Source organism: Felis catus, chromosome C2 (assembly GCF_018350175.1).
Source record: "Felis catus isolate Fca126 chromosome C2, F.catus_Fca126_mat1.0, whole genome shotgun sequence".
Taxonomy (NCBI): Eukaryota; Metazoa; Chordata; class Mammalia; order Carnivora; family Felidae; genus Felis; species Felis catus.
In genome coordinates, this window is record NC_058376.1 from 6,131,111 (window position 1) to 6,202,849 (window position 71,739).

At 47.7% G+C, this 71,739-nt stretch overlaps 1 protein-coding gene across 3 annotated transcripts; it reads right to left on the reverse strand.

Moving 5' to 3' along the window:
- Nucleotides 1-319: 319 nt before the first annotated feature.
- B3GALT5 (beta-1,3-galactosyltransferase 5) lies at nt 320-34,930 on the reverse strand. 3 transcript variants are annotated; one of them, XM_023238719.2, is made up of 6 exons: nt 34,782-34,930; nt 23,024-23,085; nt 8,510-8,614; nt 7,954-8,122; nt 2,369-2,529; nt 320-1,329 (listed from the first exon to the last, which is right to left on the reverse strand). In XM_023238719.2, the coding sequence occupies exon 6, from the start codon at nt 1,327-1,329 to the stop codon at nt 394-396; it is 936 nt and encodes a 311-aa protein (XP_023094487.1). In that variant the 5' UTR covers nt 2,369-2,529; nt 7,954-8,122; nt 8,510-8,614; nt 23,024-23,085; nt 34,782-34,930; the 3' UTR covers nt 320-393. The 3 variants fall into 3 exon arrangements, with proteins under 3 accessions (XP_023094487.1, XP_023094488.1, XP_023094489.1); XM_023238720.2 differs by having other exon boundaries at nt 2,210-2,529; XM_023238721.2 differs by lacking the exons at nt 7,954-8,122; nt 8,510-8,614.
- Nucleotides 34,931-71,739: the final 36,809 nt, after the last annotated feature.

Genomic DNA, 71,739 nt, shown 5'->3' on the forward strand with positions numbered 1-71,739 from the left:
ACGGTGCTGGATTTTTCATCGCTGCCCCAACGTTCACTGGCCGGGAGCCTGGGGACGAGGCCCTGTGCCTCCGCACGCTACTGTTTCCTGTGTGTCAGAGGGGGACGCAGTGTGGACGCAGTGTGGAGACGGCCCCTGCAAATGGGAAGACGTGGGCGTGCATCACATGCTTAGTGCAACAGCGTAGGTACTCAGGAGATGGCATCTGTTATTGCTTGGGCACCAAGCGGTTTCTCTCAGGCTCATGTGCTGGTTCAGACGTGGAGGAGATCACCCTCCCCTGCCTCTCCCCCCTCCTCGCTCCCCCCCTACCCCCACGTCGATCCTCAGCAGTGCCACCCAAGATCTTCCAAAGCTATCTGACGTGTGTCCACGGGTGCCCCCGGGCTCTCCTCATTCAGCTGGGCACTCTTCCCCCAGAGAATTTTCCAGAGCCTGCCAATAGCTCAGCATGTGGTGAGGCTTGACGAAATGGCAGGCCACGATCTTCTTAAAACGACACGTGGAAAAGCGTAACCCGTTCGGGAAGAAGGTCTGCTCGGAGTGAAGTTCCTCCAGCCTGATTTGCAGTTTGGCGAGGCAGAGCCCCACGAAGACATCTTCCAGCTTAATGAACGGGACGCTCTCCGAGACGTTGTACACCTGACCCGCGACATCGCTGGAGAACACGTAGCCAGTGCCCGAGCAGAAGGGCGGGTACTTGTCCCACGGGTATTCGTACTTACTGACAAACCACTTGTTGTGCTTGTCCCTAATGGGAAACTCGTTCAGTTTTAAGAAGCCGGTGAAAAACCGGGTGGTTCTGTTTTTCTTCAGAAGCAGCTCGGTCAGGTAGTAGACATTGACGAACATGTCGGAGTCCGTTTTCATCACAAAAGCCGCCTGAGGACAGAAGCGGTGAATCCACTCTATGCCCATCATGGTCTTCAGGGTCAAGTTGAAGTAGGCGTCCATGAAGTCCTTCTGGATAATGTCGCGATGCTGCTGGCTCTCCTGTGCCACCAGTCTCGACAGGTCCTTGTTGGCCGTGGCTCCCAGGAGGAAGAACGTTTTTATTTGCTTGCCACTCACGTTCTTTTCTTTCCCCCACGTGTTCCGGATGACCGTGCGAGCAAACAACTGTTCGTGGGAGGAGGTCACCAGCAGGACAAGGAAAGGGGGGTCCTGCCTGCAGTTGATATCTGGGAGCTGAAGGAAGCTCCCTCTTTCTTTCTTGAACACAAACGGCTCGCCTTTAAAAGGAGTCAGACTGTACATGCTAAAATACAAACAGAGGGCTCCCAGGACCACCAGCGAGACATATACCAGTCGCATCTTCACAAAAGCCATCTGAAAGGAGCAAAGTGGAGTCGTTAGACCTCAAAAGGAGGACAGCGTGCTTAGCTCTGCCCCGGGAGGCTTAGCGGGGGGAAGACAGAGACGCTGGGGTCTCGTTGCACAGGTGGAGAGCCGTGCGTCGGCAGCGAGCATGGATGCCCGACAGGGTCGTCCACTCCAGAGCGTGAGGCCGGAGCACAGCGTTCCGGGCCAGCCCGCCCTTCGCCCATGGGGCTCTCAGACTCCCCCTCTAACACACGGGATCAGATCTCCCACTGGGTCCTTCTAGCTCTGCCCGCCCGGACTCCATAACGACATCCATCCAGAGAACCTGCGAGACTGGAAACCACGTGTTCTAGGTCTCAACGTACGAACCATCTGCATTCTTCTCTGACGGAGTCAAGCATCATCCTACCACGCCCAGAAAGAAGCAAGACCAATGTTGTGATCTGCACAACTTCGCTAACCCACCCTTACCCGGGAGGCTACCTTCCAAGACCCCCAGCAGGTGCCTGACACCGAGCACAGTGCCGAACCCTCGTTCCTATAACTTGCTAATTTTTAAATCAGGCACAATAAGAGATTAACGGCAATAATGAACAATCCAACAGAGCAGTTTTAATCATACACTGTAATAAAAGTTATGTGAATGTGGTCTCTCTCTCAATATCTAACTGTGCTGTCCTCACCCTCCTTGGGATGATGGGAGGTGACAAAATGCCTGTGTGATGTGATGAGGTGAGCGAGGCAGGCGGGTGACGTTGTGCTAGGCTGCTGCTGACCTTCTGATGAGAGGTCAGAATGGGGACCATCGGCTTGAGGACAGCGGTTGACCGCGGGTGACTGACACCTCGCAACACAAAACCTCAGAGAAGGCGGGGGGGATACGTACCTTGGTTCTGTCCCTGCTAGAGGTGCTGGTTTTACTTTTTTAGGTGACTTCTTTCAATGTCCTGATTCTTTCGTCTTGTGCCCACTCATCTCTCTCATTGTCAGCAAATCCAGGACCACCCGTGTTAATGTTGTAACATTAAGAAAGGAAATCACTCACTTTCTCCTGGCTCCGACGGACCCTCTGGCTTGAAAGCTAAGCCACGGGGTAGATTCCGGGAGGCAACTTGCCAAAGAGCTGTCAGTGAGTGCCAAGGGACACTGTCAGGTTCCGGACTCACTTCGTTTGTCCAAAATGCGGATTCTCATCCTCGAGAGTCACTATGAGGAAAAGACAAAAAGAATAGCGCCATTCAAATCAGTCATGCCTCGCCAGCAGCCCCTCCCCATTATATCGGCCGTGCCAGACAGAATCACATTACCACCTACCCAGGTGACCTTGAGAAGCATTTGCCCCCCCCCCCCACTCCAGCCTCACTTTTCTTATCTGCAAAGTGGGTGCGATCAAGACAAACTCTGCCGCCTGGTTCACCTGTCGACAACAATAACAGCATGCAAATACCCAAGAAGCCTGCTGGGCCTGATGCACTAGGACAGCACCAGGAGCTCAGTAAGGGGACGCGGTGGACTCACAAGTCAGTTTGGGTCCAATTCCTCATGCTGAAAACTGACCTCCTACGTAAGAGTCTGTGGCTGAGGCTTACAGAATTTAACACAGGGAAGAAATCCATCTATTCTCAACTCAGTGCTCCTGTCTGCAAAATGTCCTTCTGCAGGGAGCAAGACAAAAAAAGCACCTGAGTGGAATGATGAAAGGATCAGGGCGCCTGGGTGGCTCAGTCGGTTGAGCATCTGACTTCAGCTCAGGTCATGATCTCGCGGTTCGTGAGTTGAGCCCCATGTCGGGCTCTGTGCTGACAGCTCAGAGCCTGGAGCCTGCTTCAAATTCCGTGTCTCCCTCTCTCTCTTCCCCTTCCCCTGCTTCTACTCTGTCTCTCTCTCAAAAATAAATAAACATTAAAATTTTTTTAAAAAAAGAAAGAAAAGGAAAGAACCCTGAATCCAACCTTCCACCGGAGGGCACCCAGCATCAATAAGGAACAGAGCCTGGAACACCACGTCTCAAGCAAAGGAAATACATATCCCCCAGGTTCTGCCCCTCACAGTCTGGCTGAGAGGAGGGAACCCTTAGCATAAAGCAGCTCCACGGACAGAGCCAAGAACAAACAACTGCTCTGCTGTGGAAGCCCCACCTTCAAAACCCACCGGGACCAGTCCGCGTGGCCCAGCTATCCAGTCAGTAACGGAACAGCACTTTATTTAGCAGATCCTGGGTCCCCGGCTCTGCTCTTTCAACCTATGAGCACTACAGACACGGACACAGAGCCTGGGAACTGGAGTAGATCAGTATTGTGCATGAATTATAGATCAAGGCAAGCCAGAAGGCGGCAGGTCCCTCCCTCCCTTCTCCGCCTCCTGCCCTCCACGGGCTCCTCTGTAGGTATCACTACAGCTCCAGGCTGGGGCAGCTGTGTTCCTCCTGGGCCGGTGTGCCCAGAGGGCCAGGGGTGTGCCCTCCTAATACTGTACAGGGCTGTGCACAGGTTAGACCCTGGGCACGTTCAAATTACAAGGGAATAAGCAAGTAACAGCACATCAAGGGCCCTAGAGTCAGCGTCTTAACAGACAGTCATGTGGAGGGTCCCTTCCCAGGCCAGGTGGGTAGAACTCCTGACCTAAGGCTACAGGGCCTGAAGACAAACGGAATGGAAATCCATCTCCAAGGGCAGGAAACCATCTGCAAAATCAAGTTTAATGGACTGGGCTGGGGCGGGAGTGGGGGCGCGGGGGGGGGGGGGGGCAGGCAGGAGAGAACCTCCTCGATCTAAAAGGAAAGGGGTGATGAATGGAACTTCAAGAGATACCATAAAAAAAAAGATACCATCAAGAGAGTTCAAAAGCAAGCCACAGAATGGGAGAACATATCTGCCATACATTGATGTGATAAAGGACTATTATCTAGACTCTGTCAAGAACTGCTATGAAACAACAAAACCACAAAAACAAACAAAAAAAAAACCCCACAATTAAAAAAAAAAATGAATTGTGAACAGGTATTTCACAAAAGAAGATATCCAAATGGCCAAAACCCAAGGAAGTACATCATTAGTCATTAGGGAAATGCAAATGAAACCACAAGTACCACAGCCACCCATGAGAATGACTAAAAGGAAATGGGCGTGTAAATTAATACAAACACTTCGGAAAGCCGTAATCGTCTGGCAGCATCTACGGCAGGGAAAGCTGGACGCCATGACCCAGCAAACAACTCCCGAGCTCAGACACAACAGAAATGGGGCATGGCCAAGAACGCACAGAACACGTTGCTGCCCGTTAGTGCCAAAACCTGTGATATCCATCTGGGTCCAAACAGGAGAGAGAAGCCACACAGTAATCCAAAGGGAAAGTTTAACATAAAGAATTGTTCCTATAACAAGGGATGTGAGTGACGAGAGATTGGCAAGAAGCAGAGATCTCTGGGGCGCCTGGGTGGCTCAGCCGGTTGGAGCATCCGACTTTGGCTCAGGTCATGATCTCCGGTTTGTGAGTTTGAGTCCCACGTCGGTCTCTGTGCTGACAGCTCAGAGCCTGGAGCCTGCTTCGGATTCTGTCTCCCTCTCTCCCTGCCCCTCCCCAACTCTCTCTCTCTCTCTCTCAAAAAATAAACATTAAAAATTTTTTAATTAAAAAAATTTAAAGAAAGAAGTAAAGAGATCTCTAAAAACACAGGAACAGCAGATATAAGGAGCAGAACTGCCCGTAGCAGAGGAGAAACCCCGAGGACAGTCCCCCAACCTGGCCCTGAGATGCAGACCTCCATGACAAGGGCACAGCCTGGCCCACTGACAGCACAGAAGTCACTGTGGGCCCAGAGTCATTTTCACGAAGTAGTCAAAAAAGAATGAACATGGAGACAAGACATAATACATTGATAAAGGCATAAACGTAAATTAAAAATTTCTTTGGGGGGCGCCTGGGTGGCGCAGTCGGTTAAGCGTCCGACTTCAGCCAGGTCACGATCTCGCGGTCCGTGAGTTCGAGCCCCGCGTCAGGCTCTGGGCTGATCGCTCAGAGCCTGAAGCCTGTTTCCGATTCTGTGTCTCCCTCTCTCTCTGCCCCTCCCCCATTCATGCTCTGTCTCTCTCTGTCCCAAAAATAAATAAACGTTGAAAAAAAAAAATTTAAAAAAAAAAATTTCTTTGGACAGCAGAATGGGCCAATCAAATGTGACACAGCCATTAAAAAATACAAACTTCTGCTATCCCCACTATGTATTAATCTGATAGACATTATGCTGAGTGAAAAGAGCCAGACATGAAAGTTATGTTCTGAATGATTCCACTGATAAGAAGCTCAAAACCAGGCAAAATATATCGGTGATGATAGAAGCCAGAATAGTCGTTACCTCTGATGGAGGGATTATTAACCAGGAGAGGGCACGAGGACCCTTCTGGAAAGCTGGTTTTATTCTTGATCTGGGTAGTGGTTTCCGTGGGTGTAGACATATGTAAAATTTCACTGAGCCATACGGGTTAAGACGTGTGTACTTTGCTGTCTGTAAGTTGTACCACCATTATTTTTTAATAATTTTAATTAAAAATAAATCTCTGAAAAGGGGAGATCTTCTATAACATAGCCCAAATTCATTTGGCCACAAATCTGATTCCCCCACCACCACCACCACCACCACCACAGGATGTTTCACGGACCAGTGTATCACAGGACAAACCTGTTTTGTGCCCAGGTCTTAATTTATAAAGAGGAATGAATGACAACCGGGACAAGTCAATGTCATTGAAAGAAAATGTTAATGTTACAGTCTTCTTAGAAACAAAAGACATGGCTTGTCATTCTGGGCCACAGGAGGGTCACAGGTTTTGGTCAGGAAGCAGGAGCAACAGACAGGTTTGAGCCTTTTGTGGTAAAGGCAATACACGCAGCAGGGTGAACAGCTTAGGACTGGCTAGTTTGAATAATTCTGGGAGCCAGCTCTGGGGATGGCCCCTAGATACCCAGCACCTGGCCGTGGGATGATTAAGGCAGAGGAATCTTATCTCCTGGGGCACAAGGGCCAGGGGGCAGAGGACGTGTGACTCTGGACAGGTTAGTTTGCATATTCAAGATCTGGTCCTGGCTGGGTCCTACCTTATCCCTAAGAATTGACTCAACCTTGGGGGGGGGGGGCAGTCCCTCCCCATCCAGAAAGCATTTTTGTTATTGTTGTTTTTAAGATGTCAAAACGTAGTAGCTTACAGAAAATTAAAAATAGAATTAATAGGACCCCAGGAAATGAAGCCTGGGGCTTGCTTTTTCTGGGAGCTCTCAAGTGTTGACGGCTGCTTTAACCTACCAGTTGCCCACACAAGGAAGACAGGCTCCTTGATCAAAGTGTGCGGTTTCTACAACATTCTACAATATTTCATTCATTGCCAGGCCAGGACCATCTCCACTTCCCATTATAAGTCAGCTTAAGATGCCAGAGAGCAGATTTTAAAAATCCCTTTTTGTTCATTTCAGGCAGCCTGCTGGGATGGAAACATCGAGGAGTTTGGAAACAGAAGATCTTGTTCACGTCTGGCTCCATCAACAGGGCGCCATAATTTGGCCCAGGACACTTCAAGGCTGCTGATCTGCATCTTCGTCTCCAACTGGGATCGTGACGTCTGCCTCACAGGGTGGCTGGAAAGCTCTGACTGCCTGGCAGTAATTATTTCCGTCCTGCGTCTTATCCCAGTGTGCCCTCTGAGACTACCGACTCATAACTCGACTCCTCTTCAAGCTCCACCTGGCCAGCAGTATTCGGCCCAGCGTGCTTCCGGTCACAGACAAGCAGGGCGCCCTGTTCACCGGGTGACCCAAAGCCAAAGGAGAGCGGACAGAGCGGTCTAGAAGGCCCTCAGAGAGCCTCGCTCCTGGCTGGCTGCTTCCAAACATATAGGATTACAAAGGAAATCAACGACGTTGGAATAAGTGCAACAAAATAGTTTTTAAAGCGCACCAGGGCAATGTGTGCGCTTCTTTATTGCAGCATCTGACGAAGGTTTCTGGCTCCAGGTCTGATAACTGCCTCAATTTTGAAGGCAGCAGGAGCCGTGCCCATATTTGGAAACGTTTACAACTACTATCACGGGATGTGAAATCACGGGTGATTTCTTTGAGAGACAGAGTCACGGGCTCTGCTGCGTGGGTCAGTGTCTGCTACGGGCTGATTTGTGTCCCCCTTGAAATTGGGGTGTTGCGAGTCCTGCCCCCCCCCCGCCAGTACCTCAGAACGTGACCTCATTTGGAGACAGGGTCTTTACCAAATCGCCATAAGGTCATCAGGGTGGGCCATCATCTAGTTATAACTCGTGTCCCTATGAAAAGGGGGTATTTGGGGGCGCCTGGGTGGGTCAATCGGTTAAGCATCCGACTTCAGCTCAGGTCATGATCTCGCGGTTCATGGGTTTGAGCCCCGCGTCGGGCTCTGTGCTGACAGCTCAGAGCCCGGAGCCTGTTTCAGGTTCTGTGTCTTCCTCTCTCTATGCCCCTCCCCTGCTGCGCTCTCTCTCAAAAATAAATAAACATTAAAAAATTAAAAGATAAAAGAAGTTGTCATCCACTGACTGCCCCCGCCCCCCACCACCGCCCTGCTCCTTGGCTACACATCCCACTTGTCTGTGCCATATTCGGAGTTGAACCCACCTCTATCCTGGGGTCTCCCCCCACGGCGATAGTTCCTGCCGCTTTATCCGCTGACCAGCTCTGGTTTTTCTTGGAGAGCGTAGAGGAGAGAAGAGAGGTCTGCCGGGATGGGGGTGGGAGGGGATGCTCCGGGGAGGCTGAGGGGCAGAGGCAGGGAATCCGGAAGGGCCTGGTGGGTTCCAGAAACAGGGCAAGTTGTACTAAAGGAAAATCTGGGTGTCAGGCTAGAGACCAGGCAGGGCAGGCTCAGGACCTTGCATTTTCTGAGGACCCCAGGGAGCCCACAGTCCTTCCCGAGGCTTCCCACCCTGATGAGTCTGGGGTCCGATGGGGCCTCTCTCTCCTACTCATAAGACAACAAAGAAGCCTCCCACTAACTTTGCACATGGCCGCTCCAATCAAACCAAGGAGGCATCTGAGGAGATACAGTGCGGGATTCATGCCAACGATCAGTTGTCTCCGAGTCGATGAATTTAGAGCTTTCAGAAGGCATTTTCAGGGATGACATTTTAGGCAACAAAATACCGCAGACTGGGCGGTACTTTGAGCAACAGACCTTTATCTCTCGCAGCTCTGGAGGCAGGAAGTCAGAGATCAGCCCGCCAGCATGGTTGGGTTCTGGGGACAGTCCTCCTCGTGGCTTGCAACAGCCGATTTCTCACTGTGTCCACACGTGGCAGAGGGGGAAGAGAGAAGGAGAGAGGGAGAGACAGAGAGGGAGGGGAAGGAAGGTGCACAGGGGCTCCCTTGGGTTCTTGGGTCTCTTCTTTACAAGGACACTAATCCCACCACCACACAAGCCCCACACGCATGACCTCATTGGAACTTCATTAGCTCCCAAAGCCCCCCCCACCCCCGCAAATGCCACCACATACATGAATTTGAGGGGCAGGGAGCACAGTTCCATCCAGAGCAAGGATCATCCTCCAGCATTTACTGAGCACCTACTACGTGAAAGGCTGTGTCACCGCGAGCAGTCCCAGGGTCTCCTGAGACTCCCTGCATCTTCCTCAATTACATGAACTTACTACCCAGAGGAAAACGTCGCCTTTCCACGCTGTCCGCTGTGCTTCCCACTGGGAAGGGCCATTTCCAGACGCTCTAGACTCATTCCCTCCTGAACATGGACAAGATGATCGTACCTGGCCTGGTGACACGAACCCAGACACTGAGAGAGATGTGAACGTGCTCGGGGGGTCTAGAGGCACCCCTGCTGCCCCCTTGCTCTGCACTCTACTCCCTGCTGAAGCTCTATTAAAAAAAAAATGTTTTGCTAGCAACTCTCAAGCCTTCAGAAACCAAAATCACAGCTCAAGGTTTTTAAAACCTGATTCCTTTACACCTCTGAAGCGTTCTTTCCCAAACAGTCCAAATAACACTGAGCAGTTGTACGGGACAGTTGTATCCACAGCGTCACAGGGAGTGACGGCAACAAATAGTGTCTGTCCACAGATTCAGGAAGGGCCAATCTACAGTGGGCTTCTTAAAGCATAAGCTCTGGGGGCGCCTGGGGGGCTCGGTTGGTTATGCGTCTAACTCCAGCCCAGGTCATGGCCTCTCCGTTCCCGAGTTCGGGCCCCGCATCGGGTTCTGTGCTGACAGCTCAGAGCCTGAAGCCTGTTTTGGATTCTGCGTCTCCTTCTCTCTCTGCCCCTCCCCAGTTCACGCTCTGTCTCTCTCTTTCTCTCTCAAAAATAAACATTTATAAATAAATAAATAAATAAATAAATAAATAAATAAATAAATAAATAATAAGTTTTGGTGGAGCCTGGGTGGCTCAGTTGGTTAAGAATCCAACACTTCCTATCAACTCAGGTCATGACCTCATGGTTCGTGGGTTCAAGTCCTGCATCAGGCTCCTTGCTGCCAGGGTAGAGCCTACTTGGAATTCTCTCTCTGTCTCTCCCTCTCTCCCTGCCCCCCGCCCTGCTTGCTCTCTCTCTTTATCTTAAATAAATAAGCATTTAAAAAAATTAAAAAATAAGCTATGGATTATTTCAGTAAGCTAAGAATTGGGGGCCCTTCTTCTGACCAAACGCCAAACAAAACCAACTGGTAAAATGCAGAAAGGGAGGGGCGCCTGGGTGGCGCAGTCGGTTAAGCGTCCGACTTCAGCCAGGTCACGATCTCGCGGTCCGTGAGTTCGAGCCCCGCGTCAGGCTCTGGGCTGATGGCTCGGAGCCTGGAGCCTGTTTCCGATTCTGTGTCTCCCTCTCTCTCTGCCCCTCCCCCGTTCATGCTCTTTGTCTCTCTCTGTCCCAAAAATAAACATTGAAAAAAAAAAATGCAGAAAGGATACAGCGCCACATCATGAATGGGTCTGCTGATTATTCTACACAGTCAACTATGTGACAAAAACCTGGAAAAATTGGAAAAGCTCTTCGGTTGCCTGGGTCTGGTGAAATACAGGCAGGAAAGTACTCTTTAATCCCACGTAAAACAGCCTGAAAACAAGTACAAGAGATTTCTCGGGGGCGGAGGGGCATCTTATCCCTGATTAGTCCACAGTCCTGTGGCCCAAAGGGTAGAGCCACAGAATCTAGGCTGCCTGGATGGCCTCAACGTGAATTCTAGAGTGATAGGAATTGAGCATACAAACCACAGAACAGGGAAGAGAAGGAAGAATAGTAATTAAAACCAGTGAATGTGATCATTCTGCAATTTGGCCTGCCCAGATTTTAATTTTTTTAAAAAAAAAAGTTCATTTATTTATTTCGAGAGAGAAAGAGAGAGAGAACAAGTGGGGAGGGGCAGAGAGAGAGGGAGAGAGAAAATCCCAAGCAGGCTCCATGCTGTCAGCACACAGCCCGACTCAGGGCTCAATCCCACGACCGTGAGATCACAACCTGAGTCGAGATCAAGAGTCAGACGCTCCACCGACTGAGCCACCCAGGCGCCCCGGGCCCAGATTTCACTTTACATGAGGTGCCCTGAACAAGAGGCAGAGGACAAAACAGGCAGCGTTCAGGTTGGCCCGTGCTGCCTGCGAGGTGTCTTCGTGGCTTGAAATTTCATTTCTGGACGAGCAGGTTCAGCCAACCTTTACGATGACGACTCAGGGCTCCTCATCAGTTAGCCCCTGCCCTGCACCATCTGTTCCGTTAACATCGGCACCTCTGCCCTCAGGCCACTCCTGTTCCCTTTCAGTCCCACAAACAGACCTGTTCTTTCCCTTCTGTGCAGACGTCCCTCCCTGCGTGCGTTCTGGGCCTCCACCTGCACCCCCACACGCTTCCGCTCAGCCAACTTAGCTCACCCCTCACCCGCCACCCCCAACTCCTCAGCAAAGCGCTGCCTTCATTTACTGCTCATGGCACCCACCGTCCGGTATTTTGTCAATTTCATTAATGGATCGTACTGTATTATTTCCTTTTTCATGTTTATTTATTTTGAGAGAGAGAGAGAGGGCGGGGGAGGGGAAGAGAGAGAGAATCCCAAGCAGGCTCCACACTGTCAGCATGAAGCCTGCTGCCGGGCTTGAACCCACAAACTGTGAGATCATGACCTCAGCCAAAACCAAGAGTCAGACGTTTGACCAACTGAGCCCCCCGGGCGCCCCCTACTTTCTTATTTTTTTGTGCAAACCTTGGACTGGCTTTCCCGCTGCTTGGTAACTCCTGCTGCTTCGTCCAGCAGAGCAAGGACCACTTTCCTTCGGTATTTTTCACTGTGGTAGCAGCTGCCAACGCACCATATTTGCCACATAGAAGCCCAAAGGAAAGCTCTGTATGAGCCAATGAGAAGATGCCCACGTCTCCAAAAGCCAAAGCTTGTTTCTTTGCAACGTGGATACACTTCCTTACTTGAAAACCCTTGCTTTGTATGGCATCTCCCTGGGATGAATTTTTTTCGCAAAATTTTCCGCTGCCTTAGGTATTTTTGCATTGTGGACATTTCATAAGACCTCAGTTATTCCCAGAAGAAACAGAACCTGGCGTACTTCAATGGAAGAAACAGCCAAACCGAGAGTTTCACCCCCTACTGCTCACCCTGAGGGGGCTGGCGGGTTACCAGAGGCAGCGTGTGGAGTGTTATGAGGGTGTTCAGACAGAACATCAAATGCTTTCGTACGGAAGGGAACAAAAAGCCATGCAGAGAAGGAAGACAGGAATTAACTCCACACATTAATTCCAGCGTTTGCCTATTGGTCCCAGGAGGTAGGCATATGGTTCAGAGAATGGAAGAGAAATTTCCTTGAGAAAATAGTGCATGTACACGGTAATCAACCACGGCTGTGCACACACAAAGGTCAAAAGCATTCATGATTTGTCCACATGGCGGAAGGGACCCTTTGAGAGGAGCTAATCCTCTGCCGAACAGCCTCCTGGCCCGAACCCCGAACACCTCACTCTCCAGGGCCCATCAAGAGCACCCTCGACGTGCTACTTTCCCCTGATGATGGAAAAACTCTCTCTTCACAGATTTGGTCACTCATGGCTACCTCTCAACCCTGACAGAAGAAGACCACAAAAGTCTACAAACGAGCAAAAAAAAGCTGAAATCCAAGTGCCAGCAGGCAGGCCCATCCTGAGGCTTCCACTGTTGATTGCAATGATGACCATGTATCTCCTGCTAGAATTAAAGCCCTTCGGACAGTGGGCTCTCGATGTCACCACGGGAGGTGTGGCAGGTGATTTCGACCTCAAGGTGACGAGCTACGTTCTTAGGCCTGTGGGTTTTTTTCCTACAGGATGATCACTTAACTTCCCTCAGCTCCTCTTACTTGCTGATTGTTCAGGAAGGAGCGCACTGAGAACACGTGACTGACTAGGAAACGAAATTTGTGTTTCTAACAGAAATAAGGCAACACGTCATGACGTCTGCTCGCTGGGCTCAAGATCACTTGGCTTGGCCTGAAGCCGATGCCTCTGCCCAGGTTCTGGACAAAACTTCGAGGCCGTGACGCCTGGACAAGAAACTCACTGATCGGGGAGGTTGAAGGGCCCCTTTTCATGATTCAGACACTGACCTACACAGTTGCCAAGACACTTCCCTCAGCCTTGCAGGCCTGTTCAACCTGCAGGTTCATTTACAAACATGAGCCATAAAGAATAAACCAATGGACACTTGAGAATTAGCAAATGTTAGAAAGACTGGGCAAACATCTTCGGAGTCTTCTTAAGAAAGCAAATTTCTACCTGACACCCTAGAAACAAATTTTACAACTGCCATTTGTATGCGAATATTGTTCTGGTCACAAATACTCTTACCTAGATCACAGTGCAAGCCTTGTAGAGACACTTCGGTCGCAGGGAAAGTGAACGTCGTTATGCCTCATAACGAGTTCAGTAGTTTAAACTGAACTTTTCCCTCACTACTGAACTTGAGAAAACCTTACCATAGTGGTGACAAGTAATGTTGAGTCACACCTACTTTTTAGGAGTCCCTTATTGCCGGGGACCAAGCGCAAGACGGCCAGTCAAGGCAAAGCCTCATGGCCCTCAGGTAGTGCACGGAGCCATCTGTCTATCTCCACTTCCCCCTCTAGGTGCATCATGGCACCCATTGCCCTACTCCCTAAAGTACTCAGCCTTCTAATAAAAGAGTCCAATAGTCACTTTCCATCGGGAATCTTCGGATCAGGAATGATGGGATATGTACCTGCTTTGCTTCATTCCCCAGAGCCCCAGGAACCTCAAGGCCTAACACAGTGGTAGGAGGTGCGCAAATATTTACTGAACAAATGATCTGAAGTGAACATCCGGGCAGAGTCTACGACCATCGCTAAGCTCCAATGCTCTGCTCTCACTCCTTCCTCTCAAGGGGCATTCACACTCACACCTCAATCCCTGTCCACACTCCGGGACCCAGGCTTCAGGTCCGGGGGGAACTGTGAATTTCTTCCTCATCGGTTCCAATGACAATAGATAATAACGAACAACGCAAATGTGTTGACTTTTCGCTTAGGATGACAATCACTGCCTGTGTGGATTTCTGCTGTAGGTCTGACTGCAAAACAAATATTCGCTCCAAAAAAGTGTTTAAGAGACCTTATCCCAACCACCTGACACCTTCTGGGAGCTCACCACTGCCTCGTCCACCAATTAGTTAATTAATCTTCGACCACAGCAACCTGCGTCCACGCCCACTGCTCATCCGAAAACACCCTGCCAAAGGTGAGCCACAGCCTGTTTGGGGTCAGGAAAGAGTTCACAGGGAGATGCGCAGAGCCTAGCCCTGGTCCCCGGTCTATCGAGAACACTGCCCATTACCAGCTTGCTCCTTGCACAGAGTTCGGGTGGTAGATGCGGACAGAGTTGAGAAATGCTGGAAAAGGCAGAGTGACTAGGGGAGCAGAGTAGGGTCGACGGGAAGATGAGAGACACCAGGGCAGGAGAAAGGGTGGCGGGGGTTAGCATACAGAGGGAGTAGCAAGAATTGAAAACTTTGCTGGGCATTATGGATGGACTCATCTTCGGTGTTCTTCCAAAGATCTCAGGAAAGGTTCAAATTGGCGTTCTGGATACCAAACTGGTGACACACACATACATATCAGAAGAGACTTTGAAAACGTCATGTCAAGACTGAGCCACAGGCCACCCTGCTTTTGTCGGCTTTATCTTCCATGACCTACTTGTGATGTCAGGGGATTCTGTCCAAGCTCTTCTCCTTGTCACCGCCACACTCCTCGGCTTCGGTGGGGTGCCCACCTGGTCCGATCTCCCTGATCCTTCTCTCTGACTCTCCTCGATTGGCTCTTCTTCCTCATCCTGCCCCTAAAATCCAGGTGTGCCCCCGATGCCCTCTTCTATTTGACACAATTATCCGCTCCCATGGCTAGACACAAAACAATCCCCGAATGCATACGCTTCCACGCTTTTTGCCTGACTCCAAATCCAAGTGCCACTGGACATCCCACCGATAATCTCAAGCTCCACTCTTTCTCTCAGACCGAAGGGCCTTGGAATCCACTCAGTGCCACAAGCACCAGACCCGTGGTCATTCCTACCATTTATTTATTTATTTATTTATTTATTTTTTAATTTTTTTTTCAGCGTTTATTTATTTTTGGGACAGAGAGAGACAGAGCATGAACGGGGGAGGGGCAGAGAGAGAGGGAGACACAGAATCAGAAACAGGCTCCAGGCTCTGAGCCATCAGCCCAGAGCCCGACGCGGGGCTCGAACTCACGGACCGCGAGATCGTGACCTGGCTGAAGTCGGACGCTTAACCGACTGCGCCACCCAGGCGCCCCACATTCCTACCTTTTAATCTCACAAACTCTAGACTTAACCACCTACGCTCTAGCCTCCATGCTGTCAGTCAGAAGAACATTCCCGAAACTACAAGTCCAATAGCATTGCTCTAACACTTAAGACTTTGCAGTGGCCACCCACCACAGGGCACCCTATCCTCCTGCCACAAGATGGCTTCAAAGTCCGTGAATGCGCCATTTTGTCTCATGCAGTCTACCTAGTGAGCTTCTTTGAATCCTTTCGCATCCAGCTCAAGCTTTGCCCCCACAGTGGTCTCTTCCCCAGTGAGGAGGCTTGACCAGTTCCCTTCTTGGCACCACAATTCTTCGTACCTACCTTTACCATGACTCCGCCAATCACAGCTATTTGTTTATACGCCTCTCCTACTTTACTGTAAGTGGTTTGGTACAGGAAATGTTTTACTCATATTTATTTAAATCTCAATGCCTCATATCACACTTTGCACATAATAGAGGCTCCTTAAACATTTAATGGGTGTGTAAATAAATATTTACTGTTATGGGTTAGGATTGTGTCTCTTCACCCCCAAATTCATATGCTGAGGTCATTCGAAACCCCCAGGACCTCAGAAGGTGACCTTGTTTGGAAATAGGATCATTGGAAATGTAATAAGATCCGGTCATGCAGAGTAGTGTGGACCCCTAATCCAATATGACTGGTGCCCCTATAAAGAGGAAATGTGACACGGGGCACCTGGGTGGCTCAGTTGGTTAAGCGTCTAACTCTTGATTTTGGCTTAAGTCATGATCTCATGGTTTGTGGCTTTAAGCCCCATGTCGGTCTCCGCACTGACAGCAAGGTTGGGATTCTCTCTCTCCCTCTCTCTCTGCCCCTCCCCATCTCATACTCTCCCTCTCAAAATAAATGAATAAACTTAAAAAAAAAAAAAAAGAGGAGGGGCGTCTGGGTGGCTCAGTCAGTTGAGCATCCGGCTTCGGTTCAGGTCATGATCTTGCAGTTCGTGGGTTTGAACCCCACCTCGGGCTCTGTGCTGACAGCTCGGAGCCTGGAGCCTGCTTCCGATTCTGTGTCTCCCTCTCTCTCTGCTCCCCCCCTCCTCAAAAATAAATAAACATTTAAAAAAAAAACTTTTTTAATTTAGAAAAGAGGAAATGCAGACCCAGACACACATACACAGAACACCACGTAAGGTGAGGGCAGAGACCGGGGTGATGCAGCCCCGGGCGAGGGAACGTCAAGGATGGCCATCAAACCACCAGAAGCTGGGGGAGAGGCCTGGAGCACATTCTTCCTCGTGGCCCTCGGAACCAACCCTCCTCGCCTTGATCTGGGACTTCGGGCCTCCAAAGGGTGGCAGCCAACTTCTCTCGGGGAAGCCCCTCGGTCTGTGGGGCCTTGTTCCGGCGGCCCTAGACGCTTCCGCGTTTACTGAGGAATAAATGATAACATGACTCAGAGCAGCCACCACCTGCGAGCACAGTGGTGTGAGACAGAATTCCGCCCACGGCCCACGCGCTCTGTCAGCGAGGGCTTCCTCCTCTCTCTGGGAAGACTTTGAAAGGGAAAGTGGTTTTTTCCACATAACTCTTCCCCACTAGATTTTTCTTTCTGTTAGGAGAAAACTCGACAGGGAGGGACAGTTCCCCAAGACAAAGGGTTACACTGAAGACTCAAGAACAGCGAGAGGGCGATTCCCATTCAGCTGTGTCCTGCCTTTCCTGTATTTCTGCCTCGTCTTCCCTCCCTGGACGGCCTTCCCTCCTCGGGCCACCTCTAGGCACTCACGGCTTTTCTGTGCACCGACGGAAACCACATTCCCTGAGATGGAAAAAGAAAGTGCTAACAGGTGACCATCATCTCTCATCAAATGCCAGTCACCCCCTCGTGTGTCACTTGAAAACCCAGCACGGACGCCAGGGATCAGTGGGAGAAGCCAGAAATGTGTGAGGAGGACATTTCACTGGCTAAGTCACCCATGCCCAAGTGGTCCTGACTGAGTCACTGCCATACGCGTGTCAGGGAGCGTGGCCAAGATTGTCACTGCCATACGCGTGTCAGGGAGTGTGGCCAAGATTGGGAGTGTGGCCCAAGATTAACAGAACCAAGACCCAGATGCCCAGGAAATCCCCGCTCCGACACCTGGCTTTCTTGTGGGATCTGGGATCTGCTTCCAGGCTCACTCACATTCCCTCCCCTCCAAATCTAGCTGAACGTACACAGCTTTCGCTAAAGATAACTCTGGCAGGAAAACCACAGATTTTAATGTAAAATGAATCACAGTGAAAATATGACATTTTTTTTAAAGTTCATTAAAATCGTTAAACATTGGTGGGCTTGTTAGAGAGCCGTCCTGTTCCACTTTTAACAACACCTCCTCATTTTGTCACTCTATCTGGCTCTGAGTGCTGGTTGTTATACAACAGGCGGGACCACTTTCCTATGAAAACCCAAACTGGCAATGTGCCCCCAAGAATTTTATTGAGAATATATATTCCATTTTAATAACAAAAAGAAACACAACGTATCAGTTGGAGAAACAAGAACTCAAATTTAGACTAAAATAAGTGAGGTATAAGCACCATTTTCAAATCCTGCTCGTGTTCATTTTAAACCAGTATTTCCACTGTTACAACCACATATACTCCTGATAGCAATGGAACTGTATACAGACTTAAGAGGAAAACAATAAGCCATCATCCTGACCATAAAGCAATAAAGGAATTAAGTTTGATCAAGATCATCCCAAATCCCAAGAAATAAAGAAAATTGACTAAGAAGTCAAAGGAGAAATCAAATGTGTAAGAACAGATTACTTATAAAACAAAACAAATGAGACCACCACAGAGCATTCCTAAGGATGTGTTCAAAGTTGCTTTCAGAGGCAAATGCATAGCCTTGAGTATTTTCATTATACAAGAAAAGAGGGGAGCCTGGGTGGCTCAGTCAGTTGAGCATACAACTCTTGATTTCAGTTCAGGTCATGATCTCTCAGTTTGTGGGATGGAGCCCCACATAAGGCTCTGTGCTGACAGCATGTAGCCTGCTTGGGATTCTCTCTCACCTCTCTCTCTCTCTCTGCCCCTGCCTTGCTCACACCCTCTCGTGTGCTCTCTTTCTCTCTCAATAAATAAATAAACAAGCAAAAAATAAACAAACTTTTTTTAAAAAGAAAAGAAAGAAATTTTTAAAAACTAAGCTCTCTCAACTAATTTAGAAAACAAACAAAAAATTACAGAAAAGAGCAGGAATAATAAAACCAAAAAGCAGGATTGGACGAATTCAAACATTAAAACAAAATATTACTGGGGCACCAAGGTGGCTCAGTCGGTCAAGCATCCAACTTTGGCTCAGGTGATGATCTCACAGCTCCAGAGTTCAAGCCCCACGTCGGGCTCTGTGCTGAAAGCTCAGAGCCTGGAGCCTGCTTCTGATTCTGTCTCCGTCTCTCTCTGCCACTCCCCAACTCTCTCTCTCTCTCAAATATAAATAAACATTAAAGAAAAAAAATTTTTTTAATAATGCAATTCATAGAAATTGGTGAAAAGGCCAAATTCTCCCAGATTTGAAGAGTCGCCAACATGGCTGTGGATGAGCCGGCGAGGGGGCGGCTGGCGAGGGGGCGGCTGGCGAGGGGGCGGCTGGCGTGCAGTGATCTGACAAGAGTCAAGTGTCCTCCAGAACATACATCCCTATAGCACAATTCTGAGATCTGTGTTACAAGAAGCCTCCCGCTAAAATGTAGAGAACCAACCTCATTAGATCTGCCCGCACAGGGTGGGACGCTGATATGGCAAGAGTGACACAATGTCTGGGATTAGACTAATGAAGAACAAAGAACAGAATCTACGAAACACGAGTCAGAAGACGGAAATTGGGAGTGGAGAGGGATCAAGTGGATACGCAGGAGGAAGACCACGTTAATGTGCCAACAGTGGCTGACACAGACACGTCCTGCACACGGGCAACCACGCCAAGTGCTTCTCATGTGATTGCTTGCAAATCCTTCCCACGCACGTTCACGGTGGGCGCCAAAGTTCTTTTTGAGGAGAACCCCGAGCGTGAAGTCACCAGCCCGGGTCCTGGCATGAGTTAAAGGACAAAGTCAGCATCGACAGCCAGGCTAAGGTGCCCCGGGGCCCACAGTCCTGCACCCACTGCTTACTCCCCCACTCGGTGTCACAGAGAAGTATCCCAGGGACCAAGGAAGCCCAAAGAAGGGAGGGCCATCATCAGTGCCAATCCCATAGAGGGCTGCGGGGAGCTAGAAGCTCTTGGACCTCCACAACGCTGCTTCCATGGAGTAACCGTGGCTAAAATCAAACAGCGGATGACACAATCCTTTAGGAAGAAAAGGAAGGCGATGGGGAAGTGGACTTAAACAAAACAGCCCAGTCAAGGAAACAACAGCTAAAAAGACAAGGGTCCAAAACACGGGCCGTAGAAAGGGGTGGGAAGGAATGGAGCCTCGCGGTTCAGCCAGAGACTAGCACAAGTAGGACAGTGATAAATGATGGCTGATGGCAGAAAAGAAATTAATGCTGCCAACATCCTTCCCGGAAGTAACGTTGATACCGGTAAGAGAGTCTTACCTGTTAACAAGTAGGGGACTCATCGACAACGACAATAACACTGATTTCAAAAATGGGCAACAGATGTGAATAGACAGTTTTCCACAGGAGAAATTCAGACAGACAACAGACTGATGAAAAGATGCTCAACATCACTCATCATCAGGGAAATGCAAATCAAAACCACCATGAGATGCCACTTCATACCCACGAGGGGGGCTCTTATAAAAATAAATTTTAAAAAATTAACAAGTGCTGACAGCTCAGAGCCTGGAGGCTGCTTCGGATTCTGTGTCTCCCTCTTGCTCTCTGCCCCTCCCCTCCCTCAAAAAATTAACAAGTGTTGGCAAGCGTGTGGAGAAATTGGAGCCCACCTTTGCGCAAGGCTGGCGGGAATGTAAAATGGTGCCGCATTCTACGAAATAGAACATGGCAATTCCTCAAAGAAGGAAACAGAATTACAATATGACCCAGTAACCCCGCTTCTGAGGATCTACCCAAAAAGCCACCCACACGTCCATTGACAGATGACTGGATAAACCAAACATGGTTTATACACACCGTGGAACAGTGTTCAGGCTTAAGAAGGAAGGACATTCTAGGGGCACCTGGGTAGCTCAGTCGGTTCAGCATCCGACCTCAGCCCAGGTCATGATCTCCTGGCTCACGAGTTCGAGCTCCGCGTCAGGCTCTGTGCTGACAGCTCGGGGCCCGGAGCCTGCTTCAGATCCTGTGTCTCCCTCTCTCTCTGCCCCTCCCCGGCTTGTGCTCTCTCTCTCTCTCTCTCTCTCTCTCAAAAATAAATAAAAACATTAAAAAATGTTTTTAAAAAGGAAAAACATTCTGACACCTGCTACAACAGGGATGGATCTCGCAGACATAATGCCGAGTGAAATCAACTAGTCATAAAAGACCAGATACTGTCTGACTCCATTTATGAGGTTCCCTAGACCAGTCAGATGAAAAGCCCGCCAGTAGTACAGGGGTTGCCAGGGGCTGGGGGCTGTGGGGAGAAGTGACTGATAATGGGCACAGGGTTTCCTTTGGGGTGATGCAAGTGTTCTGCAACTAGACAGCAGGGATGGGAGCACAACATCGTGAATGTACTGAATTTCATGGAATTGTGGCTAATGTGGCCAACATAATTTATGTATCTTTTACCACCATGATAAAAAAATTGGAAGTTCACTAAATTGTAAGCTTTGTGGATAAAACTTGTATCGATACTGCACACTAGTAAAAGTGTTAATAAAACAAGAAAAGGGAAGAAAAAAATCAAGGGTTGAAGGGAAGCCGAGATCAGAGCTAGAAGGGATGTAGAGGCTTTTCTATCGCTATAGGACAGGTTTTCCCAAACTGTGCCCACCACACACCCAGAGGACCTGCCGTGTGTCTGGGGGGGGATGCATCGGGATGGCAGACAGGTAGACTGCAAGTTGGGGAACCACTGGATTAAACACAATTAGACGAGCTTCTTCACTGCAGGACTTTGGGGAAACTTTACAAAGTTAACGTTCAGAGTAAATCTCAAAAAAGAAAATTCCTAGGCAGGGCTGCCCTAACTTTTTGGCCCTAGACCAGTTTGTGAAGAACACATCCCACGGACTAATGAAGAAAGAAAACAGACACAGAAAAAGATTGACGAGTGGGGTTGGAGCTGGGTCAACAGCACAGGTGAGGTGGGTCGGCAGGTGAGAGCCATGGGATCTACGAATCTGAGTCACCAAGAACCAACCACATGAAAAATGCCTTTCTAACCTCATCATTCGGCTTCTCTAACCATTTAAACCTCCCACACAGTGCCTGGCATGATCAACTTTCATTAGCCTGGAAAAGCTACTCCACGTTTCATCTAATGGAATAACTTATGCAAACCACTTTCCGTGTGGTGGGCCACAGGATGCTGCCCATGACTCAAGACAGAGCTTCAACAAGACAAGTGTTAATAGACTGTGCTACAAGTCAGAAAAACAGGAAACTGGAACAGGTGCCTGTCAGTCAATATTAGACACAGCGCTACCACCTAAGTCCCAAATGGGAAGCATAAGTCTGTCAGAGAGCCCGGGTGGCTCAGTCAGTTAAGTGTCCGACTCTTGATTTCGGCTCAGATCACGATCTCACGGTCTGTGAGATCGAGCCCCCACTCGGGCTCTTTGCTGACAGTGTGGAGCCTGCGTGGGATTCTCTCTCTCTCTGCCCCTCCCCAACTCACACACTCACACACATCTCTCTCTCAAAAATAAACAAACATTTTTTTAAAAAAAGAAAGCATAAATCTATCAAAGGATAACAGAAACAGTTCCTTTATGTTGCATGTAGTTTAGTTATCTTTCATACAAATTATTTTCTCTCATGGGACAGTCAGCTGGTAAACTAATTCTTAGAAAAGAAGCAAAACCAAGATTCACAGGAGAGTTAGAATGAGAAGAAAAAACTACAGTCCTAGAATGATGAATCTTGCACATTTTGGGGATGGTCACGTGATTAGTTAATAACTAGCAGAGGGGGTATCTGGACACTTTGTCCTTGAGAAAGCCAAATTAGGGTATCAAAACAATCCAATTTGGCTACTTCTGGGTCCTCCAGGAAACTCTTGAGTGTGAGCTAAGAAGCATTGGTGACAGGTTGTATCTATGGCATGTTGACCACCATCTTTCCATCTACACCCCTACCTTAGTAAGGCCAGCCCTCAACCACTGATTTTGCCTCATTCAAATTTCTCAGTTTCTTAATCCCTGTCCAATTATATAGACACCTGTTTCCCTCCAAAGATGTCAAACACCTGGGCATTGTGCCAGGCTTCGTATGAAACGGGGGCACTGAATACCCACTCTGACCTGCTCATGGGTTGAGTAACAGCACCAACTCTTACTGCTTAAATGTGTAATAGGGTATTGAGACATTTGTTTCTCTACTTTGTCCACAATGACATAAAACCGTAAGTTCAAATTGGCCAAAAGTAGACAGGCAACACTCAACTGATAGTATGACTATGGGCGTGGTCCCTGAAAGCGGTGGCCAGGGAAAAACACTTAAAACGCCTGAATTTTACCTGTGGGAAAAATTCACTGGGGAAGTGTACCTAGGGGAAAGGTGAGGAACTGACACTCACAAAAGTCTTATTTTTATTGGTCTCCCTTCCCGAGCTTGAGAAAAATCAACAGGGATGGTAAGTAGGAAGCCTCAGGGAAATGGCCCTCTAGAGTAACATGGGAGCAAAAACCTACCCCTGCCTTCCACTTTCCACAGTGAGGAAAAGCCCAACTGAAAGGAGAATTATTACCACCCCCCAAAATAACTGCCTCCAACACAGCCAGGACTTACCAGAAAGACAAAGGAGATGTAACAGACAGGTTACGAGGGTCAGCTTAATCTGGTAAGCATTCCTGAAAAAAAGAATACAGGGAATAGATGAGAAGATCTATCAGCTGAGAATTTTCCAGAATGGAACATGGGAGTTCTCAAATCAAAATTGCAGCCTAAGTGCCCAGCACAATGATTAAAAGTAAATCCACACCTCAAATTATCCTAGCGAAACTAACAAACATCGAGGGCAAGGAGAAAGTCTCAAAGGCTACCAGAGAGACAGGAATATTATCCACAAAAGCCGGAAAATGAGATGGACAGAAATTTCCCATAACTGATAATGTAAGTCAGACAATAATGCAGTGTTACCTTCAAAACACCAGAGGGAAAAAACTGCCAATCTAGAGTTTTGTAACCAGTTAAGATAACATACAGGAGTAAAGTCACATTTCCAAACACACAAATAGGAACTTTATCACCATGGAGCCTCACTAAAAGAATTATTAATGGATGCACTTCAAAAAGATCGTCAAGCTCAGGCCTCTGTCAAGGAATACAGGACACAACAATGAGCATAGAAATTGACCAAATATGTGGTTAAATTTAATTAATTTATGCCCATAAGAATAACTCATTTTTTATGTTTAATTTTTTTAATGTTTATTTATTTATTTTGAGAGAGAGCACGTGCAAGGTGGAGAGAGGCAAAGAGAGAGGGAGACACAGAATCCAAAGCAGGTTCCAGGCTCTGAGCTATCAGCACCAATCCCCATGAAGGGCTCGAACCCACAAACCACAAGTTCATGATCTGAGCTGAAGTCAGATGCCTAACTGACTGAGCCACAGGAGCCCCTAAATTTTCATGTTTAAAAAAAAACTTAAAACGAGTGGTGCCTGGGTGGCTCAATCAGCTAAGCATCCAACTTCAGTTCAGGTCATGATCTCATGGTTCGTAGGTTCGAGGCCCACATAGGGCTCTACCTGAAAGCTCAGAGCCTGGAGCCTACTTCGGATTCTGTGTCTCCCTCTCTCTGCTCCTCCCCCACTCTCTCTCTCTCTCAAAAATAAACATTAAAAAAAATTTTTTTTAATTTTTTTTTTTAACGTTTATTTATTTTTGAGACAGGGAGAGACAGAGCATGAACTGGGGAGGGGCAGAGAGAGGGAGACACAGAATCTGAAACAGGCTCCAGGCTCTGAGCTGTCAGCACAGAGCCCGACGCGGGGCTCGAACTCACGGACCGCGAGATCATGACCTGAGCCGAAGTTGGCCGCTTAACCGACTGAGCCACCCAGGAGCCCCCAAAAAAATTTTTTTAATAATGGAAATACTGTTTGTAGATTGAAAATCAGCAAGGGGAGAAAATGGGAACACAGAAAACTTTACTAATTCAACAGGAAACAAAAAATAAAGAGAACTAAAGAAAAAAACCTAGTGAAGAGAAAACACAGGAGACAATAAAATTAAGTCCAAGTACTTCAGAAACCACACTTATTATAAATAAATTAAACTCACTTATTTAAGAACAATTTATCAGATTGGCCAAAAAAATATCCATCTATATGCAGATTCAAAAGATACACCCAAAATAAAGATACAAAGACAGGTGGGGAAGACACCAGCAAGAATTGGGGTCAAGGAGATCCCTAGAGCAGCTCTGTGACACAGAAGAGAATTCAAGCCAGAAGCATCAATACAACACAGCACTTCACCATATAATTTGTAATATAGATCCTTGATAAACCTGTACACTTTCTACAACTTGGCCTCAAAATATACAACACAAAAACTGACAGTACCATAGGATAAATTATATTTTTACACATCGTCTCAGAAAACAACACAAGCAAACCAAATAATAATAATGATCTGATGGGGGCACCTGGGTGGCTCAGTCGGTTAAGCATCCGACTTCGGCTCAGGTCATGATCTCGCGGTCTGTGAGTTCGAGCCCCGCATCAGGCTCTGTGCTGACAGCTCAAAGCCTGAAGCCTGTTTCAGATTCTGTGTCTCCCTCTCTCTCTGACCCTCCCTCGTTCATGCTGTCTCTCCCTGTCTCAAAAATAAATAAACGTTAAAAAAAATTTTTTTTTTAAATAATGATCTGATGAAGAAAACTAACAAATTCCATTCTATCCATAGGGAAATAGAGAATAAACAAATCTAACAGATTCTGTTGAATGTTTTACGTATTTGATATTTTGGTTATCTGTGTCTTCCTAGCACATGGGAGGGTTTCACTTCCCAAACTATTTTTTAATGTTTTTTATTGTTTATTTATTTTGAAAGAGACAGAGCATGAGTGGGAGCGGGACAGAGAGACAGAATCCCAAGCAGGCTCAGTGGTGTCAGCACAGAGCCTGGCATGGGGCTCAATCTCACAAGCAGTGAGATCATGACCTGAACTTAAACCAAGAGTTGGACGCTGAACCCCCTGAGCCACCCAGGTGCGCCCCTCACTTCCTAAACTCTTGAAGTTAGACACAGCCATCTGGGTTTTCCCGGCCAGTGAAATCAGAGCTGAAGTGGTAAGAGACTTCACTGCACGTGCTCGATTTTCTAGCTCTCTCTTCTCTGCTTTTGCAAGTACATCTTGATAGAAACATGTCATAAGATCCAAATGGCAGAAAATGACAAATCGCTGTACGAAGGGCAGCTGCCTCGAAAAGTAGTTTGGATCAGCAACAGACTTTACCTCAGTGAAAATAAATGTCCAGCATTAAGACCTGAGATTTGGGGGCTGTTTGTTACTATGGCATAACCTGGTCTATTGGGTCTGATACAATATTGTCTGCAAATAAGAATAGCTTAGTTTCTTTTCTGGTCTTTGCATTGGCTAGAACCTCAAGTACAATGTTTAAGAAAAGCAGTGATAATGACATCCCTGTCTCGCTCTTGACTTTAGTGGGGATTCTTTTAAGTTTCACCATGAATATGATGTTTATGTCAGGCGTCTGATAAATACCTTTGGCAAATTAAGAAATTTCCCTTCTTGGGGTGCCTGGGTGGCTCAGTCGGTTGGGTGTCCGTACGACTTTGGCTTGGGTCATGATCTCTCAGTTGGTGGGTTTGAGCCCCGCATAGGGATCTGTGCTGACAGCTGGAGCCTGGAGCCCGCTTCAGATTCTGTGTCTCCCTCTCTCTCTGCCCCTCCCCCACTCGCATTCTGCCTCTGTCTCTCTCAAAAATCAACATTAAAAGAAATTTTAACATTCCCTTCTTTATTATGAATTAGTGCAGAGTTTTACTGATTCATTTATTTTTGGTTACATCTTTTGAGGTAATCATGCATTTCTTCCCTCCTTTAATTTATTGATATAGTATATTAATAAAAACCTGATATATTATTTAGGAACATTTCACTTGTGTTTAGAAGAGATACTGGGTTTTTTTTAGAAGAGAACCTATTAATTCTTTTTTTTTACTCTCTTTCTGAAGTGGAGAACTTTTCTGTTTTCTAAAACAGCTTGCACAATAGAAAGAGTGGTTTTTTGCTGTGCCTTTAAAATTTAGTGTTCACCCCTAAATCTTTGGGGGGTTGTTGTCTTTTTAGGATGGGAGCAGGCAGATTCTGATTACAAATTCAGTATCTTTAGTTGTTATTTTTTACTCAGGTTCTATTTCTTCTTCAGTGAACTTTGTTATTTGTGATTTTTTACAAAATGATTTTATCTAAACTTTGAAATGTATTGGCATAAAGTTGTCCATAATATTCTGATTTAAAAAGGTTGTTTCTCTGTGCTTGTGGATATTCTTTATTTTTAATCTGTTTTGTTTGTGTTCCTTTTCTCTTTTTGGTTCAATCTTGCTAGGCTTTATGTTGTTGGTTTTTCTTTTCTTTCTTTTTTTTTTTAATGTTTACTCATTTTTGAGACAGAGAGAGACAGAGCATGAACAGGGGAGGGTCAGAGAGAGAGGGGGACACAGAATCTGAAGCAGGCTCCAGGCTCTGAGCCGTCAGCACAGAGACCGATGTGGGGCTCGAACCCACAGACAGTGAGATCATGACCTGAGCCTAAGTCAGACACTCAACCGACTGAGCCACCCAGGCGCCCCTGTTGTTGGTTTTTCTAACAAACATTTTTTGAGTCTGTAGCTACCGCTGTTTGTTTTATTCTCTATTTCATTCACTGCTACTCATATCCTCATTTTCCCCCTTCTCTTGCCTTTGGAATGTTAACTGCCTTTTTCCAGCCTCTTGAATTAAATGCTTAATATATTTTAAATCCTAACTCATCTGTATGTTTGAAATACTTCATACTCTGGGGAAAAAATTTACCAAGGGCAAGCTACATTCTGAATTCGGAGGCAGTTTGAACCCCAAGGGTACCCTGAAAACAACTTGTGATACAATTACAGGACACATAAATACAGACTAAACCCACCAATCATAATTAGCCATACCTCCTCCTTCAGATCCTCAGGCAACAGAAAGGCAGAGAAAACGTGATATCCAGAACACAGATTAAATAAAGGCCCAAGGCAAACACGGTTCTCCCATTAGGAGAGATGCAATCCAAGATCATTCACTCAAATTATATCTGAAGGTCTAGCTGAATCTGCCCTTCTCAAATACACTTGACATCAAGAGAGATAGCAGCTAAGCATAAAACTATAGAGAAGGGACAGCAAAGGGAAGGGAATGTGCAAAAGACAAATGAAGAAACCAGTCTGGATGAAAATACATCCCGGAAGTGGGTTACGAGTTTCCCCATAGGTCCCCGTGATACTCCGTGAACACAAGGCAAGTATCCCCGGGTGGATGGATACTTCTCCAACCCTGGCTCCACGTCTAGCCTTGAGGTTGATTTGCAATATTTCATGAGAAAGTGGGATGATTACTACTGTAAACAATGATTTTAAAAGCTGTCGGTGTAACACCACGCACTTTAAGCTTTAAAAAGATTGACCACACTCCAAGCTCAAAAAAAAAAAAAAAAAAAAAAGCATTTACAACAAATGATTTGCAGCTACAAGACGTTAAGAACAGGAAACCAGCAAAGCAAGATGACAATGAGAAAGCATGGGATTACAAGGAGACACTGCAGAGCTCAGGAAACATATGGAGACAAACCACCACTACGGACCAAAAAATATGAGACAGATAGCAAGAAACAGAACAGACAGTTGTAAGCTTACACAGTAAGGTCCAAGAACGGCTTCAGATAGTCAAGAGGGTCAGAGGTTCCATAAAAGGGTCAGGCACCAAAAGTGAGACAACAAATTAAATACTGTGCTCCTGACATTAGTAATTCTATTACAGCAATTCTGCTGTTGTACAAAATTGCTTGGGCACTTCCTTTTTTTTTTTTTTTTTTTTTTTTTTTGGCAATTACCTTTAAAACCAGGGTGTGTTTATTGTTTTAATTCAGCAAAAGAAAACTAGTTTTGTTGCCCTATCTTCATGCCTCATTCTGGACCTGAAACAATCTTTTAAAAAAAATTTTTTTTTTAACATTTATTTATTTTTGAGAGAGAGAGTGAGCGAGCATGAGTAGGGGAGGGGAGAGAGAGGGAGACACAGAATCTGAAGCAGGCTACAGGCTCTGAGCTATCAGCAAAGAGCCCGACACGGGGCTCGAACCCATGAACCATGAGATCATGACCTGAGCTGAAGTCAGATGCCCCTTTAAATATTTTTTAATGGGGGTGCCTGGGTGGCTCAGTCAGTTAAGCATCTGACTTTGGCTCAGGTCATGATCTCATGGTTCATGGGTTCAAACCCCATATTGGTCTCTGTGCTGACAGCTCAGAACCTGGAGCCTGCTTCAGATCTGTGTCTCCCTCTCTCTCTGCCCCTCCCCCACTCGTGCTGTGTTCTCTTTCTCTCTCTCTCAAAAATAAATAAACATTAAAAAAATTTTTTTAATATTTTTAATGTTTATTTATTTGGGGGGGGGGGTGGGCAGAGAAAGAGAGGGAGACACAGAATCCACCGAAGCAGGCTCCAGGCTCTGAGGTGTCAGCACCCAGCCTGATGCAGGGCTCGAACTCAGACTGTGAGATCATGACCTGAGCCAAAATCAAATGCTTAACCGACTGAGCCACTCAGGCACCCCCAGGAATTCTTAATAGGAAACTTATACTTACATCATAATTGCTTATTGTTTTTTTTTAATTTTTAAATGTTTATTTTTGAAGCAGAGAGATAGAGCATGAGTGGGGAAGCAGGGGGCAGAGAGAGAGGGAGACACAGAATCGGAAGCAGGGCCCAGGCTGTGAGCTATCAGCACAGAGCCCGATGCAGGGCTCGAACTCACGGACTGCAAGATCATGCTGCAAGCTGAAGTCCAACGCCTAACCGACTGAGCCACCCAGGGGCCCCTGGACCCGAAGCAATCTTTAAAAAAAATTTTGGGGGCGCCTGGGTGGCGCAGTCGGTTAAGCGTCCGACTTCAGCCAGGTCACGATCTCGCGGTCCGGGAGTTCGAGCCCCGCGTCGGGCTCTGGGCTGATGGCTTGGAGCCTGGAGCCTGTTTCCGATTCTGTGTCTCCCTCTCTCTCTGCCCCTCCCCCGTTCATGCTCTGTCTCTCTCTGTCCCCAAAAAAAATAAACGTTGAAAAAAAAAATTAAAAAAAAATTTTTTTATGTTTTGCTTTATTTTTGAGGGGGCGAGGGGCAGAGAGAGAGAGACACATAATGCGAAGCAGGCTCCAGGCTCTGAGCTGTCAGCACAGAGCCCAACGCGGGGCTCGAACTCACAAACACCGCAATCGTGACCGGAGTTGAAGTCAGAGGCTCAACAGACTGAGCCACCCAGGTGCCCCTGGACCTGAAAAAATCTTATGCGGCATGGTAAAACCACGGTAAAGTGCTTGGCAGAAAACGACCAAATAATAATAATGGCTCTAACTTATGTAGCTCTTGTTCAAATCCTGGCACTGTTCTAAAGCTTTATTCATATGGAACCATTTAATCCTCCTAACCGCCCCCAACTGTGAAATGAGCTCTCTTCTCTCAGATTTCAATGGAGGAAACTGAGGCACAAAGAAACTAAGTAACATACCCAAGATCTCACAAGTGCCTGGCAGAGCTGGGCTGTGAAATCAGGCATCTGGATCCAGAGCCCAAGCCTTTCCTCTCTCCATGCGTGCTTGCCGAATGAGTAAATGGATGATTAGCTACTTTACGTACCCAACTTGGTCCCAAATGACTTCAAGTAAAAAAAAAAAAAAAAAAAATCCTGGTTGATCTGTTTTCAAACGAGTCTCATTACCCAACAGCCAAATCTCCTAATTCTGGGTTTCAAGTGAAGGCCACATGGAAGATAAGTCATCTTAGCCACCCCCTCTTCAGGCACAGGCTCAGATACCTCTGCTCCCTTGCAGGCAAAAGGAAACGTCTCATTAAAATCCACAGCACGGAAGAGCAGCCACAAAGCCTGAAGGAACCCCCGTCCTCAGGCTAGGGGCAAAGGAGAAGAGCCTGGAATTGGGCCGCTGGGAGGAGCCCTTACTCACTTGAGGGGCCTCCCTGGGGACAAAGAAGGGAAGCAGAGGCGTGCCATCATGGGGGACAGAGGGAGGAAGGTCGGGAGAGTACCACAGGAGGTCCCAAGCCTGGGGTCTCCCAAGGGGACCAATGAAAGAGAGGAGCCCCTCCCCTCTCTGGAGGAGCCCCTGGCTGAATGTTGACAGTTATGCTCAGGTGGATAGAGATGTGGTAGTTCAAGGTCAGTTAAGCTCATCCTCGCCAACATCCCAGTCATCTGGGGAAAGAGGCTGACAAGGACCAAGCAGCGTTTTACGGTCACTGGAACCGGGATTCAGGATCAGGATCTAGTCCTGGCAGAAGACTAAGTCGAAATTTGATCTGAAGCCCAGTCAAATGGACAAGCATCCTGGGGAGACAAAGAGTTCCCCTGGGACACCAGCGCCTGGCTCAGGGCCCAAGGCCAACTCCAGGCTCAGGAAGGCAGCGATGAGGCCCCCAAAACCCTTCCAGGATTGATCCAAACTGGCCGGGGTCTTACTGCCAGTCCAGCAGGACTGAGGAAGAAGGGCTGCCCACTGGTGTCCCCTGATGAACGATGAGACTGGCACCTGTTCGAGGAGGAGTGGTCAGGTATATAGATGCTCATAAAATCAGACATCAACAGTGGTCCTTGTTTATTCAAAGTACCTACTTAGGAATCCTACAAAAGAGGGGCACCTGGGTGGCTCAGTCGGTGAGGCATCCAACTTCGGTTCAGGTCATGATCTCATGGTACACGAGTTCAAGCCCCACAGCAGGCTCTATGCTGACAGCTCAGAGCCTGGAGCCTGCTTCGGATTCTGTGTCTCCCTCTCTCTCTGCCCTTCCCCTGCTCAAGCTCTCTCTCTCTCTCAAAAATAAACATTAAAATAATTAAAAATAAGGGGTGCCTGGGTGATTCAGTGGGTTAATTGTCCGACTTCGACTCAGGTCATGATCTCAAGGTTTGTGAGTTCAAGCCCCGCATCGGGCTCTGTGCTGACAGCTCAGAGCCTAGAGCCTGGTTGGGATTCTGTGTCTCCCTCTCTCTCTGTTCCTCCCCCACTCGCACTCTGTATCTCTCTCTCTCTCTCTCTCAAAAATAAAGATTAAGAAAAAAATTTTTTAATTAAAAATAAATTTAAAAAGAAAGAAATCCCACAAAAGAAACGGCGCTCATGTTCTGGAACCTTTGCAAAGACAACACTGTCCTTGTCAATGTTTCAAGATAACTTAGCGAGGTAGCTTTCTGCTCTGAGTTGCAGATGCAGGAGCTAAATGTCAATGGACCACACAAGTTTAGTTATTTTTTAGTTGACCTAACGAAGGAAGCATAAAAAATGAACTGACTTGGAAAGGAAAAATTGAAAGGAGACAGAAAACAGGTCTCAATAGATAAGCAGCCATTCCTTAAAGAAAAGATAGATGTCCGTATTTTTTTCTACCACGCTGTACGTTACATCCCCAGGACTATTTATCTTCTAACTGAAAATTTGTACCTTTTCATGCCCTTCACCCATTTTCCCCCACCCACCCGCATACCACCTCTGGCAACCACCAATATGTTCTCTGCATCTACGAGTTCAGTTTGGGTTTTGTTTTGTTTTGTTTTGTTTTGTTTTGTTTTTAGATTCTGCATCTACGTGAGAGCATTTGTCTTTCTCTGATTTATTCCACTAAAAGGAAGATATTAAAAGCTGTCTTTGAAACAATTTGTGTATTACATGCACCTGTTTAAGAAGAAACGCGATTAAAGAGGTGCGCCTACAAGACTATATAACTAAAATGTTTCATTACATGTGAGGATGAGTAGAATCAGTATGTATTTACCCACAAATGTGACCCTAGGAATTTCCATCTATAAAATACCCTAAGGCCCTCCCACCCCCAGGATTCATGGGAATATGATGTCTCCCCCGATGTCTTCATTAAATTTGCTTCCTGCATCTCAGGAAGCAAGGGCAGAAACAGCAAATGAAGGAGGCGTGGACGGGGGCGGTGATGTTAACATTTACAACAGGCAAATACCTAACAGGGACTTTTAGAAGCTTCTCATGGTAACATAAAGGAAGGGTGACAAGTAAGTTCACGACATCTGATTACTGCAGAGCAAACTCAGAGTTTTCTATTGGAAGCTGTATTTATCCCCAACAAGTCAGAGACCTAAACAGAAATTAAAAAAAAAAAAAAGTGAAGCCGGAATAGGATAAAAAAAAAAGTCAGTTGCAGGGTAAACTGCACACATTTAACACACACACACACGTGCACACGCACAAACGTGACTGGTGGAGACATTATGAGAAACACTGATTATAAAATCATAAGGCAGCTCACCGCACTTAGGAACGACCTAAAGAGATGTCCTTCTCATCCTGGCCACAAAGCCAAACCCCCTCCTGTGGCTCCTTCATGAAGCCTCTGAAACCTCCTGCCGATCAATCCTCCACAAACCCCACTGCAAGGAGCCACCCCTCCCCCCACCTCCTCCAGCGCGCCAGGAGGTCGCGTTTGTTTGTTTCTCAGGTTGGGTTACTCATTTCAACCGTAGGATGTTTCCATCCCAAGTTAATTTTCCCCATCCTATGTTTGCACTGTGCCCACCTCTCAACACCACTTCCTCAAGTGTGTGGTGTGAGCAGAGATAATACTTTGTACATGGATATAGTGTTATCAGTAGCAGAGGTAATAATAATGGCCCAATTAAAAACTGGGCAAGGGACCTGAACAGACATTTTTCCAACGACATCCAAATGGCCAACAGGTACATGGAAAGATGCTCAACATCACTCGTCATCAGGCAACGCAAATTGAAACCACAATAACCTGCTGTGTGTTAGGATGCCTATTATCAAAAAGACAAGAGATAACAGATGCTGGCCAGAACGTGGAGAGAAGGAAACCCTGGAGTACTGTCGGCAGGAATGCAAACTGGCACGGCTACTCTAGAAAATACAGACGTTCCTCAAGAAAGTAAAAATGGAGCATATGATCCAGCAATCTCACTTCTTAGCACATAATCCAAAGGAAACCAAAACATCATCTCAGAGAGGTATCCGCACTCCCATCCACACTTCAGCAGTACTCACAACATCCAAGGTACAGAAACAACCGGTGTCTGTGGACAGATAAAAGAGACACAGAAAATGTGATGTATGCATACAACTGAACGGTGTTCAATCTTTAAAAAGAAGAAAATCCTGCCGACTGGACAACACGAATGCACTTGGATGGCACGGTGCTAAGTAGGAAGAAGAGAAAGAAAGAAAAAAAGCCGGATGAAGACAAATACTGCAGGCGGAACTTGAAAAAAAATAAAATAAAATGGGACGCCTGGGTGGCTGAGTAGGTTAAGCTTCCCACTTCAGCTCAGGTCATGATCTCACAGTTGGTGGCTTCAAGCCCCACGTGGGGCTCTGCGCTGACAGCTCGGAGCCTGGAGCCTGCTTCGGATTCTGGGTCTCCCTCTCTCTCTCTCTGCCCCCTCCCCCTCGTGCTCTATGTCTCAAAAATGAATACACATTTAAAAAAATAAAAATAAAAAAGCGGAACTCACAAGAAGAGAATAGAAAAGTGGTTGCCAGGGGCTGACGCTGGGAAAACAGGTAACCGGTTGGAGGATGTATGTAATATCATGAGCATAACTGCTAACACTGTGTCGTGTAGTTTAAATGTGATGAGAGTAGAACTTAAATGTTCTCACCAAAAAAAAAAAAAAAAAAAAAGGCAAGGTGAATTTTTTTAAAAAATAAATACACTGTTAGACCAAGTTTTTATTTATTTTTTTAAAAATTCACCTTGCTTCACTGTTAGACCAAGTTTTATGAAATCTGATGTGTAACCATTTTCTTTCCCTTAATTTAAAAAGAAAAAAGAAAACAGGACAAGCCTGCAGAACCCGCGCTCCTCCTAAGCGCTGGGCAGTCAAAAGCGCCCGGGTGCGCCCGCGTCAACCCCGCGTCCTCCGCTCCCAGCCCCCGCTGCCCCCGCAGGTCCTGCGTCCCCGGAGCCTCCTGCACCCCGGAGCCCCGCTCTCCCACTTCCAGGTCCCCGGCTCCGGCACCTCCCGGAACCCCCTCCCGCGTCCCTCGCGACCCCCTCTCGCCTGCACCTCCGCGTCCCCCTGCGCCCGCGCCCCCCCCCCACCCCTGCACCTCCCACGTTCCCTGCGCCCCCTGCGCCGGCGCCCCCCCGCACCTCCCGCGCCCACGCTCCCCGCACCCCAGCACCTCCCGCGTCCCCTGCGCCCGCGCCCCTGCACCCGCGCTCCCCTCACCCCCGCGCCTCCCGCGTCCCCTGCGCCCGCGCCCCCTCCCGGGCCTCACCGGGCGCCCCGCACTCCCCCGAGGCCCGGCTGCAGCCGCGGCGAGCTCAGAGCCGCATTGCGGCCGGCACAGCCAGGGGCGCGCGGCCAGTCTTCGCAGGCACCGGGTCCAGGCCGAGGGCGGCTTTCCCCTCCGCGCGGCATTTAGGAGGTGGGAGGAGCGGCGCGGCGAGGCGCCCGGGAAATCTGATAGGTGAGGCGGCGGGCGGGCGGGCGGGGACGCGGGGGCGGGGAGGGGCGGGGGGTGGGGGCGCCCCGGATCTCCGCCCCCCCTTCCCCTCGCGCCCCGCGCGGGGCGGGGGGCGGCGGCGGGACCACCCGGCGGAGCGCCGGCGGAGGGGGCGGGGGCCGCGTGCGGCGTTCCGCCTCCGTAGCCCCGAGGGGAAGAGCATCCTTCGCGGGGCGGCAGACTTTCGGGAGGGTGGAATTTGCTCACATCCCCTTAGGCCGATTCTTTGCGTTTACCCTCCTGGCCTCCCGGGGGACCGTCCCAAAGTGAACTCGGAGAACACTCTGTACCGGGCAGGCAGTGCGGCCCTGTGCTTCTCAAACCCGAGTTGCCTCCAGAAAGGATACCCTCCCCTCCCTCCCCCCCCCCCCACCTTATAAGCTATTTTTGTCGCCAACGGTTTGATTAGCAGCAAGAAGAGAGGTCTGCTAACGGAATGGGGAGTTTGGGGGGCTGTGTAAGCCTTAGGATGAAGTAGGTTCTATTCCCATTCCGCATTTCACGGAGGAGGCAACTGAGGCCCAGAGCAGGTAAGGACTAGAGGAAGGTGAGCAGACGAATAGTGACATATAGATGTGGTGTCATGGGGACCCCCGCCTAACCTAACATGTATTTTTTTTTAAGAGTTGGAGACACATCACCGATCATCTAATTCCATGGCTGTCGCCTCTGGCTGCAGAGTAACATCCCCTGAAATCCCAGGGCCCAGGCCCTACCCAGACCAAATTAATCCAGCATCTTTCCCTTAATCTCCTATCTGCAGTGCCTCCCGAGGATGCCAGGCCTGATTCCCCACCCCACCCCCCCCACCCCAAGACTAGCATGCTTCTTCTTGCACAAAGATGAAGTAAACTGATGTGGAGGAGAGGGGTGGACAAGACCCCAAAATAATTCAGTGAGCTGGAGTGCCAAAGCCTTTCTGAAAGGTTGGGCATCCGTCCAGAGTTTGCAAGCAGAGGCCCCCCCAGGAGGGAGCCGGGAGCCTCAGCGGGGTGGAGGGAGGGCAGCCTGCGAAGAGGCTGATGAGTAAGAACATAGTAGCAATGTAGCACAAAGACTAGCCTGGATGATTAAACTCCCCCGTGCTTCTGCGCGGTTCCCGGCTTTTAGACAGCAGTTTCCTGGGGTAACCAAATGGCCTGGCGCACTCAAAGCTGAGCGCTATTAGCCGGCGGAACCAGGCAGGATGCAGCCCAGGGAGCCATCAGGTGGGACCGACCCGGAGGGTGAAGGAGATGAAGCCGGTCCTCACACACTCCCCTACCCTTTCCCTGAGTCCCCTCCCACATCCTTAGCTCTCCAGGCTCAGCCGACTGGCTTCTGGCATCCTGGGGGACTGGGTCCCAGGGCAGCTGGCCTGGGGAGGAACGGACACTGTTCCAGCTGAGACCACAATGATGGAAAGAGCACCGGGTGAGGAGAACGTCTTCCGGGCAGAGGAAGGGCCCTCAGACAGGCATTCGCCTGCCCAGTGGCTCAGTATTACCATGTGGAAATGGGCGAATAGAACAGGGCAGACCAGGGGCGCCTGGGTGGCTTGGTCGGTTAAGCGTCCGACTTCGGCTCGGGTCACGATCTCACGGGTCTGTGAGTTCGAGCCCCGCGTCGGGCTCTGTGCTGACCGCCCAGAGCCTGGAGCCTGTTTCAGATTCTGTGTCTCCCTCTCTCTCTCTCTCTGCCCCTCCCCTGTTCATGCTCTGTCTCTCTCTCTGTCTCAAAAATAAGTAAACGTTAAAAAAAAATTAAAAAAAAAAAAAAAAGAACAGGGCAGACCAGGTAGGGTGGTGCACACCAACGGCACAGCCTTGGACGCGTCAGGAAAATGAATGCACCGTCTCAGGGGCGGGAGCCCGTAGTTAAGACTCTGACCTTAACTGCCAGACCTTAGCAAAGACCTTGCTTTGTCCCTTTCACCACGGGGTGGGTCTCAGCTGTGAGCCATGCAAGCTTCCTCGCTGGATGCTCTTCCCTACCCCCACCCCACACCGGCTTCAGAGCAGGGACCCCGGGACCCGGTGACTGCCGGCCCAACGTCCAGCCTTACAGGCTGCTGAGACCCACAACAGGAATTTGCACCATCAGTGTAGACAGCGGGGGTCAGAGGTTGTTGTGGAGACTGCTCTGCATGTTGTAGGGTATTTAGCAGGATCCCTGGCCTCTGTCCACTAGATGGCAGCAGCATACACACGCTCACACAACAGTTGTCTTCAGACCTTGCCCCTTGTCCCCGAGGGAGAAATCCTGCCCCGAGTTGGGAACAGTTGCTCTAATAGGAAGCAAGGGGACCAAGTGCTCCACAGATCACTATAGAATACAGTTATTTTTTTTAATGTTTATTTATTTTTGAGAGAGAGAGTGAGCAGGTGAGGGGCAGAGAGACAGGAAGACACAGAATCCGAAGCAGGCTCCAGGCTCCGAGCCGTCAGCACGGAGCCTGACAACATGGGGCTCAGACCCACAAACTGTGAGATCATGAACTAAGCCGAAGTCGTACGCCTAACCGACTGAGCCACCCAGGCGCCCCCAGCACACATATTTCTTAGTGATGCCCACACAAAAGGCACAAAAGGGCCAATTTGCAGATTGGAACCATTGTGGTACATACTGGGGCCCCCGGCCAAAGTCCCGTTCCTCCGGTCACACCAGCCTTCTCGTGCTCCTTGAACGGACTGAGCTCATCCCCAGTGCAGATCTGTTCACCTCCTCTTCCCTCTGTCTGGAATGTTCCTCGCCCAGATATTCGCGGGACTGTCCCTGGCCTCATTCATCTCTCTGCTCCAATGCCAGGTCCCAGGCAGGCCCTCCCTGAGCACCCAGGCACCCACACCGTCCCGCTCTGTCCTTCCATGTCCTGTTAACCCCGCTCCGTCCTGCCTCGCTGCCTGACATCATAGACCATTTGTTTCATTCTGTGTGCTCTGTCTCCCCTTGCAGAATAGGACTTTAAGGCAGACCACCGCATCCCCAGCAGAGGGCCCGGCACCCAGTGGATGCTTGAGCAATACTTGTTGAATGAATAAGTGGGAAGATGGACAGAAGCGTGTGCAGTGGCTGGAAAGAGCGGAGAAAGCAGAGAGGTCAAATGCCCGTGGGTTGGGTCTTGGGAGTCGTGAGAGGCAGAGAGCGATCCTTCCCCTCCTTATGTAGGCCAGTGACGACTGGTGCGGGGAGGACAGTTTGCCTACATCGAACCCATCTCAGAGAGCTTAAGGCCACTGCCAGCGGGAAAATCCTGCGTTTCTGATTAAACAGCCTGGCTGGAAGTGACATTCTGGCTGAGACCCCCAAGGACCCTCATGCAAATTAACAGACCGATCGGAGGTTCCTGGAGGCCTGGAAAACGGTGTCCCAAGGAGGCCACCGTACTAATTCGAACTGTGGTGCCGGGAAGGTTTTTCAGGTCCCCAGCAGCATAATGAAACGTTAAACAAAGTCATCACGGAGCACAGGGAAGGGCTGTCGGAACTGAGCTCCAGAGCTCAGAGGAAAAGACGGCTGGTGTACGTGTGGGCTGTGGGACGGACCCTTCAGGGGACACCCAACCCACGTGGCCTGCAGAAGCCCGCCCCGCCTGGGCTGACCACACTGAGGCTGCCTGTTCCCCCACTGGGGGTGGGGGGGAAGCTGCAGCTATAATTGTCAAGTGCAGTTGTAATCCCCACCCCCCGACGGACGACGGACGGGAGGGCCCAGGCTGGCCCACATAGCTGCAGCCAGTCATACCTTCAGGTTGGGTCGTGTGTGGCCCCAGCCCATGAAGGGATTCACACCCAGAGTGGGGCTAGAACAGGCAGTCTACACTGGTCTAAAGAATGTCAGATTAGGGAGGAAGGCTGAGTTCAGCTGACCCTGGCCACCTCTGAAGAAATAGAGCCCTCCAGCCACCAGGCCACAACCAAAGTGTAGTAAATAAAGTTGCTTCTTTTGTTATAAGTATTTCACCTTCTTTCGGGATTATTCTAGAGTAATGCACTTTTATGGTACATGAAAAACTCAAGGATTCTTAGAGAAAGGCCACTGATTTCCAGCTGTCGGTGGGGGGGGCTTTTGATACTAAATTCTTGACACAGTGCGCCATTATTCACCCAGATGGATGCTCCCCCTGACATCTCCAGTGAGTGCTGAAGCATGTAAACCTAAGCAGATTCTGAAGTCTAAAAACAGATATTGATCTTCAGGGGCAGCTGGGTGGCTTAGTCAGGGAGTGTCCGACTTCAGCTCAGGTTATGATCTCATGGTTCATGGGTTCAAGCCCCACATCAGGCTCCATGCTGACAGCTCAGATTCTGTGCCTGTCTCTCTGTCTCTGCCCCTCACCCACTCATTCTGTCTCTAAGATAAATACACATTAAAAAATAAATTTAAAAAACTTTTTAATTAAAAAATTAGTAAAAACAGATATTCATCTTGAATGTGAAGGACAGAAGTTCCAAGCCAGGGAGGCGATGGAGAAGTAGGATCACCTGGTTGTGCAACGTTCTCCCTGTAAGATGGCGACACCATCGGTGGCCAAGACAATGGAGTTGTCGTGAGGGTTAAGTAAGATAGTGCGGTCACAGGCTGGGCACGCCCCTGTGGCACCTCATGCTTTCATCATTTAGAGTACTTCATTCTGCAGTATTTTCTTTGTTCAGTTTGTTTGTTTTAATTGCGTGTTTCGTGGCCAGAGCGTGAAGGCACCCCCTTCTCTCAGCCTTGCCTTTAGAAACATTTGCCATCCGGAAACCCATCCGTCAAGGGACACATCACCCTTGTCAGAGAAGCTGTCTACATGGTGCTAACTGATTTGTTGACAGACTGAAAATCAAACTTCACATTTAAAGTGTTTTCCACAATTGAGGAGGTTTTCACATACCCTGAGCTCAGCAAACAGCTCCTGAAGAAAACACATCGAAGGGAGGGTTGAGTCCTGGGGGCCATTTGCTAAACATGACATTCATTCAAACATAAATTTTGGAGCATTGGCTTAAGACATTGATCATCCCTTGAGGAGGGCACACACAAAAAAAGTCATCATCTTTCTTCTTCAGGGACACCCAGTGGCAGGAAAGAGATCAATTTTTCAATAAGTGACCATGTCAGGAGGTGAACCTGGCCAGGAACATTAACAGAAGTTTAACAAAATATGGTGGGAACACAGAGGAAGGACCAGTTGCCTCTAACCAAGGGTTTGACTTAGTCTGCTATATTCCATATCTTTTTAGCACTAAAAACTCCTTTTTTCTGGTTTTATTTATTTTGAGAGAGAGAGAGAGAGAGAGAGAGAGAGAGCAGGGGAGGGGCAGAGAGAGAGGGAGAGAGAGAATCCCAAGCAGGCTGTCACTATCAGCACAGAGCCCAATGCGGGGCTCGAACATACGAACCGTGAGATCATGACCTGAGCTGAAGTCAGATGCTTAACTGACTGAGCCACCCAGGTGCCCCTGGAAACTCCTTTTTCAAATGGAATGTGTGTCGGCCTCCAGTGTCGGGAAGCGAGCTGGGTCACACCTGCTCTTCTGGGGACTGAGGGACAGCCTCCAGTCCCGTCAATGCTCTCCTTCCTTCCATTCCCCCTGAGGTACCGTCTTCTGCCCAGGGCCATGCCCCACGATGCCCCCACGTGTCTACACAAGAGGATGGGGCGATTCCTTCCAGTTGTAAGCACCCACGATGGTTAATGGGACCACGGTAGCAAACACAGAGGTAGCCAAGGAGAGTCAAATGCTGGCAGCTTCCGAGGATTCACTCCGGGCCTTCTGTCTCTCCTCAGGCTCCTACCCTTTAGATAAGTCCTTCCCTCTTGCCCATGTGCAGCTGTGCCAGAGTGGGGTGAGAAAACAGAGCATCTTCCATGGTGTGGAATCACACTAGAACCAAAAGTGCCTTTCCCCAGACGCCCCAGCTTCAAGGCACTTTTTATGCAAGCAGCCCTGTTCACACTTCTAATAACCCCCCCAGGCAGACCCAGTAGGGGACGGGCCTCACAGGCTCCAAAGCCACTTACCAGCCCTGTCACCTCCCTGCCCCATGTCCACAGAGGAGAAGTGTGAAGAAGGTGCTTTGAACTGCCTGGCATGTGGAGTGGCATGGCGAGCCCTCCATACATGCCAGCTCTGAGGGTTGGGTAAATGACCCAGGAGCACATCTCTAAAAAGTGGGGGGCATGGGGCGCCTGGGTGGCGCAGTCGGTTAAGCGTCCAACTTCAGCCAGGTCACGATCTCGCGGTCCGGGAGTTCGAGCCCCGCGTCGGGCTCTGGGCTGATGGCTCGGAGCCTGGAGCCTGTTTCCGATTCTGTGTCTCCCTCTCTCTCTGCCCCTCCCCTGTTCATGCTCTGTCTCTCTCTGTCCCAAAAATAAATAAACGTTGAAAAAAAAATTTAAAAAGTGGGGGGCAGAGGACCAAGACCCAGGCCGCAGAGTCCCCCCCCACCCCTGCCCCTGCCCATACACACACCATTATTACAGGATCCTTTGCATGGTTGTTTGAGTGCCCACAGAAGCACGTTTGAGCTCCAAAATAAAGTAAGGAGTGCTACAATGCTTGGTAGATGCATAAATAACGCTGGGATGTGAAGGCTCTGTTTTCCAGAACTTTTCCTTCTTGGTTTTACTGGATAAAGCCTGGGAGAAAGAGTTGATCATAGTCAACTTAGGCAAACTCACTTGACCATCTTTCATAAAAGCAGACTTACTATTAGTTATTATTAAAGCTCTATGGGGGCGCCTGGGTGGCGCAGTCGGTTAAGCGTCCGACTTCAGCCAAGTCACGATCTCGCGGTCCGGGAGTTCGAGCCCCGCGTTGGGCTCTGGGCTGATGGCTTGGAGCCTGGAGCCTGTTTCCGATTCTGTGTCTCCCTCTCTCTCTCTGACCCTCCCCCGTTCATGCTCTGTCTCTCTCTGTCCCAAAAATAAATAAACGTTGAAAAAAAAAAATTAAAAAAAAAAAAAAGCTCTATGCCAGTCATTACTCTAAATGTGTTACATGCATTAACTCATTTATTTCTAGAACAACTTTATGGGGTAGGTGCTATTATATCCCCATTTTACAGATGGGAATACTGAACCACAGACAGACCAAATGATGGGTCCATGTAAAGCAATCTCTTACCAGCTAGAAATAATCTAAAGTTATAATGTTATGTCCACGCATTTCATTCGCCCACCCAGTTCCTCCCCCCCCCCCTGCTTTTTATCATAAATGTTATGGATTTAAAGTTGGGGAAAGACGGGGCACCTGGGTGGCGCAGTCGGTTAAGCGTCCGACTTTAGCCAGGTCACGATCTCGCGGTCCGTGAGTTCGAGCCCCGCATCAGGCTCTGGGCTGATGGCTCGGAGCCTGGAGCCTGTTTCCGATTCTGTGTCTCCCTCTCTCTCTCCCCCTCCCCCGTTCATGCTCTGTCTCTCTCTGTCCCAAAAATAAATAAACGTTGAAAAAAAAATTTTTTTTTAAATAAAAAAAAATAAAGTTGGGGAAAGAATTAAGGATGCAGTGCCTCCCACTTTAGTCTGAATGAATGGGGAGCTCACAGAGGTTAGCACAGATTGGTTTCAGAGAAGGAAACCCATAAATCCATAATTAGCCCTGGGCTGGGAGCTGGATGAGATACCTTTTAAAATTTTAAAAAGAGATAAGGAACCAATCACCCTACTTCTGTCTGAGGCAAAACATCCAGGAATAGGGTGGAGAGCAATAAAAAATAAATGAACAAACAAACTAGAGACAAGATTTTTTAAAAAGGAGCAGGGGGTAGAGAAACTGATACAAAAGAGGGCAAGATACTCTTTCAAGGTCCAGAAAGAGCCCTGCTGTCCATCACCCGTGGTTCTACAACTTGGTTTTTCCTCTTATGGACGGAAGAGCGTGACTTTTAAGATTCTCATCGTTTGTGCCGGGACAAGATTTGTAAAAGTCTGTCCCCTGGACATTAAAAACCTGTATTTAAAACACAGAAAACGAGGTCCAGGGTCTCGTGTATTAACAACTAATTTGGGGAGACCCTGTCTATACAATTCTTTGCCCCAATTTTATTGAGATGTAATTGTCACATACCATTGTGTAGGTGTAAGGTGTACAACATAAATAATCTGGGGCGCCTGGGTGGCACAGTCGGTTAAGCGTCCGACTTCAGCCAGGTCACGATCTCGCGGTCCGTGAGTTCGAGCCCCACATCGGGCTCTGGGCTGATGGCTCGGAGCCTGGAGCCTGTTTCCGATTCTGTGTCTCCCTCTCTCTCTGCCCCTCCCCCGTTCATGCTCTGTCTCTCTCTGTCCCAAAAATAAATAAAAAACGTTGAAAACAAAATTTAAAAAAAAAAAACATAAATAATCTGATATAGCTATATATTATGAAATGCTTACCAACAATTAGTTAGTATTCATCACCCCACATAATTAGTGTCTTTTGCTTGTGATGAGAACTTTTAACATCTACTCTCATAGCGACTTTCAAATACGCAGAACAGTATTGGTGATCACAGTATTCACATGAATGTTACTATAGTTTTTTAAGCCAGGACTTCCCAGAGCCCTCATTATGGATTGTGAATTTCCTTTTTTTTTTTTTTTTAATTTTTAATGTTTATTTATATTTCAGAGAGAGAGAGAGAGAGCAGGGGAGGGGCAGAGAGAGGGAGACATAGAATCCAAAGCAGGCTCTGGGCTCTGAGCACAGAGCCCGACTCGGAGCTTGAACCCACGAACCGTGAGATCATGACCTGAGCCCAAGTCAGATGCTTAACTGACTGAGCCACCCAGGCGCCCTTGGATTGTGGAATTTCAAGAGGGACACAAGAAATGCAGCTTTTTCCAAACTTACCAAATAATATAACCCATTTTTTCAAAGAGCCTGCTATAGGGCTAACGTTCCAACTTTGGTCCCCGCTTTGGGTAAGAGCATTCTAAAGCAAAATAAACCCATGGAAAATAATTAATGATGTGTTACGTCTGTTATTTCTGCTATTATCTGATACCCATCTGGCACAGCATGACATCAAAGTTCATGAACACAGAGGGGAGGAAGGTTGTCCATGGGGAGGGAACTTGAGCCTCTGACATTTGTGGGGCTGGACCACATTGTTCTCCAAGCCCCAGGGACAGAAAATAACCACCACGCTTGGAAACAAAACTGAGTGCTTTAAACGCCACGTGTTCATGTGATTGTTTTCTTAAGGTCCTGGATCCTTCTCTCCCTGGGACGAGGAGCACGCACTTTTCGGAGCACTGCCTGCCTTTTCACGCCCCGATGCAGCCAAGTTAGGAGTTCTCATGTGTCTTGTCCAAGAAAAGTGAGCGGCAAAGCAGGAAGCTCTAAATCTACCCATTTGGATGAGACCCAGTCCCTCATCAATGGCTGGCTCCCGTTTACAGAATGCCCAAGCATGAATGTGCCAACCCAAGCCAAAATTCCTGCCGTGGACAGAGATGCCAAGAGACGGTGAAGCAGGCGGGGGGCCGGGGGTGGGAAGCAGAGAAAGCACACGGATGCGTTCGAGATCTTTCCATGTGCGAGGGAAGGGACCTATCGGAGCAGACCATCATCACTAAGCTCATAAGCTTCCCCATCAGGAACGCAGACCTCCCAAGACCATTTCTCTGGATCTACAGTGTTACCCTCCAGCCTGACGCCCAGGTCAGAAGTCTGAGCTCCCTCGTCTCTCCCTCACACACCCCAGTCCATTCTCCCTGAGCACATCTTTTCCATCCAGCCCCTCCTGCCACCCCGGCCCGGGTGCCACCACCTCTGGCTGGTGTTTTACAGGCGCTCCATGACCGGCCTGAGCTCCACTGTTAGAACAATCTGACCTAACTCAAGCCCTTGCTTGAAAACCATGGGTGCTTCTGGAGACGTGTATCCTCACCCGGCCTCCATACCTGCCAGGAGCCGCACAGCACCTCCCACCAGCCATGCCGACAGTCTGCCATTTGTGACATAGCACTCTGGCATTGTTTGTGACTTTCCTGCTCATCCTTCCCTTCCCTGGGTCCCTAGAAAACTCCTATTTAGCCTTCAAAACCCACATCGAATGCCACCTTCTCTCCCCAGCTCAAAGTCAGTGACTTCATCCTCCAGCCATGTCCGTCCCTGCCTCTGTAGTAGCACTCACCACATGGCACGCCTGAGGCTGCCCTCCATTGGCTCACATACCTGTCACCTCACTTGGGGACAGAGACCCCAGGCATTGGTGTTAATGTTCCTGAACCTTGAATGGGTTCCCACATGAGTGTTAAATCATGCACAAGGGGACACTGAGGAAAGCCTTGCCTGCCTTCTAGGACCCCCTAGAAGCCCACCCTCTGCATCACAGAGATAGAGATAGCTGTATTCTTGGATACAGCCAGTTGTCAGTCATTCAGGCTAAAATATGAAAGAGCTGGGGCGCCTGGGTGGATCAGTCGATTAACCGTCCGACTTCGGCTCAGGTCATGATCTCGAGGTCCGTGGTCCATGATCTCGAGGTCTCGAGGTCCATGATCTTGAGGCCCCATGTCGGGCTCTAGGCTGACAGCTCAGAGCCTGGAGCCTGCTTCCGGTTCTGTGTCTCCCTTTCTCTCTCTCTCTGCCCCTCCCCCACTCACACTCTGTCTCTCTCTCAAAAATAAACATTAAAAAAAAATTTAGATATGAAAGAGCTGTGTTGAAAATGAGTGCGTTATCTGCAGAAGCAGGTGGCATGTAAGGCCGTGTGCTGGGGCACAAGATGCCGGTAGGTGTGCTGTCATAGGAGGCCATGCTTCTCTCCATAGGCGGCCACTGCCAAGGACAGTCCCAGCCACAGTGACATCCCTGGAGCACCAGGGGCAGCTGGGCTGGGAACCCAGAGAGGGGAGAGGACACTAGTGATGGTGGCCCAAATCTTGTGTCTCCCTTTGTCATTTTGACGCTGGTTGTGCCCCGTATTTGGGGGAAGGTGTTTTTGTTCATCCTGTCACTTACTTCCAGCCCTGGTCACAGTGAAAGGACTTTGGGAAAATATTTGATCCCATCAACTATTAATTCTTATCTGCTCTAAAGGAGTCGCATCCTACAGTTAATATTTCTGCAATGCACCCTTGTGGGAGCTGCGTGCAAACAAACGAGGATCCCTTATGTAATCCAGGCTCCATTTGCAGAACTATAAACAGGATGCTTCATGGATCCGTCTTGATGGAGTTATCGTCGACCATAAAAGGATTCCCTCGTGGGAGGAAGTGCAGCGTCATCTGCCAGTGAATACAATTCTGGAATGAATTAAACTACTGGCATCGAATCAATAAATTTAGAAACTGAAGAAAGAGCTCTACGAAGAAAGAGGGTAAAAAAGCCAAAGGCGTAGGTGGCTGCCATGGGCAGAGGTTCAAGTACTTCACCCGGCTCTCGAAAAGCAGACACAGGTATTTTCCCCATCAAAGGGTTTAATCTCCATAAAAGAGATCATAAAAAAGACACATCACTAATTTTATAGCATTAGAAATTTGTTGCTTAATAATTTACGCAGCCCAATTCTTCCATTTAGATTCTACGCAACAGGCAAGGGCAAGACCATCATTTCCAGTCTTTACATTTGACCTGCCCCAAGAGCTCTTGAAAACACTGGAACAACAATGTTTTAAAGTTGTTGGGTTTTTTTGTTTTTTTTTTTTTAGTGTTTGTTGCTTTTTGAGAGAGAGAGAGAGAGAGAGTGAGAGTGGGGGAGAGGGGGAGAGAGGGGGAGACACAGAATCCGAAGCAGGTTCCAGGCTCCAAGCTGTCAGCACAGAGCCCAACGTGGGGCTCGAACTCACAAACCGCAAGACCGTGAGCTGAGCTGAAGTCGGATGCCTAACCCACTGAGCCCCCTAGGCACCCCTGGAACCGACAGTGTTTTCACTGGGCATCCTCTGTGATTGCCCCGAGTGCTCACATCAGGTTACATACCCCTGTTGAATCCAAATTGAGTGTTAAAATCCCTGCCACAACTTCCTCCTGGCTTTGCCTTCTCAGCCAGTCATTCCCCCAAACCTGCTGTGCATTATGAATAAAAATCATAAAACAGAGAGTGGTGGTTGCAAACTATATTTCTTTATCGATTCCTCTGTTCAGCACAGATCCATGCGGAGTTATTGTATGTCAGGCACAGTGCTAGATGCTAATGTAGAAACAAATGGGGCATCCTGGTGGGCCTTCAGGAAGAAGTGTGACAAGGGAGAGAAGCATATGGATAACGATTCCCAAGAGCATGATGGGTATCAGGAAAGGAGTAGCCCGAGGACCCCCCCCCCCGCCCCATCCCAGTTCCCAAGCCAGGTTGTCTCACCCTCTGCCAGCAAAGCAAAACTTCACACAGAAGCAGCCATTTGGGCAATCAGTCAGGTGACCTCAGCTCCCCTCCCCCATAGGGAGGTTCCAGAATCTTCCATCCCATTTTATTTGTGGGCCACATGCCCAGGCTTCCATCCACCCTCTGAACCCTCTGGACAGCAGTCCCACCCTGCCTGGTCTCTGGCATCGGGACCCTCACTCTTCTGTTCAGCTCCTGGCTCAGGTTCCCCCGTGTCTTCAGTTACCAGCCACCCTCGGCCTCAGCCTAGAGCCCAGCTGAGCCAGGCTGGCACCCACTGCCTTCCAGCCTCTAGGGTTTCAGATGAGGACCATAGTCACCTGTATGCAAACTTTCCTTTCTCTGTGGCTGTTTCAAGGTATTTTCTTTCCCTTTGGTTTTCAGCAATTTTGTTTTTCCGTGTCTGGATATGCTTTTCTTTACTTTTTTTTTTTTTTCATTGTTTCTTTATTTATTTTGAGAGAGAGAGACAGAGACAGAGCGTAAGTGGGGGAGGGGCAGAAAGAGAAGAAACAGAACCCAAAGCAGGCTCCGGGCTCTGAGCTGTCAGCACAGAGCCCGACGCGGGGCTCGAACTCATGGACCGTGAGGTCATGACCTGAACCAGAGTCGGATGCGTAACTGACTGAGCCACCCAGGCGCCCTGATTTTCTTTACTTTTTATCCTGTTTGGGGTTTGCTGAGTGTCTTAACTGGATGAAGTTATGTCTTACAGAATTTGAGAAGTTTGGGGTCACACGTTGAATCTCTCTACAAGCTCCCTCACTTTTTCCTGTGTCATCATCTGTCAGCTCCATTCTGCTATTGGGTCTGTCTAGCATTGTGAGTTTTGTTTTGTTTTGTTTTTTAATTTGAGAGTTGCATTTTTCGCTTCTAAACTTTCCATGTTACTTTTTCTACTCCACATTTTTCTGCTGAGAAGTTCTAACTTTCCATTCATTTCAAGATTGTTACGGTTACAATAGCTGCTTTAATGTGTGTGTCTGATCATTCCAACATCTCGGGGATCTTGGGGCTGTGTTTTCCCTTGAGAATGGGTCACGTTTTTTGTTTCTTTGTAAGTTGAATAAATATGTATTATATCCTAGACAGTTCAAATACTGTGTTGTGAGATTCTGGGTCATGTTACAATCTTCCGGAGACTTGTTGATGTTTTTCTGTATTATTATCTTAGCTGTCAACCAACCGGTTAGTTCAGACCACGAGTTTTGCTTCACCCTCTCTGGCAATGGCTTCAACGTCCATTCAGTTTTCAGAGTCAGAATTGTCTCTCCATCCTCTAGCTCCTGGAAGCCCCCTGTCCTGAATCTCCATCCAGAAAAGCAAATTTCTAGAAGAGTGTCAGCAGCTCCCACTGCTACCATGGTGTTCAATGCAGCTGGGTTCTACTCAGGACAAAGCAATGAGGGAAAGTGGAGGGAGAAAGTAGCTCTTTGGAGCACACAAGCCCATCTCTCCAGGCACCCTGGCCAGACACATGCGGCTTCTCTTCAAGGTTTTGCTGCCCACGCCGAGCACACACTTCCCCAACCAGGACAACCCACAGGTCAGAGCTGAAAGAGTAAGAAATGAAAGAAAAAAAGCAAAAACAAAAACAGAAAACTCACCCCAGGTGAGTTTCACCCAAGGGAAAATTCACCCTCTCCTTGATCCGTCGGCCATTTTTGCTTTTCAGAGTCACCGGGTAATTGCCACGCATGTTTTGTCCAGAGTTTTTAGCTGTAGACTGTGACAGAGAAAAGCTACGGTGGTAGATTACAGTGGAATCTGTACAATCTGCGAAGAGAAAAGCTTGCTCCATATTAGGCAGCTCCAGAAGCGGATGGTCTTGGGTCACTTTAGATGCAGCAATACAGACTCTTCCTCGGTGAGGATTGATATTCTGAATTATGTTAGCTTTCAGCATGTTCATTTTAGTTTTGTAATGTTTATTAATGATTTTGAGAGAGAGAAAGCAAGAGAAGGGGAGTGAATCTCCACGCTATCAGCACAGAGCCCTACCCAGGGCTCGATCTCACAAACCGTGACGTCCTGACCTGGGCCGAGATCATGAGTCAGACGCTCAACGGACTGAGCCACCCAGGCACCGCACCCCAATGAGCGAAGTTTTTTTTTTAATGTTATTTATTTTGAGAGAGAGAGAAAGAGAGCAGAGGAGGGGTAGAGAGAGGGAGAGACAGAATCCCAAGCAGGTTCTGTGAGGTCAGCAAAGAGGCCCGACTCAGGGCTCGAACCCATGAACCGTGAGATCATGACCTGAGCCGAAGTCAGACGCTTAACCAACTGAGCCACCCAGGCGCCCCAGCATGTTCATGTTAAAAGCTGTATTTTCAGTCTTAGTAATGAGGATGCCAAGACGACATATTTCTTGCTCTGCGGCCAATCTCTTTTGACAAGTCACTTTAATACTGTTTTCCTAAATTCAGGTCCCAAATTTAGAATCACGAAGCTGTTAAGATGTCTTTTACACCTAAAATAGTTTTGCAGTTTCCTGGACAGCCACCAGGTAAACATGAATATTGGCTCCTTTGCCTTATAGAAGGAGAACTAACAAAAATACTTGGGGTTGTTGGGCATTCTCTAGATTTTAATGAAGTCAAAACCATCATGAGAGCTCTTTTGTTTCTCAAACCCAGAATATTAAAAAATAAATAAATAAATAAATAAAAGAGAAACTTAGTCTTCCTAGTTTAATTTTATAGAGGTAATGTGTTGCTAATGTAGCTATGTCTTAGCGATTATGAAGAGGTTTTGGAGTGATGGAGGTTCGGAGCTGAAGGCCAAGAAAGAATTCTTCAGAGGTCTTTGGGGCAAAATAGGTGAATTTATTAAAGCACGGGGGACCTGTGGGCAGAAAGAGACCTGTGGGCAGGGGTGGTAAAGTCGAAAGGGAGGCCTCCAGAAGGATTTTCATGTGCTAAAGAGGACTCCTAAGTTACCTGAGGCCTTGCTATGGTCAAACTAAGGTTGTTTTCCCTCTAGTAAGTCATCAACATTAGGACAGTAGGGGTTCCCGGGAGCAGCTTTCTACTCTGGATTTGCCTCAAGTATCTGTCAATGGGCCGTTACAAGGAAATTTAATCTTACCTGCCATTTCCTTCTGCCTTTGTTCCCCACAGCACTGTGGAGGGGAGGGTGATGTTGGGGCTCCAGGGAACTGAGTCTGTGGGTTTCTGGAGATTAGGCTGTGGATAAGACTGCCTTTTTCTTTTAATTTACTAAGATATTTGTAAACTGATGGAGACTGGTGTCCTGCATGACTCTGATCTCTATCAGTTAATCACTTGTTTTCCCCTTTGTTCTTGGCTGGGGGGGGGGGGTGCTCTTTGCAGAGCATCAGCCTACCTTATGCTCCCTTATTAATTATATACTTTTCAGGTTGAGAAGGATACTCATGGTCAAGTTCAAAGACTGATGTGTTAACTGCCAGTTAATTTGTTTTAAGAAAGTTTGTTTCTACCCATAAGTACCCTTCTCAATTGAGGATAATCCGAACACACTACATTTTAAGATAAAGCCCATCTCAGTGGCTCCGTGGGTAGAGTGTGTGACTCCTGATCTAGAAGGTCCTGCATTGGAGCCCCACGATGGGTGTGGAGATGACTTAAAATTTTTGTTTCATTAAAAAAAATAAAAAAGATAAAGCCCATCTCTGCTGGCTGTAATATGTTCCTACCTTAAGGTAATTATTTGACAATATCCTTATAAATGTATATATATCATGCCTTAAAGGAAACTATTTTCTCTCATTCTGATATTATTATTGTGAGAATTGCAAACGGGCATGATTTCTATTTAATTTGTTCAGTATCGTTGAGTCATGAAGTTTCTACTTGCAACTTTTGTGACAAACTGAATCCAAGATGGTCGTGTAGACCTGGGGTGTGATGGCTCGCCTTCCTTTCTGTGGTCAGCCCGTCATCTCAGGCGGGGCGGGAGGGCCCCAGGAGGGTGGGAAGGATTCGACTCCACATGCAACATTCCTTTGTCCAAGAATTATCCACACTGACCAGTGCACAGCAGGTGTTCTTTCGACCACCCAGGTACACACTCATGGCCCTGTTTTGTGACGATTTCACAGCGTTTTTTATTTGAATCTATCCTGTGACATGTACACCTTCCCACTGAACTCTCCTAACTCTCATAGAAGAGAGAAAATATGGCACTCACGTAGACCCAACTTAAAGTATCCCACTTTCCCAGGGACCCCTGTGGCTGTGGCCTCAGGGCTCCATTCACCTGCACGCAGGCCTTGGCCAACTGGCTGACCCTGCATTGTCTGGGAACCACACCTGCCTCATCCCTGGGCTCGCTGCATCCCCAGCAGGGCTCAGCCAGAAACAGAGCGGGTCAGAGGGTCTCCAGGGAAGAGGAGTTCCCGAAAGGCAGACGACGCCAGCCCTTTGATGAAAAGTATAGGAGGTATTGAACGGGCATCCATTTAGTAATTATTTGTCAAGGTGAGAAAGTAGACTCAGTAGAAATACGTACTCCTAAAACAGGGGAACCCTATAAAATGGATCCAAAGGCCAGGCCCTCCCTCATACAAGCTCACAACCTTGGCGAGTCCACTGAAGCATTCCCAGACGTCCGGGCCGGGTGCGGGTTCAGAGGGAACAGGCCTGGTGCCCAGCGGCCTCAGCAAGGGCTACGGGAAGAGTGAAGGAATGAATGAATGAATGAATGAATGAACAGATGAGTGTAGGGTGGGCTGAGATTCTGAGCCACAGGTGCTAAAACATGGGTAAAGGTGGATTTAAACCCTGCATTGCTAACTAAAATCTCCCTACGATCAGCATGGCGTGCGGAGTTCAAACCAAAAGGGGTATGGGATCTCCTTTCCCGCAGGAAGTCAGGAGTCCACACTGCCCAGCGAGAGGCTGCAGACGGCGTGGAAGCCGGGGCAGCACCGTGCACACAGTGGTTGAGGGCCCTGGGTGAAAAGCCAAGTTCAGGGATTCCCACATATTTAGCCAAAGGACTGTTTGCTCTTCTTTCTTCTCATTACATAAAAAAAAGATGCCCTGCATCCCCACCCCGCCCCCCACGTGATGATGTGTGTTGTCTAGGAAGAGAAACACGGATCAAAAAGCCTTGTAAATTTTACACAAATTTGTACCTGCCATTTCACAACAGCCTCTACACGTGTACGAACAACAGAAGACATGTAGGAACAAGACTCTGCCCGGATGTGCACAACGCTGGGGACACAGAGCCACGGGACAGCCTCTTTACCAAGCTCTCTGCTCCTCGGGAGTTTGGAAACCCTGTGAAGTAAAAATATCCTGGCCTGGGGGTACCCGGGTGGCTCAGTGGGTTAAACGGTTGAGCGTCCGACTTCGGCTCGGGTCACGATCTCACGGTTGGTGGGTTGGAGCCCGGCGTCAGGCTCTGTGCTAATGGCTCACAGCGGGGAGCCTGCTTCCGATTCTGTGTCTCCCTCTCTCTCTGCCCCTCCCCCACTCACACTCCGTTTTTTTCTCAAAAATAAATACAGATTGAAATAAATAAATAAATAAATTTCCTCTGACTGACACTCAAAAGAAGTGCAAAAACATTACTGCCGAAGGGCCCTTTTCCCAAAAACCTACTTACCAGCTGACACCCCTTTCCAAGACCAATGACTAAAACCAGGTGCACCCATGACTCCCTTCTGGGATCACCAACCTGCCTGTCTGCTCTTCTCGTCCGTCTGAAGGCTAAGCATCAGGATTTCATTCTATTGAACACAGCAACACTAAATTTCTCTCTCTATATAAGTCAGAAGACTTACTGGTGCATTATATACTTGCCAACTTTCTTAGCCTAAATTTTACACTCAAAACCAATTTTCCCTATTTCTTTTCTTTCAACTTAATGGCTTGCTAAATAAATGGGAATACATTTCTTTCTAAGTGAAATGGCTCCCCGTGTAATTGCTGGCCCATGGTTTTTCCATCTCCTACTCTGGCCTTCTTTAAGGCTGCACTTTGTTGAAACCATTGAATCATAAAATGTGAGCTCCAGGAGGACAGGGCCTTGTTCTTGCTCAACCCTTTATCCTTAGCCCTGTAGTACCTCTCAATGAGTCTTTGTTGAATTAATTGAAGAACGTTTAAGCTTTTCCAAATTAATTCCCCTCCCAAAGCTGGAGTCCTTTTTAATAGCATCTTAGTAATCCACTCCCTCTCTAAACCTCTCCAGCGGCAGGGAGCTCTCAACCACACGTGAGGACAATTCACCCATCACTAGATCTGTCAACCGCCACATCTTTGTTTGGTTTTGGTTTTTGATTTGAGTCACTCTTACTTCCTACACCCAATCTACCTGGGTCCCGGTGGATTCTTCCAAGGTAATGCTCCCCTAGGACGATAGATACATGACAACCTACAAAAATACCTCTTCCTTGTCTTGTGACAGATTCTTGGAGTTGGACAGGATCTTGGGTTGGGTCTTGGAAATCCTCAGTTTTGAGAATGTCCCCAGTGGATTTGGATGCAATCGGTTCCAGGGCCAGCACTAATCTGATACACCATTCTAGCAACCGGTTCTCCTTCAAGTTTCCTCCTCCTCAGTTGAATATCTCTCATCCTTTTCACCAGTTCTGTAAAATTGTCGTTTCCAGTTGCCCGTTTCTTGACTTGGTCCAGTCTGTACATTCCTTCTGAAAACATGTCACATATAAATAGATACAATACTCTAGCTGTGATCCGGCCACTACAGACAAAAAATGGGACCAGACGGACACCACTTTTCTATCCGTGTGGCCTGAGTTTTTCCGTAGCCCCAACCATAGGCATAGGACAGCCACAGCACATGCAGTGGGGGGGGGAAAGAGAATACGCTAAACGCAAAAAATATTTATTTATTCTTTTAAAATCTTTTTTTTTTTGGCATCTCACAGGTATAATTTATTCACACCACAAAGGAAATAACACGTCTACAAGTACAGCGATGCTTCATGTTCCCATCCAACAGGGCTTGCTGAGATTTGCAGCCAGAAGCATGTTCCATTAGAAGCATGTTCCATCATTAGCCAAGAGAAGCTGGCTAATGATGACCCTGAGCAGGTACAGGACTCGTAGCTTTCAAAGCTTTACTTCTTTACTACTGATTTTATAAACAAGGAAGCCCATTAACCCCCTTCATACCCAAATCTCCCGGTAAATCTGGGTATCCTAAGGCTTCATGGTGACCAAACCTTTTTTTTTTAATGTTATTTTTGAGAGAGACAGAGACAGAGCATGAGCAGGGGTGGGGCAGAGAGAGAGGGAGACACAGAATCCGAAGCGGGCTCCAGGCTCCGAGCTATCAGCACGAAGCCTGACGCGGGGCTTGAACCCACAAACTGTGAGATCGTGACCTGAGCTGAAGTCGGACATTCAACTGACTGAGCCATCCAGGTGCCCCGTGACCAAACATTTTTGATAAGGTTTTAAGCATCCTGATGCAGGATCCCCAGCTCAGGCAACCCCAACCTGCATGGCCAGTGACTCAGAAAGGTCCTCTTTTAAAATCTTATATTGGTTTTTGGCAGGTATTCCAATATTTAGAGAAAGTTTTCATCTTCAGTATTCAATGACAGTTTCCATTGAGAGATTTTTGTGAATTTTAATTCACAAGCATTCCGTTTCTTCATTGATTCTCTCGACAAATACTCACTGATCACCCAATACGTGCAAGTCATTAGCCAAAGCTGTATGTGGGACACGAATGTCTACAAGACTGCTTGCAGGGACCCTGTGGTCTCATAAGCAATCCACTAACTCTTCATCTGCATGATTAACAGCAAAAACCATCCCAGGCAAAAACTTGTGGCCCAAGGTTACAGCTCTTTACCTCAACACCATGTCCTTAATTGACTCTATTTGAACACAGTCATTCATCGGTTAAGAATCCACCTTCTGGAAAAATGAGATTAAATCAGAGAAGGAGGCCAACCGTAAGAGACTCTTAATACAGAGAACAAACTGAGGGCTGCTGGGGCAGGGCGGGGGGTGGGGGGGGGAGGAATTGGTAAATGGGGGATGGGCATTTGTTGGGATGAGCACTGGGTGTTATATGTAAGTGGTGAATCACTAAATTCCATTCGTGAAACCAATACTGCACTATGTGTTAACTAACTTGGATTTACATTTTTAAAAAATTAAAAAACAAAGCCTTTGCCACCAAAAAAAAAAAAGATCCACCTCCTGGCTGTTAGCCTATTTCTCCATGTCCCCAACTCGTTGAAGAGTATGAGAAACTTCATCAAGTGTTTTCATGAGATGAAAACATGCATGCACTATTCCTAAATGCGCTCATTAAAAACAAGAAGGAAAATGAGGCTAATTGGTGATGGTTCATCAGGAACCTCAGCTGGCACTCAGAGTTCACGATTTCCTTTTGTGGATGTTCAGAAACCGTCTGCTTCACGCACCATTCCAGAAGCTACCAGGGGCCTACTTGACGTTCACCAGTCCAGAGAGTCTGTTTTTCCCTTTTTTCTGAAAAGAACTCGCACGAGTCTATTCCCAGTCTTTGGAGCCCTTATTCATGACTGTGCAGCCTTAAAGGTACCTTGCAGGAGCAGCAAGGAATTCTCTGGGCTCTGTCTCATCTGGAGCTGATGCTCCCATCCACCATATAAATGCCTGTTAGGCTTTATGGCTACCCTTCCACGTCTCCTATGTCCACCTCCCTTTGTATATTGTTCTACTCTTTCCAGCCTCTTTGGCAGACCACAGACTGAGCGATTCTCCTGGCCTTCCTCCTTCTCCTGCATAATAGTATCTTTCTCAAGGAAAGATCTTACGTTTTTCAGTCCCCTGACCCTCTTCGTACAGATCCCTGCCAAAGAGTTTTACTCCATTTAGATAGAGCACCTCCCCCTCCAACCTTTATAATAACATGATTTCTCAAAGCTGAGCTCCAAGACGTTCCAGTGCGGCCTTCCGTCTTCTTCAGATGCCTTTCCCTGTAATATCACTGGTGAGTTTTGAAACATTTTGTTTTTTCAAATCTTCTTTTCCCTAGGCTAAATATCCCTTCTAAGAGTCTGTAGTTGGATCATTGAATTTTAAGATATTTTTAAAAATAAAGAGAACAGAAAAATCCAGATAGTGGGGAAGTTTGTGTTTCAACAGGAGACTACGTCAAGGGGATGCCAACAAAATAGTTTCAGAAGTTTGTGACCACTGAAAAGAGATCATGGTCAGAATTTATAGTACAAGAACATCAAAAGTAGGAAGCCACTTCCACTATCATCAGAATAGAAAAGGGATATTTGGGGACATCAGCAGAGACGCACATGATTTTTCCCATAGTTGCACTGAAAACATCAAAAGTACACTTGCTTGCTGTGAAATAATCCAAACGTTCCAGAACTGCACCAAGTTCTGCAAATGCCATGGGCACAACCCAGAGACAAACCACAGTGAACAGTTGTGTATGTATGTTCCCTAAGACATGAGGATTTCTTTTTCTCCAGTAGGCATTGAATCAGAACATTCAAATGAGGTTTTATGACAGAAAGATCAAAAGCATCAGACTTAGTCATGTTTGGCAAACAGGATGTTCTAAACCCAAACGGACAAACATGTTTCTAAATAAGCCATTCAGTCCTCAGGGCACCCACCCACGGTGAAATTCTAAAGCATAATGTTGCTGTAGAAGACACCCTCCCCAAGGACTGAAGCAAAGCTTAGCCCCCATTTAAATATGTCAGCTGAGAGGGGCGCCTGGGTGGCTCAGCTGGTTAGGCATCCGACTTCGGCTCAGGTCACGATCTCACTGTTCCCGAGTTCGAGCCCCACGTCAGGCTCTGTGCTGACAGCTCAGAGCCTGGAGCCTGTTTCGGATTCTGGGTCTCCCTCTCTCTCTCTCTGGCCCTCCCCCACTCATGCTCTGTCTGTCTCTCTCTCTCTCTCAAAAATAAATAAACTCTAAAATAAACAAATAAATAAGTCAGTCAGTCAGTGGAGAGGTGTGCACTTTCCTCTATTTAAAAGGATTCCTGGGGTGCCTGGGTGGCTCAGTCGGTTGAGCGTCCGACTTCAGCTCAGGTCACGATCTCATGGTTCATGAGTTTGAGCCCCCCGTCAGGCTCTGGGCTGATGGCCCAGAGCCTGGAGCCTGCTTCGGATTCTGTGTCTCCCTCTCTCTCTGCCCCTCCCCCATTCATGCTCTGTCTCTCTCTGTCTCAAAAATAAACATTAAAAAAAAAAAAGATTGTTAATAATATCATTTAATAAATAAATAAATAAATAAATAAATAAATAAATAAAAGGATTCCTCAGGGGTCCCTGGGTGGCTCAGTTGGTTAAGGCTCTGACTCTTAATTTGGGCTCGGGTCATGATCTCACGGTTCATGAGATTGAGCCCTGTATCAATCGGGCTCTGTGCTGACAGTGCAGAGCCTGCTTGGGATGCTCTCTCTCCTTCTCTCTCTCTCTGCCTCTCCCCCACCTCTCTTTCTCCTCTCCCCCTCTTTCAAAATAAATAATCTTAAATAAAGTAAAAAATAAAATTTTAAAAATTAAAACAACACACACACACAAAATCAAATAAAGGAAGCTAGATCGTAGGTGTGTTTTGGTCTGGTTGTTGAAAGAAGCTTGACAGATTAGAGAAAAAAGGGAAAGAAAAGAAAAGGGGGAAAAAAAAGTAAGAAAAGGTTTAAAAAAATTTTAAAGTGCATACAATAAAATAGAATAAAATGAAATGAAGACAGCAAAATAGAATTTAAAAATTTACAAAAAAATTTTAAAAAGTAAAAATTATAGTGGAAAAAGGTTAAAGAAAAATATTTTTATGAAAAGAGAAAATACAAATAAAACCTTTCTCTTTCCGTATACAAGAATAAGAGAAGAAAAAATTGAATACATGGACCAGAGAGCAGAATGAAATCCGAACGAATCTACATCCAGTTTCCCCAAGAAGTCAAACTATGAAGCACTTTATAGTCCATAAACTAAGCAGCTGGAGAGATTTGCGGTGGTCCTCTAGGGCTTGGTTGGCGCAGTTGGGCGGGGCTTGGTGTAACAGCTCTGTTCTCCTCTAGGTGGCGCTGCTTGCCTTACTGGGGTGGATCGGCATGTATGCACATACGAGGGAGAAGTAAAAATGGCGTCACCCAGCTTCCCAGTCTCTAGCATCAGAACTCTGTGCTCTCCATGACTGGCAGTCAAGCACCCCTCCTTTGTCTCCCGCTTCCTTCCACTCCGCTTCTACACTGTTTGCGACCAAGCCGTCAGCCTGCCAAGTGGCACCTCCCTCCCAAATTTTATCTCAGAGGGGGCTGTATCTCCAAACCCCTCACTTCTGAGGGCCCCGCGACTTCCACCTGCTTCGACCCTCTGGGGGAGGGTCTCCCTGCGCAATGGCCGGGTGCCAGCTTGCCCCCGGGGACGTTCGTGTGACTGTGCCACTGTAGAGACCCATAGACTGTGGCTGGGTGCTAGCCCGTCCCAGAAAAATCTCCTGTAATCACGTAGCAGGAGCAGTTCAGGGACTATGGTAAATCACAACACACATCTGGAGCCAGGCTTCACCCCACCCTAGTGTCCTTGTTCCAACACCAGCAAACGTGGCTGAAATCTGGGGTACGCTGGGACCTTCGCCTGTGGGGAGGCTGCATGGCCTCTACCAAATGTCCTCCTGGCAGGGGAACGGCCTCTCCCCGTTTGGCCCAAGGACCCCTCGGACCTCACTATCTGCTTCTGGGGATTCACCCTTCCCACCAGAGCACGGCCAGGTATTGAGCTGCAGAGTTTCCAACTCTGTACTCCCTTGTTTATAGAGTCCTAACGGTATTTGAAACCCTCTCCTTTCTCCTTTCCCCTTTCTTGTTCAGTCCCTTGCGGGTGTTTTCTCTCTTTCTCTTTCTCTCCAGCTGCTTTTGGGGGTGGGGGGGTGCTTTTCCTGTACTCTCCCCCCATCTCCGTCCTCTCTCTGAGCACAAAAAGAGCTCCCTATGCTCTGTGGCTTTTCTCTCCCCGAGTTCACCTCTCCGCACCACATACCTGTGGCTCAAGTTATGCAGATTGTTTTGTTAGTCCTCAGATCAATTTGGTAGGTGTGCAAAATGGTTTGGTTGCTGATCTAGCTGCATTTCAGGGACGATAGAAACAGAACTTCCCTGCTGCTCCACCATCTTGGCCCCTCCCCTCAATAATCTCAAATAAAGAAAAAAGGATTCCCCATTCCTCATACATAGATAAAATGAAACTATACCATGAATGAGGCCATATATACACACACACATATGTACTTGTATACGTACATCCCTCTTTCTTTCCATGATACTTGTCTTGAACCATCAGGTTCCCAAAATAGCTCTGGATATGTCAGTCACCCTGTTTTAATGTTCCAGGGCCACCATAACAAGGTATGCCACAATGCAGGGCTTAAATAACAGAAACGTACTCACAGTTCTGGAGCCCAGAGTTCCGATATCAAGGTGCCGCAGGCTTGGTTCCTTCTTATGGTGTGAGGTAAAGATCTGTCCCTTGGCCAGTAGATAGCTCTCTTCATGTTCACATGGCTTTCTCTCTATGTGCAACTCTGTCTCTGAATTTCCTTTTTTAATAAGGATTCCAGTCATATTGGATCAGGGGCCACCCTAATTATGTAATTAAAAAAATTTTTTTGAATGTTTATTTTTGAGAGAGCGAGAGAGACAGAATGCAAGTGGGGTGGGGGTGGGGGGTGCAGAGAGAGAGGGAGACACAGAATCCAAAGCAGGCTCCAGGCTCCGAGCTGTCAGCACAGAGCCCAAAACGGGGCTCGAACTCACAAACTGCCAGATCATGACCTGAGCCAAAGTGGGATGCTTAACTGACTGAGCCACTCAGGTGCCCCCTAATTACGTTATTTTTAACTTGGCAAACTCCCTGTATCCAAAAATGGCCACTTTCTGAGGGACAAGGGGTCAGAACTTCAACATACGAATTTGGGCAAAACAGCTCGACCCGCAACACGCGCCCACCTCTGGCCTCCACCCAGAAAGCCACTTCAGTCTGGAAGAAGCAGCTCTTCAGCATCAAGAAACAAAATCACCTGAGAAGAACCAAACTTCTCAGGACCACGCCCAGTTCGCGTGGAGAGCCATGTTCCAGCTGGCTGGGTATCTGCGAGAGAACAGCCTCTCCCGGAAAGGGAGAAACACAGGACGCATGACAAGAAGGAAGAAGAGAAAAGGGAAGAGAGCACAGCAGAGAAAGGTACCCCCAGGAGGAGGAGAGAGACAGACGGAGCGGCTGACCGTCTGTCTGTTCGGCCCAACCGTGCAGTTCTACTCTGGGAAAGGAAGTCGGGAGCGCCCGTGGGTCAGAAGCCCAGGCATCACGACAGAGGACTAGAGGCCCTCCGCACACGGGCCCTCCAGGCCTATAAAGGCACCGAGGGTCCTGGCTGCCACATTTCATGCCTTCAATGTCACAGATGCAACGTACTGCCTAGATTGCTACATAGACCATTAACTGTCACGGAGGGCCATTGTTCCCTTCCACACTGTAGACACAGGTGAGGATGTGGCAGGACATGGGAGTTTGCACGGAGCCCAAGCATTGGTCCTAATCCTATGTGCCTCCTTTATTCACTGAGCTCCTGATCTGTGCCAGGTGCTGTGTTGAATATTATGCTTAAGTGTAGCTGGGGTCATTTAATGGAGTTCACACGCGGATGGGACATGGGGGCTGGGAGTTTCCTGCGCCCCGCCCCAGGTATCCACCTTCATCAGGTGATGGAGGGGAAGGCACGTTGAGGTTATAGGAGGCGGGAGGAGATGGTGTCCGGGGCCTGGGGAAGAGCTTGGGGGAAAATGTGGGGGACCCAGCTCATCCTCACGCCTCCTTCAGAAAGCAGTGTTGTAAGTAAACCACAAACAGGATATTTTGATTAAGACTTTGTGACTTTTGGGTGGGGGGGGGGGGGCGCCTGGCTGGCTCAGTTGGTTAAGCATCTTGATGATGACTCAGGTTATACTCTCACTCATGGGATCGAGGCCCTAACCTCTGCACTGAGCGTGGAGCCTGCTTGGGATTCTCTCTCTGCCCCTCCCCTGTGCAGACTCCTCTGTCTCTCTCAAAATAAATAAACTTAAAAAAAAAGAAAAAACCTCTGTGACTTTGGGGCTCATGGACAAGTGTCTCCCCATTCCTGTATGGACCCCATAGCCACATCCAGTAGGGGCCTGTGACGACCAGAAGGGCAGCTGCCCAGCCCAGCCCGACTCTGTCCTTAGAATATTCTAAAATTGCCAACTTACCCCAACTTGGGTTAATAATTTATTTTGCAGGAATCTTCTGAGCCAGTGTTTCCTTCATACCCCCGAAGTATTTTGTCTCTGATGACAAAGTGCTAAGACTTGAAAATAACTCCAAATGTTTATTTAATAAACCAAGTATTATTATTAAATTATCTCAATTCCTAGATACTCAGGTAGCCATTACAAGAGGAGAAATGTCTCTCTGTGGCATCTGGCCACTGGGGAACTTTTCAATGGTGCCCTTTGCGCGCTTATAACTGCACCTCTTTAGGAAGGACCTGCTACACTATAACAGAAAGCATTTTTCTGTGTAATTTTTTTAACGTTTATTTATATTTGAGAGAGAGAGACAGAGCATGAGCAGGAGGAGCAGAGAGAGAGGGAGACACAGAATCCAAAGCAGGTTCCAGGCTCCAAGCTGTCAGCACAGAGCCCAATGTGGAGCTTGAACCCACCAACCGTGAGATCATGACCTGAGCCAAAGTCAGACGCTTAACCGACTGAGCCATCCAGGCGCCCCTAACAGAAAGCATTTTCGATGCTTGACTTTGTATTGATGTTTACAATAATGTTTTAGAATTGGCCTCTCCACATTTTAAAGTCCACTTCTGTCCCTCTTAAATACTCAGGATCTACTCTGGGCTTGCAACTTGCAAGTGTATTTCAGGCTTCATGCCTTCGTGTCGTCCGTGAATTATTCCTATCAGGTGACATAAGTCATTACTTGTGGGGTTTTTTTTCTTCCAAGAAAAAGGCCACTTTCTGAAACAAAATTTCTCAGCCAGTAGTTTATGGTTCTCTTTCTTCCACCAGTGTATAAAAGGTTCTGTTATAATTTGTATAAATCAGCCAAGTGAATTAAATTGATGTGCAAAATGAACGTGTCACCATGCATGTGTAGACACCTGCCTGGATGTGAGGGAATCCGACTCACCCTTAAGCAACAGAGCAGGGGAACCTCCACCCTCTCCTCCCCCGCCCCAGACATAGGGAGGCTGGCTCAGGGCATTGAACATTCATTTTATGACCCACTCATTGGGTTTCAGAACAGTCCAGAATTCAAGAGCTGGAAGTCTCAACTCAAGGCTTTCTTAGTGATTGGACAGATGGTCCCCACCACCTGCAAATGTCATCCACGGAAGAGTTCTTCTGACCTTTCACCCTAAATCAACATAAACGTGACCATCAACTGGTTTTAAGGTCTGTACATATTTTGTCCTCTTGTGATATGTTTATACGCAGTGAATGTAAACCATACTCAAAAGTTCCAAATTTAGCCAAATAATTTCATTTCTCACCAGTGTTTAGATCTCACCTGCCCATCTCCTCCTCTCCCACCCAGCCCAGCAGCATTCCCAGGATGGGGGCAGAGAGCAGAGAAATCGTGCTGGGAGGCAGGCGCTCCCCTTAACTCCTCTCCCTGGGAATTGCGTGCCCACCATAGCTAGCTTTCCAGGGACTTTGAAAGGACCAAATCGCCTGCCAGGCAAAGCAGAGCCAGGCCCTGAGGAAGCAGGTCTTCCAGGGTCATCATCGTTCTGTCAGGTTCCGAGGGCGCTTTTCTTCCCAGAATCCCTGCTTAGACCTCTGGGATGCGCTCTGTACCGGGGACGCATTTACCTGTGGCTTCTGGAAACCGACCACCTCCAGCTGGTGGACAGGAAGACAGCCATGCCCACCTTAGAGCACTGTTCATACACCGCAGTGGGGGGGGACGACTGGGCGTCAGAATCCTGTATCCCAGGGAGGCTCTAACACTCCCAACAGCAACACCCACATTGCTCACAAGAGCCTTCCAGACCCTCTGGCCAAGTCAGGCCACGTCCTCTTTGGGAAGGTGGCTTTGCTCTTGGGACACGCCCCCGTCTGATGAACGACACACAGATGACGCACCTGCATCGTGTCATTTTGGGCCCCAAATGATGTGTGATGAAAGTTTTGATACCCGTTTTCTGGCACGATCGGTGAGCTCCCATCGAAAGCAGTTTTGAGTCCCGGCAACAATATCTCAGCCAGCGAGGCATTTCCCGGTGACCTGAGGGAGGAAGAGCAGGCGACCAGGTGACTGGGGAGCCTTCCACCGGCAGGAGGCTGGGGGAGGCCACAAAGGAGACGTGGGGAAACCTCCACTAGGTGCCCCCCCACTATCATTCTGATAAAATCCAACTATTTATAATTCTACACCTGGGGCTTTCTCTCGGCTTCTTTTATGACTTGTTTTTAAGAAACACCTATATCCCCAAACATTTTCATTGTATACGCTGTGTGGATTTTTTAGATTCCATTTATCAGTGGAATTGTATGGTATTTGTCTTTCTCAGTCTGACTTATTTGACTTAGTATAAATCCCTCCAGGTCCCTCCGCGTTGCCTCAAATGGCACAAAATCTCCTCCTTTTTATGGCTGTGTAATATTCCATTGTGTGTATATATCACATTTTCCTTATCCATTCATCTACTGATGGACACAGAGGTTGCTTTAATGTCTTGACTATTGTAACTAACGCCACAATAAACGTAGGGGTGCATATATCTTGTCATGTTAGTGTTTTCATTGTCACTGGGTAAATACTCAGTAGTAGTAATATTGGATCATATGGTATTTATATTTTTAATTTCTTGAGGAACCTCCATGCCGTATCCACAGTGGCTGCCAGTGTATATTCTTACCAACAGCGTACAAGTGTTCCTTTTGCTCCACATCCTCGCCAACACTTGTTTCCTGCCTTCTTGGTTTTAGCCATTCTGACAGGTATAAAGTAATATCTCGTTGTGGTTTTGATTTTCATTTCCCTGATGATGAGTGATGGGCACCCTTTCATGTGCCTGTTGGCCATCTGTATATCTTCTTTGGAAAAATGTCTATTCAGGTCCTCTGCCCATTTTTTGATAGGATTGTTTGTTTCTTAATTTTTTTTTAAAATTTTTTTAACGTTTTTATTTTATTTTTGAGAAAGAGAGAGACAGAGCATGAACGGGGGAGGGGCAGAGAGAGAGGTAGACACAGAATCGGAAGCAGGCTCCAGGCTCCGAGCCATCAGCCCAGAGCCTGACGCGGGGCTCGAACTCACGGACCGTGAGATTGTGACCTGAGCTGAAGTCGGACGCTTAACCGACTGAGCCACCCAGGCACCCCTCTTAATTTTTTTTTTAAGTTTATTTTTGACACAGACAGTGCAAGCATGAGCAGGGGAGGGGCAGAGAGAGAGGGAGACACAGAATCCGAAGCAGGCTCCAGGCTCCGAGCGTCAGCACAGAGCCCGACACGGGGCTCAAACCCACGAACCGTGAGATCATGACCTGGGCCGAAGTCAGACGCTTAACCGACTGAGCCACCCAGGCACCCCTAGGATTGTTTGTTTCTTTCGTGTTGAGTTGTAGTTCTTTGTATATTTTGGATATTAACCCCTTAAAAGGAGTCTACATTTTCCTAAAAGTTTTGAGATTATTTTCTCCAATTGATGTAGTGAATTAAATAGCGTCTCCCCAAAATTCATGTCCGCCCAGAAACTCAGCACATTAGTTTATTAGAAACAGTATCACTGCAGGGAAGTTCACTTGAAGTTCTCAAGATTAGATCATCCTAGGTTTAGGGTGCACCCTAAATTCAACAGCGGTGTCCTTATAAGAGGAGGAAAGGACACACAGAGGCATGGAAGGGAAGGCCACATGAAAATGGAGACAAAGATGGGTGAGAGGCAGACACAAGCCAACAGATGCCTGGAGCCACCAGAAGCTGAAGGAACAAGGAAGGATCCTCTCTAGAGCCTTTCGAGGGAGCACAGCCTTGCTGACACCACGGTTTGGGACTTCTGGCCTCCAGAACTGTGAGAGAATAAATTTTTGCCGTTTGAAGTCACCAAATTTATGGTAATTTGTTACCCAGGAGACTAATACCGTTAAATTAAACACAAATCTTATTTGAACCATCATGGAAACACCTCATAACCTGAGGCAAACAATTAATCTGAAAGAATTATACAAAATAATAAAAAAAAAAAAAAAAAGGAAACTTTTGGAGGTTATGGTTTATTAACCCATCATTCCAGGTCTGTCCAGAAAGAGTGTGGCCAAATCAGTAACAGACCCGATGTCTCCTGACTTGTCTTAATCGCCACCCCTTGGGTTTACCCCAGAGCTTCAGGGGAAAAGGAAGGCATGTGGGGTTCTACTGCCTCTGTACATCTCCTTTGGGATTTTCACCCGAGCAGCTGTCTCTACAGAAAACTCAGGAGCTGGGTCAAGCAGAGTCTGCCCTATTAATCGGGACCAAAGGCCCACTTCCCACAACATCCGATAAGTCAGGCAGAGCAACGTGTCACTTCTGCAGGAGACACCCACGGAGGCCTGCTCTGATAACCACAGAACTAGAAGCATCCCTGGAAGCAGGAGGGTGGCGATATTTTAGTGAGTCTTTCTGAGATTTCCCCAGGGCCCTAAAGTAAGGGAAGCAGGCATTGTTCTACAAAACAAGCTGCTTCTCCAGTCGCAAGACATCCTACCCCCACCACAAAAATGCCACGTCAACCTCAGATACCCCCTTGCTAGTTAAAGACTGCTGACCCCAGATGCCATAAAAGAGGCTAATAATTTAAGTCCATAACCCTTCCCAATTTCTGCATGAGAGAAGAACCCAACATCATAACCGAAGTCAGAAGACAAATGATGATTAATCTATTCCCAGGAAGTCCGGCACATGGGTAGACAGAACTTACTTCTTCACCACACAAAGAGCTTTTACAAATCTGTAAGGAGCCACCCACAGGGAGAGGAAAACGGGATTGGCATAGGTAGTTCGCATGAAAGCATAGGAAAACTGTCTCAAACCGGCTCATACAGAAACTAAGAGAAAAATAATAAAAATGCGTTACTTCCAATGTTGGCAACAATTTTCAGTTGAAGTATGGGAGACAGACATTCTTATACACCGTGGGCTGGATTGTAAGCACAATATCTGGGAAGGAATTTGGCAACATTTATTTAAAATGTACAAGCTAACAGCGTTTAAATTCTTAAAATCCTGTTTAAGAATGTAGCCTGTGGATATTTACATAAATACACAATAACGGCTCTACAGAAATGTCCGTGGTAGCATTATTTGTTACAGCAAAGAACTAGAAACGATCCCCAAAATGTACAGTGTAAGCCTGGGTAAGTCAGTATAGTAACACTGACCTTGGCTTTTCGAAACAGTAAGAAAATCTAAACGTGCGGATAGGGAAACACTGCCTGGATATTTTACATAGAAAGGAAACAAAGTCAGAACAAAATGTATCATCCCATGCTATACTATTACCCATAGTAATACATATCATACCCATTACACTATATTATAGCCTTCATATCATTCTACAACTTGCTTTCTCTCTTTTAGGAAATATATATTTGAATTCTAGAAGAATATGCCAAACTATATTAATCATTTTTATTAACTATTAATAAGTTACTAACAATTAGCCTTTATTAAATGGTAAAGACTGAAAGAAGGATCAGCAAGTGAAAGGGAATTTTTACTCTCCCTTCTCTGAATCTTTTCTTTTTACCACGAGCATGAATTATTTTTATGATTTTTCAGAAAGACGATGCTGATGCTGAAGTCGAGTGGCGTCGGGGAGGCCTCACCCTGCAGGTCAGGGGCACTTGGAGCAAACTTCTAACTGTTCCTGTGAGTCGCTGCTTATTGATATCCTGACATAGTTTATACCCATACTTCGAGGACTTTACCCTTTCGAGAAAGTTCTTGACCTTCTTTGGGTTGTCATTACACGTGTGCACAGTGAATTGGGTCTTTTCGGAGTGCGTTAGGATTTGTCTCTGCCCTGTAACTTCTACTGCTGTCTACAGAGACAGAGACAGAGAGAAACAGCCAGAAGGAAGGAGAGATAGAGACTGACACAGAGCGGACTGCAAGCTTGTCTCCAGCCCTAACCAGCTTTGTGGAGGTCCTCACAGGGACCTCTGAAGGCATTAGGAGCCTAAAACCCTTAACACAGGTGGTTACTTTTCTGGGTTTGCTTCCCAGGGAGACTCCACCAATGTTTGTGGCTCATGGGGGGGGGGGGGGGGAGGGGGAGGGAGTCTCCTTGCACCTACAGCCCAGAACCCCACGACTCTCTGACTCTCCGACCCACCCTGCATCACCCCATAGGGAGCTCACCTAATTCAGACACAGCAGGGAGGTGTGGGGGAGCACTTGCCCTTGGGCGGTCAGAAGCCCCCAAGCCCCTTAGGAAGCCCTTATGCCTGAGCTGAGGGCTTTGGGGGCACCATGAGCTGTGCTAGGCACTTAGGGTATATTTTCACGTAATACGTGATAGGGTTTTGGAGTGGTGGGGCTCCGGAGCTGACGGCCAAGAAAGAATTCATGAAGACTTCTTTGGTGCAAAAAGGTGAATTTATTAAAGCACGGGGGACAGGACCTGTGGGCAGGAAGAGCTGCACTGGGGTTGTGTGGAGTGACTGCTTATATACTAGGGAGTTGGGGGCAGGGGTAAAGGCAAGAGGGAGGCCTCCAAAAGGACTTTGATCTGCTAAAGAGGACTCCTAAGTTACCTGCAGCCTTGCTATGGTCAAACTAAGGTTGTTTTCCCTCTACTAAGTCATCAACATTAGGACGGCAGGGGGTTCCTGGAGAAAATCCTACTCTGGATTTGCCTCAAGTGCTGTCAGTGGGCTGCAGGTTATAAGGAAATGAAATCTTACCTGCCATTTCCTTCTGCCTTTGTTCCCCACATCACTGTGGAGGGGAGGGTGATGTCGGGGCTCCAGGAAACTGAGTCTATGGGTTTCTGGAGATTAGGCTGTTGATAAGATTGTCTTTTCCATGTAATTTACTAAAACATTTGCAAATTGATGGAGACTCGGGTCCTGTGATCTCTATCAGTTAACCGTTTGTTTTCTTTCCTTTCCTTTGTTCTTAGGCAGCCAGGGGTGACTGAGGAATGTCACACACATCCCACCTGGGATGGGGGTGGGGGTGTTTGCCGGGTGTCAGCCTGCCTTATGCTCCCTCATCAATATGCACACTGTTCCTGCGTGTCACGTACCGGCATACTTCAAGGCTCTCCTGATGGCACCAAGGCCACTCAAGTTCACGCAGCCATAAAGCAGATGAGCTGGGAGGCCTGCCCCTTTCCCCTCCTCCCGGCAAAGTCGTAGACTCGGGTCTTCACACACAGGCTCTGGCAGATCCCGCCCTTACGGTTTCAAGAACGGAAACCCAAGCCATCTGGAAGAGGCCGTCTGGCTAGACCTTCAACTGCTCTGATTCTTGAGTTGTAAGATCCACAGGACACTGTGCTGTCATAGATTCGTAACCACAGGTCAAGGCTCTTGGGCTGGAAATGAACCTGGATGCTGATTTCTAACTTCCTGCCTTTGGAATTCCTTTTGGCATTCCCTTTACCCTGCTTTAGACCCCAAGCTTGCAGGTGCTGAAGGAACACCACTCACCTCCAGACATTTCATTCTAATTCTCCTCTGTTGGAAAAAGAACACTCTCCCCATCACCAGGGCAGGACGTCGTGTAGAGAACAGAATGGTTTGCCAATCCCATGGCGAATCCTACTGGTAAGCTGTAAAGTCCAGAAGTTGAAACCAGCATCTTGAATAACCTTAAACTCAAGCCAAGAATTAGGCTAATTCTTACTGGACCTTCCCATCACCACATTCCGTACTGAAGTAATAGTTTCCAAGGAAATGTGCACATGGTCTGACTAACAGCCATCGTGGGGCCATGAAGCTTGTAGTGACATCATAACACACAGGTGAAGAAGCACCTCCTGTCCTCACGTACATTACATAGTACACTACCCAGATCAAATCAGTTAACGTTCACAACGTTCTCGGGGTTGGTATTATTTGTATTCCCACTTTAGCACTCAAGAATCACCCAAAACGATATTTAATAATTCATCAAAAATTTCGTACCTGGAAAACAAGAAGCCCAAAATGAAGCCACGACACCTAAGATTTTCGCCATTGTAAATTCCAACGTAGCTGTCATCGTGGATTGAAAGAACAGGAATTCAGAGACATGTTTACTGTCCTAAAATTTGCAAACTGAGCACTCTTCCTCTAGAATTCAAAAGCGAGCCTCCTTTCGGGCTCAATACTTCCCACCCCAAACATTTTCTTACCTTTGGATCGATTTTCTCTTGACTTCATTACATTGAGCTGCTAGTTGATGGTAAACTCCCTAAATAATGTGGCTAAAGCAGACAGCCTTAGAAATAAGTGATATGACCATGGCAAAGATGCTACTTTTCATCCCACTTCATTTCGGTCGGAAAACTGAGGGTAAAACCGAGTAAGCCAGCAGCATTGGAAGGAAGGATGACATTCTAACAGTAGGAACCGTCTTAGGAACCATCTTAATTAATTTTTTTTTTCAACGTTTATTTATTTATTTTTGGGACAGAGAGAGACAGAGCATGAACGGGGGAGGGGCAGAGAGAGAGGGAGACACAGAATCGGAAACAGGCTCCAGGCTCCGAGCCATCAGCCCAGAGCCCGACGCGGGGCTCGAACTCACGGACTGCGAGATCGTGACCTGGCTGAAGTGGGACGCTTAACCGACTGCACCACCCAGGCGCCCCAAGGAACCATCTTAAAACAAACCCATTTTAGAAAGGATGGTGTTTCCAATCCCGTTCAGCCATTTGAGACAGCTTTGGTCACCGGGCATTTGGGGCACAAAATGAGAAAGATTGAAAGAACACGTCCAGACTATGTGGACAAGCCCTAAATGCATTTCTGTGGGAACATGTCTAGTGAGGCAATGACACCTTTTAGGAGAGGAACCCAAATCATAGGAGGACATTCATCAGGTTTGGTAGCATTAAAAAAAAAAGGTTTTTTTTAATGTTTATTCCTTTTTTGAGACAGAGAGAGCGACAGAAGAAGGGGGGGAGGGGCAGAGAGAGAGGGAGACACAGAATCCGAAGCAGGCTCCAGGCTCCGAGCTATCAGCACAGAGCCCGACGTGGGGCTCGAACCTGTAAACCATGAGGTCATGACCTGAACCAAAGTCGGATGCTTAACCAGCAGATCCACCCAGGTGCCCCGAGGTTTGCTAGCATTTTCTAATTCATTTTTTCATAAAATGATTAATGATGCGAAGATTGAGACTCACATCTTTCCCTCCCTCACGGGTCCTGGGGCTGAAGGTTTGTCAGCCATTGTCACAACCCTGAGCTCTCCTGGGCCCACTTGAACACAAAAAAGGCTTTGTTAGAGGAATTAGCCTCCTGGTCTGAGCGCCTTTGCTCTGAAAGCCACTTCCCTGTGGCAATGCCGTTGCCATAGTTACCAGGCCCTCCTCCACTCTCCTTTCCACACCTCACCACAAAAGACTGGGGGGGGGGGGGGGGTGGAAATAAATAAATAAAACTTAAAGCTGGGCTACATGCTAGTAAATTGGCCTAGATGATTAGTTGTTGACGTCAAATATAAAAAACTATTCTGAAAGAGGAAAGAAAGGTGCAGAGGATTTTAGAAAGCCATTTGTAATTGCTAACCTATTTGGATTTTCAAACGGACAAATAGTTTGTCAGGAAATAGAGGGTGCTTTCCAAATTACAGACGTCTTTTCTTTTTTTTAAATCTGTTTTCAAAGTTTGTTTGTTTGTTTGTTTGTTTATTTTGGAAAGAGAGAGAGACAGAGACAGAGAGTGAAAGAACATGAGCTGAGGAGGGGCAGAGAAAGACAGGGAGACCCAGAATCCGAAGCAGGTTCCAGGCTCCAGGCTCCAGGCTCCGAGCTGTCAGCACAAAGCCCGACACGGGGCTCAAACTCATGAACTGTGAGATCATGACCTGAGCTGAAGTCAGATGCTCAATGGACTGAACCACCCAGGCGCCCCTACAGAAATTTCTTGAAAACAGACTGGTTCCTTGGTGTCTATTTATGTAGTTTGTAGTGGCTTTATTCTTGAATGGAAAGCCATTGTGACCCTCTGACTTAGGAGGATAATCCATCTTGGGGCCAGTATTCCACACTCGGGAGCACAGTGTGGCCTTACCAACGGAATTTATGCCTTTACACAAATGTCCTTACATTCTGTCTATTTCACGTCTTGGTGGGAATACCATGACGAGTCACTTCAACAAGGAAAAAAAAAAACTACTCTTCTTCAAACATGTATTACTGATAGAATAGAATAAAGTAAAAATAACAGTGACCAACTAAAAACCATCATTTATGTTTTGTAGGCGTGAATTCCTT

Excerpts from the sequence above, each read along its gene's own strand:
- B3GALT5 (XM_023238721.2), bottom strand. The coding sequence starts at position 1,329 with ATGGCTTTTGTGAAGATGCGACTGGTATATGTCTCGCTGGTGGTCCTG.